Source organism: Electrona antarctica, assembly GCF_951216825.1.
Source record: "Electrona antarctica genome assembly, chromosome: 4".
Lineage (NCBI taxonomy): Eukaryota > Metazoa > Chordata > Actinopteri > Myctophiformes > Myctophidae > Electrona > Electrona antarctica.
The window spans coordinates 54,630,530-54,695,246 of NC_136809.1; the positions used below are offsets into that span (position 1 = coordinate 54,630,530).

At 42.0% G+C, this 64,717-nt stretch overlaps 1 protein-coding gene, 1 long non-coding RNA gene and 1 pseudogene across 13 annotated transcripts; 2 read left to right on the forward strand and 1 right to left on the reverse strand.

Annotated features, from left to right (window-relative positions):
* The first annotated feature begins 7,270 nt into the window (after positions 1-7,270).
* LOC306921803 lies at positions 7,271-11,812 on the forward strand. Of its 11 annotated transcripts, none has more exons than XR_013789832.1 (4): positions 7,271-7,507; positions 8,437-8,522; positions 8,755-9,861; positions 11,567-11,812. It is a non-coding gene; the product is annotated as an uncharacterized lncRNA (long non-coding RNA). The 11 variants fall into 11 exon arrangements; XR_013789833.1 differs by having other exon boundaries at positions 8,773-9,861; XR_013789835.1 differs by having other exon boundaries at positions 8,449-8,522; positions 8,773-9,861.
* Positions 11,813-12,109: 297 nt separating this feature from the next.
* Positions 12,110-37,971, reverse strand: LOC306921370 (annotated as a pseudogene). Its single transcript has 12 exons — positions 37,795-37,971; positions 35,909-36,027; positions 34,905-35,000; positions 24,215-24,340; positions 23,865-24,041; positions 23,029-23,079; positions 22,355-22,476; positions 20,592-20,694; positions 19,913-19,979; positions 18,145-18,384; positions 14,770-15,009; positions 12,110-12,285 (listed from the first exon to the last, which is right to left on the reverse strand). The product of its transcript is annotated as an uncharacterized misc_RNA (transcript).
* Positions 37,972-41,341: 3,370 nt separating this feature from the next.
* On the forward strand, positions 41,342-47,411 carry LOC306921371 (aquaporin-7-like; the record flags this gene model as incomplete). Its single annotated transcript, XM_079498481.1, has 6 exons — positions 41,342-41,452; positions 42,644-42,770; positions 43,253-43,390; positions 45,541-45,659; positions 46,297-46,514; positions 47,072-47,411. The coding sequence occupies 6 exons, from the start codon at positions 41,342-41,344 to the stop codon at positions 47,409-47,411; spliced, it is 1,053 nt and encodes a 350-aa protein (XP_079354607.1).
* Positions 47,412-64,717: the final 17,306 nt, after the last annotated feature.

Here is a 64,717-nt window from a genome sequence, read left to right on the forward strand (position 1 = left end):
TCAGCGAGCTGATCTATTAGCATACAGGAAGACAGTAGGTGTCCTAACATGCAAGCCTACCAAGTGACACCCAACCATTTGTTAGTGGTCATCAAGCCACTGGCTATTCTGAGATTCCTAGCCACTGTGTCCTGACATGTTTGCCCTGCTGAAAGACAATGTAATGTCACACTACACTAAACAGTTGTTTAAGCTATAATAGTGTCAATTGTGGTTCCATATTCTTTTTTATGAGACATGGTTGTCTCAAAGGGAGGTTATGATGTATATGGAAACCACAATTAACACTATTATAGCTTAAACAACTGTTTAGTGTAGTGTGACATTACATTGTCTTTCAGCAGGGCAAACATGTCAGGACACAGTGGCTAGGAATCTCAGAATAGCCAGTGGCTTGATGACCACTAACAAATGGTTGGGTGTCACTTGGTAGGCTTGCATTTTAGGAGACCTACTGTCTTCCTGTATGCTAATAGATCAGCTCGCTGATAGCAGCACTGTGCTTCCTGGTGACCATTATCTTATGGGCACAGACATGTTTGACCATTTGGTACAGGGGGGTGGGGTAACCTGAGACCACCTTTGCATCTGTTGTTGTCTCTGTATAAAGACTCTACTAAAATGCTTATCTGTGTTAGTGAGTGGCTCACACGCCGTGAGGCGGGTGGCCTAGGCCCATGCAGGAGAGATGATCTGTACTTTGTGTCTGAAAATAAATGGAACTCCGGAAGAACTTTCATCTGCCTGTCTCTGCTGTTGACTTCATTCTCCGTCCTGAGTATGTTTTTTAGTCTAAGTATTTAAGGTCTGATTATGCTCTATGGGGAGAGGAAAAGCAGTCTCTCCTTTGTAGTAAATATACTTCAAAGCCTATAAAGGCCAGTTCAGATCAAAGATTGACGCGATGAGACAATCCCTGTAGAACACTATAGACGAATTCAAAAACGGGTCTCATGGTCGCAGCTTACGTATTTCCTGTAGGCGGATTCGACGTAGCTGCGGGGTTTAAACCCTCACCATGCGCATCTCTTCTACTACAGTGAACGGTAGAGTGACTGATGTTAGTCTGCCTCAAACGTTACTCTTTTACCTGCTTTTTACTATCACTAACATTACAAAGATGACCAGAACATCGAGATGAACGAACCTGTGTAGTTTATGGCTGCTCCAACAGTAGTGGCAACATTACAAAATAAATAAAAACGGAATGTCAAAATATCCACCGCGGTAGAGGGCGGGGGTGGGGGGGGGGGGTCAAGGCGAATCAATTGGCTGAGGCACTAGAGAAGCTGTAAATTGCACAGGTGAAGGGACTTCAGTAGGTCCACTGCGGTAGAGCCTGACCAGAGCCTTTTGTGGTGTTTCTGGACAACGGTGTATGCCACCAACTCAAGGCCAGGCACTGCACTCCCTGTGGTGGTGTGGAACGTGTGCCAAATTTGAAGTCGTTGGGGCAAACAGTTCTCGAGTTACGTGGATTACAACCGTACACACACACACACACACACACACACACACACACACACACACACACACACACACACACACACACACACACACACACACACACACACACACACACACACAGAGAGAGAGAGAGAGAGACCTGGTAGTGCCTTTTGTACAGTATACAAGAGGTAGCAGAGACAGAATGTTCTCATTGTACTGAAATGTCCCTCTGTCTCAGCTGTCATACAGTCTCCACCGACCTGGACCCAGATGGACAGCAAGGACTTCGACATAGTTGACGTTGCTCCAACCTCAACCGAGTACAAGGACGTTGTGACAGAATTCATTAAAACATCTCAATGACCGAACATTGAAGTTGTCAAGGTGATACTTTAGTTAGGTTTAGGTTTGTGGTTGGTACAGTATGTGTTTTTCACCCCGGATTGTAGTTATAAAAACTAAAATAATTCACAATAGTCTTCATGACACTATAGTATAATTGAACAATATCACAATGTCCACAGATCCAGAGGATCCAGAATAAGGGCCAGTGGCACGGGTACGCAGTCAGGAAAAAGCTCCTGGATCAGAGGTACCCCACCAACGAGAATGAGATGAACCTCTACCACGGCACAACCTCAGACATCTGCCAAAAGATCAACGTCAGCGGCTTCAACAGGAGCTTCTGTGGTAGAAATGGTAGGTATAGGGATGAACTTTAGTGCAGTGGGTCAGCCTGGAACAAATGCACACACATAAGACCTCTAGATATTACCAGCTGACAAGAAGTCAGTGCACGCACGCACGCACGCACGCACACACACACACACACACACACACAGAGATAGATGTCTATTCAGTATTTAAGTCCGACGTCATTTTGTAGTGCTACGTTACGTCTGGGTCCAAGTGGCACCAGCTCCCGTCCGCATCTCATTGTAAATAGACTATCTAAACGCGTGAATCTTTTTACAACGACGTTATTTTTTAGAAAGGAAGCCATTGAGGGTTAAAATGGGTCTTAATGCTTCCAACTAGAGTAGAATTATTAATATTTTGTACAAGTTTCCATGACAAAAAAAAAAAATGATGTGGAGACAATAAAGACTATTATTATCATTATTATTGAAGGTGGTAACAGTCCATTTGCTCAGTAAAATATTTCGGGGGCATATTTAGAATGTTTGCAGGCTTGAGTATGTTGAATCTAGTTTGCATTAATGAGGATTTAGTTGACACAATGAAACAAAATGGCGATAGTATTCCGTGTGGGGCAGACGGCCTGTCACAGCCAGATTTGGGAGAGCAGCGCAGCTTTGTTTTTGCGAGGAAAGCGGTAAAATGAGACTTTCGTGGTTGTTTTCGTCTCAGATTTAGTCCGACGGAGCATCACAGTATAACTCTATGGGGACACAAAAGCGACACAAAAGTAGGACCCGGAAGTATCTCAGGAGGGGGCGCTCACGTCACAGCTAAAATACTGAATACATGGATGCCTGGGCCAATTTTCATCGTTAAAAGGCCGAATAGATAATGACAGAAGAGACTTGTTTCCATTGTGGTTCATAAACATTCGAACGTCTAGAGATAAACAACAGCAAAATAAACCATAGACAAATCTCCTGTTATTTTATTTTTTGTATTTTATTTTTGTATCAATGTTGTACTCAAAGGGAACAGCAGACTGCAAGTAGATCAGTGACTTAGCACACTGGCTGCATGATCTGGACGTTGTGGGTTCAAACCCCACTCAAATCTTTACTTGCCAAAATCTGCCATTGACCCCCATTCTGAATTTCTCAAATTTAAAAGCACTATATTTCTAAAACTATGAAACATTTCAAATATTCCTTTTCAGGCAAACATGTCCACCGTAAGATGAACCTAAATAGGTTTGAATGGGGTTTCTAGGTGTAAGTATGTAGGACTAGTAGCATGCCAAAGTTTGTGCTATTGCCATTGAGAATGCATTGAGCGTTTAAGTTAAATAACTCAGAAACTACAAAACATTTCAAAGTAAAAAGTTCCAGCATGTGTCTCCACAGTAAGCTGAATTATAAAAAGTATGAATGGAGTTTCTAGGTGAAAGTGAAAGTGACGTGCCACTATCTGCCATTATAAATTTCTCAAATTAAAAGCACTATATTTCTAAAATTATGAAACATTTCAAAGATTCCTTTTCAGGCAAACATGTCCACCATAAGATGAACCTAAATAGGTTTGAATGTGGCTTCTAGGTGTAAGTATGTAGGACTAGTAGCATGCCAAAGTTATAATTTTTTTCGGACGGCATACTATAGCATGTCGTTTTTCGTGATTTTGGACTATTTGAAAAAGAGATGAAAATCATGAAAAACGACATACTATAGTTCATGGTTTCGGACGGCATACTATAGCATGTCGTTTTTCGTGATTTTGGAGGATTTGAAATAAAGATGAAAATCATGAAAAAACTACATACTATAGTCCATGGTTTGGGACGGCATACTATAGTATGTCATATTTTCATGATTTTGGGACACTATGTCAGAGCGGGTATTTGAACCTGCAGCCTCCAGATTCCCAGGCAGGATCTGTATCCAGTGAGCTACTGTGCATGATGTTCCTAAAAGGCCGAATAGATAATGACAGAAGAGCCAGAGACTTGTTTCCATTGTGGTTCATAAACATTCGAACGTCTAGAGATAAACAACAGCAAAAGAAACAATAGACAAATCTCCTGTTATTTTATTTTTTGTATTTTATTTTTGTATCAATGTTGTACTCAAAGGGAACAGCACACTGCATTGTGGCAGGTAGCAAGTAGATCAGTGACTTAGCACACTGGCTGCATGATCTGGAGGTTGTGGTTTCAAACCCCACTCAAATCTTTACTTGCCAAAATCTGCCATTGACCCCCCATTGTGAATTTCTCAAATTTAAAAGCACTATATTTCTAAAACTATGAAACATTTCAAAGATTCCTTTTCAGGCAAACATGTCCACCGTAAGATGAACCTAAATAGGTTTGAATGGGGGTTCTAGGTGTAAGTATGTAGGACTAGTAGCATGCCAAAGTTTGTGCTATTGCCATTGAGAATGCATTGAGCGTTTAAGTTAAATAACTCAGAAACTACAAAACATTTCAAGGTAAAAAGTTCCAGCATGTGTCTCCACAGTAAGCTGAATTATAAAAAGTGTGAATGGAGTTTCTAGGTGAAAGTGAAAGTGACGTGCCACTATCTGCCATTATACATTTCTCAAATTAAAAGCACTATATTTCTAAAATTATGAAACATTTCAAAGATTCCTTTTCAGGCAAACATGTCCACCATAAGATGAACCTAAATAGGTTTGAATGTGGATTCTAGGTGTAAGTATGTAGGACTAGTAGCATGCCAAAGTTATAATTTTTTTCGGACGGCATACTATAGCATGTCGTTTTTCGTGATTTTGGACTATTTGAAAAAGAGATGAAATCATGAAAAACGACATACTATAGTTCATGGTTTCGGACGGCATACTATAGTATGTCATATTTTCATGATTTTGGGACACTATGTCAGAGCGGGGATTTGAACCTGCAGCCTCCAGATTCCCAGGCAGGATCTGTATCCAGTGAGCTACTGTGCATGATGTTCTTAAAAGGCCGAATAGATAATGACAGAAGAGCCAGAGACTTGTTTCCATTGTGGTTCATAAACATTCAAACGTCTAGAGATAAACAACAGCAAAAGAAACAATAGACAAATCTCCTGTTATTTTATTTTTTGTATTTTATTTTTGTATCAATGTTGTACTCAAAGGGAACAGCACACTGCATTGTGGCAGGTAGCAAGTAGATCAGTGACTTAGCACACTGGCTGCATGATCTGGAGGTTGTGGGTTCAAACCCCACTCAAATCTTTACTTGCCAAAATTTGCCATTGACCCACATTCTGAATTTCTCAAATTTAAAAGCACTATATTTCTAAAACTATGAAACATTTCAAAGATTCCTTTTCAGGCAAACATGTCCACCGTAAGATCAACCTAAATAGGTTTGAATGGGGTTTCTAGGTGTAGGTATGTAGGACTAGTAGCATGCCAAAGTTTGTGCTATTGCCATTGAGAATGCATTGAGCGTTTAAGTTAAATAACTAAGAAACTACAAAACATTTCAAAGTAAAAAGTTCCAGCATGTGTCTCCACAGTAAGCTGAATTATAAAAATGTGAATGGAGTTTCTAGGTGAAAGTGAAAGTGACGTGCCACTATCTGCCATTATACATTTCTCAAATGCATGTCGTTTTTCGTGATTTTGGAGGATTTGAAATAAAGATGAAAATCATGAAAAAACGACATACTATAGTCCATGGTTTGGGACGGCATACTATAGTATGTCATATTTTCATGATTTTGGGACACTATGTCAGAGCGGGGACTTGAACCTGCAGCCTCCTGATTCCCAGGCAGGATCTGTATCCAGTGAGCCACTGTGCATGATGTTCTTAATGAGTTTCCTCTTGATTCTGTTTTCTCAGCCACTATGTATGGTAAAGGGACCTATTGGGACCTATTGGGACCTCTAAAGGGACCTCTTTATTCTGTTTTCTCAGCCACTATGTATGGTAAAGGGACCTATTGGGACCTCTAAAGGGACCTCTTGATTCTGTTTTCTCAGCCACTATGTATGGTATTGGGACCTATTGGGACTTCTGTTTTCTCAGCCACTATGTATGGTAAAGGGACCTATTGGGACCTCTTGATTCTGTTTTCTCAGCCACTATGTATGGTAAAGGGACCTATTGGGACCTATTGGGACCTCTAAAGGGACCTCTTGATTCTGTTTTCTCAGCCACTATGTATGGTAAAGGGACCTATTGGGACCTATTGGGACCTATTGGGACCTCTAAAGGGACCTCTTGATTCTGTTTTCTCAGCCACTATGTATGGTAAAGGGACCTATTGGGACCTCTAAAGGGACCTCTTGATTCTGTTTTCTCAGCCACTATGTATGGTAAAGGGACCTATTGGGACCTCTAAAGGGACCTCTTGATTCTGTTTTCTCAGCCACTATGTATGGTAAAGGGACCTATTGGGACCTATTGGGACCTCTAAAGGGACCTCTTGATTCTGTTTTCTCAGCCACTATGTATGGTAAAGGGACCTATTGGGACCTCTAAAGGGACCTCTTGATTCTGTTTTCTCAGCCACTATGTATGGTATTGGGACCTATTGGGACTTCTGTTTTCTCAGCCACTATGTATGGTAAAGGGACCTATTGGGACCTCTTGATTCTGTTTTCTCAGCCACTATGTATGGTAAAGGGACCTATTGGGACCTATTGGGACCTCTAAAGGGACCTCTTGATTCTGTTTTCTCAGCCACTATGTATGGTAAAGGGACCTATTGGGACCTATTGGGACCTATTGGGACCTCTAAAGGGACCTCTTGATTCTGTTTTCTCAGCCACTATGTATGGTAAAGGGACCTATTGGGACCTCTAAAGGGACCTCTTGATTCTGTTTTCTCAGCCACTATGTATGGTAAAGGGACCTATTGGGACCTCTAAAGGGACCTCTTGATTCTGTTTTCTCAGCCACTATGTATGGTAAAGGGACCTATTGGGACCTCTAAAGGGACCTCTTGATTCTGTTTTCTCAGCCACTATATGTAGCTTTTAGCGTAGGTTCAATAAGGAAGATCTTAACCAACTATTTCATTCGGCCTTTCAGCACTATCATGGCTCATCATTATCTGTTCTCAAATCCTAGCACTTTGCAGCAGCCAATCAGGTGATTGGACTCCGCCTTTAAATATCTCTGCCTCTGACACTTTGCCTTCTCTTTCAGTCTGCAACAAGCAAGCTGTGCTCTCTCTGTGCTGTGGTTTACACACGCAGTGCTCGCAAGTGGCAGCTCACTAGCTACCCTCATTCAAATATTTTTAGCTGGGGCTAAGTTCAGAACTGCCGTTCATGAAGAATTTCCTCCATGCGGCCTGCTCTCATCAAACAACCTCCTGCAGCCTACTACAATCCAACAAGCTGGCTTCATTCCTCCCAGATGCAATGGCTGCCTCAATTCCAGCTTTCAACAGTTTGTACTGCCATTATGAATTATTCAAAAATTGCCATTTGCTCTTACTGCCGCTTCAGCCAATGCTATTTATCATGCCTGAAATCCAGCTAATGCTAACTACCATGCTGTATATACAGCTAATACTGTCATGCCTGCAGCTAATTCTATCTATAGCCACTATCATGCCTACAATTCAGCTAATTCTATCTATAGCCACTATCATGCCTACAATTCAGCTAATTATATCCATAGCCACTATCATGCCTACAATTCAGCTAATTATATCTATAGCCACTATATCATGCCTAGAATTCAGGTAATTATATCTATAGCCACTATATCATGCCTACAATTCAGCTCATTCTATCTATAGCCACTATCATGCCTACAATTCAGGTAATTCTTAACTCATGCCTGCAATTTCAATTCTACCTTACTGCAGTTATTGCTGTTTACATGATATCACAGCTACTGCTCAAAGTATAGGTTACAAAGGTAACCCCAGTTCTATATCATCCAGAGATAGCAGAGGAGGCAATCATTTATTTGCATGTCTGTCTTGAGTCAATTAATCTCCTGCGAGCTATCAAAGTGCAGTTGTTTATTAAATCTTTTCATTTCAGGTTTCAGCTGCCATAATATGTTACTTTACCATTCGTGGTCATGCCACAGTCAATGTTCCGATGCTAACTTGATCTTTCATTTCAGGCCATTCTTCAGCTGCTGCTAACTTGTGTTTTTATTTCAAGCCATGCTGCTGCCGCTAACATGTTTTTTTTATCATTTTAGGTCATGCTGCTGCTGCTGCTAACATGTTTTTATCATTTTAGGTCATGCTGCTGCTGCTGCCCACTTGTCGTTTCATCACAGGCAATGCTGCTGCCGCTGCTCATGAAGTTCTATCATTTCAGACAACGCTGCTGCTATGTGTTCTTTAATCATTTCAGGTCATGTTTCAGATGCCACTAAATCTGCTGCCATTTCAGCCAATCATGCCATCTATGCAGCGGCATTTGATGCTACCATGAGGATGGTAAGTACTGCTGCCGTAGGTTGGTAATGCGTCTGCTTTGCTTCTGCAGCTTCAGGTAAGATTTCTAAATAAAAGTTAACCATATAAATAAGGTCATGTGCATGCTTTTACTTGCTCAGTTAGCTAATGCTACTCATCCTATTGCTTCTAACATGTGGTTAGTCATGCTTATGCTACATTGCATCCACAGCTTATGCTACCTCCGTGCTAACAGGTCTGCTATTTATTTCAGAATGCAATTTGTCCTCAGCCTGCTCCAAGCCTGCTAATCATCTCAGCTTATGCTGCTGCCACGATGTCCGTCTTCTCAGCCTGCTGCAAGCCTGCTAATCATCAGCTTATGCTGCTGCCACGATGTCCGTCTTCTCAGCCTGCCGCAAGCCTGCTAATCATCTCAGCTATGCTGTTGCCACGAGTCTCCTCAGCCTGCTGCAAGCCTGCCAAACATCCCAGCTACTAAATCTGCTGCCATGAGGTCGGTCTTCTCTGCCTGCTGCAAGCCTGCTAATCATCTCAGCTTATGCTGCTGCCACGATGTCCGTCTTCTCAGTCTGCCGCAAGCCTGCTAATCATCTCAGCTATGCTGTTGCCACGAGTCTCCTCAGCCTGCTGCAAGCCTGCCAAACATCCCAGCTACTTCATCTGCTGCCACGATGTCTGTCTTCTGATCCTGCTGCAAGCCCGCTTATCATCACATCTATGATGCTGCCACGAGGTCCATCTTCTCAGCCTGCTGCAAGCCTGCTAAACATCTCGGCTACGCTACTTCAACTGCTCCTGCCATGGTTCCGTCTTCTCAGCCTGCTGCCAGTCCGCTAAACATCTCATCAACCTCTAATGCTGCTACCACAAGGTCAGTCATGAGCTCGATAACACTGCCAACGTCATTGCTCCTTCAGCTTAAGCTAATGCTTCAACTGCAAAAGTAGGTTAGTCAAGAGCCTGCTAACATGTGCTGACTACATTGCTCCTTCAGCTTTAGCTACATCTGCTAAAATTTTGGTTGGTCATGAACCTGCTAGCTCATGACGACTGCATTGCTCCTTCAGCTTCTCTTCAACTAATGCTTAAACTGCTAAAAGGTTAGTCATGTGCCCGCCGACGTCATTGCTAATATAGCCCTCAGATAAAGTCACTTTGTCTGCTGCCAACATAATGGCCTGCATGCTAAAGCAGTGCACTAAATTAGCTACCAGACTCAATGATCATAATAATGCTTATTCATCAGCATTCTTTGATATTCTGCCTCCTTTACATGTCTGGCTTCCTGCATGGTGATCAATGCTGATGGGAAATGAGTGCCGTTCATCTCGGAAGACTCGGATGATGGAATGGTCAGGTTTGTCGTTAATCAATGCATATTGTTCATGAGCACCTCAGCACCTCACCTCATGCCTATGCTAATCATCAGCTGCAATCAGTCTCATTGGTATTTCATGCATATCATTCATCGCTCGTTGGTGCCTCATAAAGTTCAAGCGCAGCAACTTCTTGGTTTCAGTGTCTGTTCACCATTCCGCCCTCTATTTCAGTATTGCGTATTCAAGTACGCTGTATCGGCCCACTCGAGCCTTAAAGCTCACATTGGCACCTATCGTATCAAGATTGGTGCGTTTCAAATTGGCTCTCAAATCTGCTCAATAGAGGCAATAGTAGACCGTTTCTGGTCTTCGGCCGCTCATTATGCAGCTCCTTTTTATAGGTTTTTGGGGGATATCTCTCAGGTCAGCCTTATAGCCTTCTATGGTCGGCTTTGCTGCATATTTCACTGAAGCCTCCAGCGTATAGCCTATTCGTTAAGATCAATTTCGTATTCAGCTACATATAGCTGGTCATGGTCGTTCATGCTATAAGTAATTTCTGGCTAAATTAGCTTCAGGCCTTAGATGGCTCATGCGTCTGAATTTGCCAATCTCTGCTTAAACTAGCTTCATGCCTTAAGATCGGTTGCATATACAGCTTCATATAGCTGGTGGTGGTTGCTCATGCCATTAAATTCAAATAATCGCCAGCCTTAATGGCCTCGGGTCTCAGTCGGTTATCTTGCTTTCTAAATATGGCTTCATGAGTCTAAATTTGCCTTGTTTCATATATAGCTGGTTGCTAATGCTGAAGATCAGTTGCATATATAGCGGGTTGCTCATGCTTAGAACAGTTTCATATTCAGCTTCATATCGCTGGTTTCTCATGCTAAGAACAGTTGCATATACAGCTTCAAGTTCATACAGCTGGTTGTTCATGCTTAAGATCAGTCGGTTGCTCATGCTTAGAACAGTTTCATATTCAGCTTCATATAGCTGGTTGCTCATCTTCAAGTTCATATAGCCGGTAGCTCATGCTTAAGATCATTTGCATATACAGCTTCATATAGCTGGTCATGCTTCAAACCGTTTCATACTCTGCTTCATTTAGCTGGTTCCTCATGCATTAAACGGTTGCATATACAGCTTCATATAGCTGGATGCCCATGTAAATGCAAGGTAATTTCCAGCCTTGCTAGCCTTAGGTCTCAGACGACCATCTCGCTTTCATGCTTCCTAAATCTGTCATTCTCTGCCTCAATTCTGTCATTCTGCATATAGCTGGTGGTGGTTGCTCAAAGTAATTGTAGTTTGCAATGTAGCTTCATGCTGTCTAAATGAAAGTGTCATTTGCCATATTCTGCTTCATTTCAGGTCTCACCTGCCTCTAAGACTTTTTGGGGGTTATCCCTATTAAAAGCTAATCTTATGCAATAAATGCAATTGGAGTCTAATCGCCAAAATAATGCTCTGCCATAATTTTGCCTTTGCTAAACTGCTGCCAAAATCTTTCCAATAAACATTTGCTTATTCCATATTGGTGTGGTCTCTCCTTTATTGAAATGTAGCTTTTAGCGTAGGTTCAATAAGGAAGATCTTAACCAACTATTTCATTCGGCCTTTCAGCACTATCATGGCTCATCATTATCTGTTCTCAAATCCTAGCACTTTGCAGCAGCCAATCAGGTGATTGGACTCCGCCTTTAAATATCTCTGCCTCTGACACTTTGCCTTCTCTTTCAGTCTGCAACAAGCAACCCACCTCCATCCCCAACTCCACCTTGTCATCTAGTGTTGAGAAGGAAGGGGGTTCATCTGCTCAGCTGCCACCACCAGCGTCTAGACTTCAATGCTCCAATGGGGGGGTTATCCCTATTAAAAGCTAATCTTATGCAATTGGAGTCTAATCGCCAAAATAATGCTCTGCCATAATTTTGCCTTTGCCATTTTGCTAAACTGCTGCCAAAATCTTTCCAATAAACATTTGCTTATTCCATATTGGTGTGGTCTCTCCTTTATTGAAGTATGGTAAAGGGACCTATTGGGACCTCTAAAGGGACCTCTTGATTCTGTTTTCTCAGCCACTATGTATGGTAAAGGGACCTATTGGGACCTCTAAAGGGACCTCTTGATTCTGTTTTCTCAGCCACTATGTATGGTAAAGGGACCTATTGATTCTGTTTTCTCAGCCACTATGTATGGTAAAGGGACCTATTTCGCCAAAGAATCCTGGTATTCATTACGAAATGACTACTCCAGACCTGATGCCAACGGCATCAAGTACATCTATCGTGCTCGTGTCCTGGTTGGGAAACCATGCAAAGGGACCGGAGACATGTTGGAGCCATCACCTCTCAACCCCCATGACCTGGCCGAAGGCCTGCACGACTGCACGACACACTGAAGCCTTTGATCTACGTGATGTTTTGCGACGCAGGTGCTTATCCTGACTATCTGATCACCTTCAAGACACCGTGAGGAACAGTGGGAAACAATCATAGACAACTTGTGGGTGATAATGATAAAATATTAGCTTTGAATATAAATGTCACCAGAACTGCAGACACGGTGGCACAGTTGGTAGTGCTGTCGCCTCACAGCTAGAAGGTCCGGGGTTCGATTCCCGCTCGGGGCGCTGTGGGTGCTGGCGGCATGTTTCCTCCTCCGCGTCATCAGTGCCCATACCCGAGGCGGGGTTGGCGAAAGGGCCTTTCTGTGTGGAGTTTGCATGTTCTCCCCGTGTCCCCTAGGGTAGGTACCCTCACAAAAAACATGCAGTAATCCTGGTCTCTAAACTGCCTCCCCCTGGCCAGCCGGGGAGCCTGATGGAGGGGAAAGGAACTGGTTGGAATAACGTGTTCCTTCCACGCGCTACGTCCAACCAGGGAAACTCCCCCCTGTCAGGTGTAAAGGAGCAACTTGGACACTCAGGCATGAAGGAAGCATGAGTTCAAGTCCGTTGCTCTCCCCATGTCCCCCATATATGGGGACTAGGTTGGCGGAGGGTGTGTAGAGCCCAGGATCACATTAGATAATTGACACAGGGGTGAAAAATGGGTTACAAAATCGTGGGAAAAAACATAAAAAAAAAAAAAAAAGAACTGCAGACTCAATCCCAATCTTCCGTCGTAGGCTGAAAACCCACCTCTTCAGACTCCATCTTATAGCACGTAGCACTTGCCCTAGCCTCAACGACCTTACTGGCATATGCAAAAAGGCTCAACTTATGTCACTTATACAGTAATTGTATAGACATAGCACTTTATAGTGTATACCCATAGGCTCATTATGTAGATATTCCACTGGTTGACGGATGTTAGGATCTTAGCTGATTCTGGATGACTATTTTTTTTTTGAGAATGGAAAATAAGGCGCTGTGCTGTGCGTACTGTGCACAAGACAGAATGACACGGATGCATGCTTTTTTGAGGATTAATATACTTTTTGAATACACCAGATTCTCTCCTCCAGAACTCCTCAACCCTAGGACGCATACCCAATTTAGTGTTGTGGGTGACCAATCAGAGCCCACTATTCAATGTGAGTGTTTTTTGCATTGATGTTGGAATCTGTTTGTGTCCCAGACTAAGATCTAAGAAGTGATTAGTCTGGTCATGCCAGGCTGTACCCAATTATCTTCTAAAGTAAGGAAAACCGCTATAATTATTTTTATTTGATTGTATTGGATTAATGAAGGAATAAGAATTTGAATACTACATTGTGAGTGGGACATGAATCTTTCATCATCAGTACGCCATGCTTGCGCAATGCGTAATTGTCCGCCTCCCGAGTCACGGCACTTTATTTTCTCTCCATATCATTTTATAGAGGCGTCATAAAAACAGCTTAGAACTTTGAATTATACAGTACAGTATAAAGTTATTTCACATAACACATAATCTGCCCAGGCGGTGGCGTAACCGTCTGGGCACCCGACTGGTAATCCAGTCGCAGTGTGCCGCGGGTTCGACTCCCGAGCCCGACACGGCCTTTACTGCATGTCTTCCCCCATCTCTCTCCCGTTTCCTGTCAGCCTACTGTCTGTCCTTTCAAAAAAACAAACAATAAAAGGCATAAGCCGCAAAAAAAATATCTTAAAAAAAATAAAAAATAACACATAATCTATCAGTATTACTAGTACCTTCAGCTGTTCACACGATCTCAGTGGCTCGCATGTTCGATAGCCTTTCCGCGTGTTCGGACTAACGGGACTTCGGATCTATGGGCTGTCCCCGAAATGGTGCCACCCAAATATAAAACAAATATGGGAAAATTCACCTTCCACAGCACTGCTACTCAGGTGTGGAATGCCCTTCCCCCCCTTCCCTCAAAACAAGCAAATCACTGGCTTCCTTCAAGACAGGCCTAAAAAAATCACCTGTCAGCAGATCAAAGGGAGAGGAGGTGATCGCCCCCACCGCCTTATCCTGATTATACCCTTCTGATTTACTTCGGCCCCAACCTGTACATGCTATATGTCTCATGTTTAGAGAAATGTAATATGTTGTTATTGTTTTGTTATTATTATTATTATATCAATTGTTGTTGCTGTTCTGGATGGAAACAAGACCGCAAGGTCTTTCTTCTGTGAGGACCTTTTGGACAAGATGCTTTACTGTACATTGTGCTGTTTGCATGTGTGTGATGTCTAATAAAATATTCAAAAACCTACGGACGGCTGCAATTCGAAACTGGCCCCGTAAAATCTGAATCCTCCACCCACCCCTTTTCCCCTCTGTAGGCATATTTATTTTGTCTTTTCCCCCCTTTTTACCTCCTCTGTGATGATTTCCTGTTTTTGGCTATATATAAACTATATATAATATATATAATGTATAAATATTACAAAGAAGTCTATAGAGGGTCTGAGTCTTATATTTCAAACAAAGTTGGGAGTATTCTAGCTATATATATGCCAGCATCTTCCATCAAAGGTCGATTCTCACCTGATACTCCAGCATTGTTCACCAGAATGTGGAGAGCCTTCTCCTCCTCATTGACCTTCTCAGCAAAGGCCCTGACAGAATCCAGAGAGGACGTGTCCACCAGACGCAGGTGGACGTTAGAGTTCCCCGTCCGCTGTCGGATCTCTTCCCGTGCTGCGCTCCCGCGCGCCTCACTGCGACACGCCAAGATAACACGGGCCCCGCGGCGTGCAAAGTCCAGGGCAATGAACTTCCCAATCCCTGCAGGGCAGGGTCAGAGGAAGAGAAAATCAATTGGAACGGTTGCATCCCAAGATTTGACTTACTCTCACGTACGTACTCTCTATAGGGAAGTGAAAGAAGGGAGTCACGTACGTACTCTCTATAGGGAAGTGAAAGAAGGGAGTCACGTACGTACTCTCTATAGGGAAGTGAAAGAAGGGAGATCATTTGCATTTTAGTTCAGTTCACACGGCCATGTCATGCACATTGTTAATGTTATCCTGTGCTGTATGTTGTACACAATATTGGTGCATTGTGTACTGTACACAGTCTACAATAGATGGCTAAATCAACTGACAATATTAATCACAATAGATACAAGTGTGTGTGTGCGTGCATGCGTGCGTGCCTGCGTGCGTGCGTGCCTGCGTGTCTGCGTGACTGTGTGACTGCATGTGTGTGCGTTTGTCTCATTCAAGGACATTACTTTCTTCACGTACACAAACCTATTGGGACCTCTAAAGGGACCTCTTGATTCTGTTTTCTCAGCCACTATGTATGGTAAAGGGACCTATTGGGACCTCTTGATTCTGTTTTCTCAGCCACTATGTATGGTAAAGGGACCTATTGGGACCTCTTGATTCTGTTTTCTCAGCCACTATGTATGGTAAAGGGACCTATTGGGACCTCTTGATTCTGTTTTCTCAGCCACTATGTATGGTAAAGGGACCTATTTCGCCAAAGAATCCTGGTATTCATTACGAAATGACTACTCCAGACCTGATGCCAACGGCATCAAGTACATCTATCGTGCTCGTGTCCTGGTTGGGAAACCATGCAAAGGGACCGGAGACATGTTGGAGCCATCACCTCTCAACCCCCATGACCTGGCCGAAGGCCTGCACGACTGCACGACACACTGAAGCCTTTGATCTACGTGATGTTTTGCGACGCAGGTGCTTATCCTGACTATCTGATCACCTTCAAGACACCGTGAGGAACAGTGGGAAACAATCATAGACAACTTGTGGGTGATAATGATCAAATATTAGCTTTGAATATAAATGTCACCAGAACTGCAGACACGGTGGCACAGTTGGTATAGTGCTGTCGCCTCACAGCTAGAAGGTCCTGGGTTCGATTCCCGCTCGGGACGCTGTGGGTGCTGGCGGCGTGTTTCCTCCTCCGTGTCATCAGTGCCCATACCCGAGGCGGGGTTGGCGAAAGGGCCTTTCTGTGTGGAGTTTGCATGTTCTCCCCGTGTCCCCTAGGGTAGGTACCCTCACAAAAAACATGCAGTAATCCTGGTCTCTAAACTGCCTCCCCCTGGCCAGCCGGGGAGCCTGATGGAGGGGAAAGGAACTGGTTGGAATAACGTGTTCCTTCCACGCGCTACATCCAACCAGGGAAACTCCCCCCTGTCAGGTGTAAAGGACACCATATATGGGGACTAGGTTGGCGGAGGGTGTGTAGAGCCCAGGATCACATTAGATAATTGACACAGGGGTGAAAAATGGGTTACAAAATCGTGGGATAAAACATTAGAAAAAAAAAAAAGAACTGCAGACTCAATCCCAATCTTCCGTCGTAGGCTGAAAACCCACCTCTTCAGACTCCATCTTATAGCACGTAGCACTTGCTATAGCACTTGCCCTAGCCTCAACGACCTTACTGGCGTATGCAAAAAGGCTCAACTTATGTCACTTATACAGTAATTGTATAGACATAGCACTTTATAGTGTATACCCATAGGCTCATTATGTAGATATTCCACTGGTTGACGGATGTTAGGATCTTAGCTGATTCTGGATGACTATTTTTTTTTTGAGAATGGAAAATAAGGCGCTGTGCTGTGCGTACTGTGCACAAGACAGAATGACACGGATGCATGCTTTTTTGAGGATTAATATACTTTTTGAATACACCAGATTCTCTCCTCCAGAACTCCTCAACCCTAGGACGCATACCCAATTTAGTGTTGTGGGTGACCAATCAGAGCCCACTATTCAATGTGAGTGTTTTTTGCTTTGATGTTGGAATCTGTTTGTGTCCCAGACTAAGATCTAAGAAGTGATTAGTCTGGTCATGCCAGGCTGTACCCAATTATCTTCTAAAGTAAGGAAAACCGCTATAATTATTTTTATTTGATTGTATTGGATTAAAGAAGGAATAAGAATTTGAATACTACATTGTGAGTGGGACATGAATCTTTCATCATCAGTACGCCATGCTTGCGCAATGCGTAATTGTCCGCCTCCCGAGTCACGGCACTTCATTTTCTCTCCATATCATTTTATAGAGGCGTCATAAAAACAGCTTAGAACTTTGAATTATACAGTACAGTATAAAGTTATTTCACATAACACATAATCTATCAGTATTACTAGTACCTTCAGCTGTTCACACGATCTCAGTGGCTCGCATGTTCGATAGCCTTTCCGCGTGTTCGGACTAACGGGACTTCGGATCTATGGGCAGTCCCCGAAATGGTGCCACCCAAATATAAAACAAATATGGGAAAATTCACCTTCCACAGCACTGCTACTCAGGTGTGGAATGCCCTTCCCCCCCTTCCCTCAAAACAAGCAAATCACTGGCTTCCAAATCACCTGTCAGCAGATCAAAGGGAGAGGAGGTGATCGCCCCCACCGCCTTATCCTGATTATACCCTTCCGATTTACTTCGGCCCCAACCTGTACATGCTATATGTCTCATGTTTAGAGAAATGTAATATGTTGTTATTGTTTTGTTATTATTATTATTATATCAATTGTTGTTGCTGTTCTGGATGGAAACAAGACCGCAAGGTCTTTCTTCTGTGAGGACCTTTTGGACAAGATGCTTTACTGTACATTGTGCTGTTTGCATGTGTGTGATGTCTAATAAAATATTCAAAAACCTACGGACGGCTGCAATTCGAAACTGGCCCCGTAAAATCTGAATCCTCCACCCACCCCTTTTCCCTGTAGGCATATTTATTTTGTCTTTTCCCCCCTTTTTACCTCCTCTGTGATGATTTCCTGTTTTTGGCTATATATAAACTATATATAATATATATAATGTATAAATATTACAAAGAAGTCTATAGAGGGTCTGAGTCTTATATTTCAAACAAAGTTGGGAGTATTCTAGCTATATATATGCCAGCATCTTCCATCAATGGTCGATTCTCACCTGATACTCCAGCATTGTTCACCAGAATGTGGAGAGCCTTCTCCTCCTCATTGACCTTCTCAGCAAAGGCCCTGACAGAATCCAGAGAGGACGTGTCCACCAGACGCAGGTGGACGTTAGAGTTCCCCGTCCGCTGTCGGATCTCTTCCCGTGCTGCGCTCCCGCGCGCCTCACTGCGACACGCCAAGATAACACGGGCCCCGCGGCGTGCAAAGTCCAGGGCAATGAACTTCCCAATCCCTGCAGGGCAGGGTCAGAGGAAGAGAAATCAATTGGAACGGTTGCATCCCAAGATTTGACTTACTCTCACGTACGTACTCTCTATAGGGAAGTGAAAGAAGGGAGTCACGTACGTACTCTCTATAGGGAAGTGAAAGAAGGGAGATCATTTGCATTTTAGTTCAGTTCACACGGCCATGTCATGCACATTGTTAATGTTATCCTGTGCTGTATGTTGTACACAATATTGGTGCATTGTGTACTGTACACAGTCTACAATAGATGGCTAAATCAACTGACAATATTAATCACAATAGATACAAGTGTGTGTGTGTAAATACATAAATAAAACAAAATAGAAAAATGTCGACTATAATGTTTTTCTTTACAGCTTCTATTGTAATGCGTAACTAGGTTGGAAGGACGTATCTGAGGAGGCTGCATGCAGCACATGCAGCACAGCATAACAAATGCAGCACATGCATGTTTATGGCTAAAGCAAACAACTTTTGTGCAACACATTTAATGGTTATACCAGATGAAATTAGGCTATTATTTTCTAAGTTTCAAGGCTCAATATTGCAGCAAATTGCCTATATGGTTAAAACAAGGTTTCTATATCTGTCTGTATCGACATTAAAATCATGTAACTAACTATATATCTGAGAGTGAACAAGTTATGGATTCAGCAGTTCCACATTTGTGCACTCGGATTTACAGAACAATAAGGATTTGGGTTCAATTTGAACCTTTGTAGGCTAAACTCTAGCATGCAGGATCTCCATATAGCTAAATATAATAGATTAGAATACCTGTATAGAGCACCGAAGTCCTGACGTCACTGCCCTCTACTACCAGCAGAGGGCAGTGAGCTCAAAGGTTCATGTGTGTTTTTATAAGCATTGTACTCTCCATAGGGGGATTTTAGATCGCCTCATATAAGAACTGTGTTTGAAAAATAAACCGATCACCCCGGCCTTTTCACTCATATGGATATGAAGCATCGACTGAAGGTGGAAATGTACAAATATACCCAAAGAGTAACAAAATAAGCGTTAGAAACGAGCCAAACAACCCAGAGACTACATTTCCGGGTAGGCTGCTTCTGCCCGCAGCCCGTCGCACAACAGAAACTGAACGTTAATTATGTTTATTTTTATTTTTATTTTATTGATATATAATGTATCGTGGTTAGTACGAGTCGAGTCACCACCAGCTGAGCTTACGTCAACGAGGAATCTCAGGAACGCAATATGTTGACAGCTGGGCGTGACGTATATGCTCAGCGACATTGCATTCATATGTAGTTTCAAGGCTTTTGCGGTCACATTAATTCCATTTTCTCTAGAAACTGGCTGTATCAAATATGAATGGACATCATTAACGACGCACAGCCACTCCCCTGACAGAAACGCTGAGGTGGTCGGTTTATTTTTCAAACACAGTTCTTATATGAAGCGACCTAAAATCGCCGTTTGGGGATCTCAATGCAAATAAACAAATACATGAACCTGGCGATTGACGACCTCTACTGAAAGTGACGTCAGACTTCGGAGCTCTTCCCATTCAACCTGGTCGCGCAGCAGCGAGGGTTCCACGGTCTTCTCCGTTGAGACCTTATAATGAATCCCAATAACAGCGTGGAAACTGCCCATAATGGGTGGCAGAATATGTCCGTCCAAGTCCAAGACATTGAAACTGTATATCCTACTCCTTCAGAGATTTTAGAAGAAGCAGCAGCAATGAACCAACGGCGTGCGCGTAACTGCGTGGGCATGCGTCTCCTCGATAGTATTATGGCCAAACCGCCCACAGTTCAAAGGCTACCGGTAGGTATAGTTAAACCTGCATTGTTCTTTGAATTCTGCCTCCGGTTTGTTGGTGAGGAATAGGCTACATATTATGCAATTAAACATCCCCCACCAATTAATTTATCAAGCTCCTCTGAGCCACTGCAAACAGACCAAAAGTGCAAAATGTCCAGTCAAGCTTGCTGTAATTTCGTATATTTACGTCTTGTATCAGACAAGGGGACACAGAGGGAGATTGGGGCAGTGTCTTTACTATGTAAGGAAGCAGCTTCAAACTTTATTCTTGCTCTTCTATTTTGTTATCTTCATGTGAATGTGTTAATGTTATGTTTGGGCTCCTTAAATGACCTGTATTGTCAGTCATTTGTAAATACCATTGGACCATTCAGTCAAGGCTGTCAGTCAGGTGGACCTTACCATTCCATCCAATCCATTGGCAGCTTTGCAGTGTGTAAGCCCCATATACTGGTCAGTCTCTTCATAGTGACACTTCAGCACCGGCCTCTCCCCCTTTTCCCTGCTAGTCAGGTAACAAAAGGAGCCAGTTAGAGAATAGAACAGGAAGGGACAAATGACATCTAAACACTTCTACTGGTCTCTCACGCGCACAGAACCACAGACAACATGATGCATTAACTGTAGAGAAAAGCCTGTGTTGAATAAAAAGTTTTTTTTTTTAAATGCGTTACATCAGAAGCCAAAGATACTGAAGCATTCTCGGGTACTTCCACGACCTACAACTCCACACGCCATGCACATCACAATGCCTTAGTTTAAAGACAAGGCCAAGAAAGACCTTGCTGCTTTTTTCTTAAGACGATAATAGAGCAGTGATTAAACATGGGGTAAGGGTGGGGGAGTGAGATGTTAAAGCAGCCATTTCTGCTACCAAAGCAACAACAAAAAAAGTGTTTACACAAGCACAACAAGCAAAGACATGCACTTCAATTACTTTCCCACCATTACACAGGAATTAAAACTTAGGATAAAACATGCAAAGATTAGTATCCAGGCCTTCAACAGTTAGATAGATCCTTCTGGGTCAAAACAAACTCATTTAAATCTGGACCAAATTGTGCTTTTCAGTAGGTAATGTCAATAAAAAAAAAGACATGTATGGAGGCTCTCCTAATTTCTCTTTCCTAACATAACAATTTAATTTGGAATACCAATTTGTGAAAACTAATCTCACCAAGTATGGGGATTTGTTTTGGATGAGCGAAACTCAAAGGATGGAATATGTAACTACACATACATAAAAGCACTCTTGAAATGCCAACTATATTAGGTGAACTGGAAATTTGATGGCATGCAAGGTGACATTTGTAACATGTGGCCAACATTATGCCGGCAAACCTTTGGTCCATTTTCCTTCCACAAGGAGCCTTTAGAAAATTTGAAGACGAAATTTGAAGAGAAGAATTTGCCGAAACATGAATTTGCAACACAATTTGAGGTTTTTTGTACACGTGTGCGTGTAATGTTTATTAGAGCAGACAAACAGCAAAAGGATACAAGCCAAAAGGTCAAGCCAAAAAATAGGACTGCTGAGGTCCTTTTTTTTTTTCTTCAATAACAAGACACGCATTTACTTTGACAATACAAATTGTAGATTCATTTGTTTTAAATACATGTTTAGGAGACATTAAGCTTTGCTGCTGTAGGCTACTTAAAACATGATAACCATAATTACTATAAAACATACATAAAGCTATAAGCCAAATAGACAGCTCCAGCACATGACTGCAATCTAATTCTTTTGTTTCTTCAAACTTTGTTATGGAAAACTTATCGACCAGCTTAAAAAACAAACAAAAAAATAAAATAAAATAAAACCAGTTCGCCAGAAGCAGGGAGGGAGTGTGAGCTACTTGTTTCGAGTCTTCCATTTTCACATTGCTAGGACTAGAAAGCCTGCAGTTTCTATTAGCTTGTATTCCCCATCGATGTCATTGGAGGACGGTTTCTGAACTGCCCACAGCCATCCTATGAGACAGACCGAGTAGAAAAAAATTGCGCCATTTTTGCATGACTATTAGTGAGGACCTATTATTATATTATATAGGAAGATAGGTTGTGAAGTGGTCCTTTAAGACTGACAAGCAAATTCATAAATAGAATTTAACAGAAAATAAACAAAAGGGGAAAAAAATATGAAAACGTGCATGGATCTTTCTTACATTTGGGTTTTGGCTGCTTGTCTCTGGGCCTTGCGTTCTTTCCTTTTTTGATCAGGCGGCTTGGCAAATACAATCTCAACGCACTCTCCCTCCAATTCCTTCCCATTCATCCCGTCCAACCCCTATGAAGAAGAAATATTGAACATTAAGTAAATATTTTTATAAGCATCCCAGAGGTGCAAAGTTAAGCTGCATGGCTGTTTTTCAAGCAAAGTGAAGACATGAATAGCAGGTCTGGGCCCTTAAAGTCAAAGATTTTTAATTTGTCAGAACCAGTCAATTATTTGAGTCAAGCAGTCTTTCCCGAAATTATGCCAGACAACTAGCATATGAGTTAACAGATTTATTGATTTTAAACCTTTTCAAGACACTTGACTGCTGTGTGTCAGTGCTGATGTAGATCAAGTTATTAACTATACTTTAAATATAAATCAATTTGTAATATTTAACTGCTGAATCCAATTAAGATCAAATAAAGTTCTTAGTGGGGCACAGCTCTAACGTACACAGATTAAGAGCCTCATTAATAGTTCTACTCCTGCTTTGTGCAGGACAACAAATAGATACCTAACCACACAAGTTTTAATTTGCCATTTTATTATTCAATGACCGCTTTCATTCCCCAAAAGTGTGTTAATTTTTCAATAAGTTGCTGAACTGCTACATAACCGTACCTTGACTGCACCATCTCTATCTGCATAGTGGATGAAGGCGTAATCTTTCAGCTTTTCACCCGCTCCAGTTTGCCGAACTCGCCAAAGGACTTTTCCAGGATTTCTTCTGTGACTCCATTTGCAAGATTTCGCACAAATAAAACCCTGACCTGTGGATTGTACAGTAAAATGAATAATTAAACACAGTACTTCCTGCTGCATATTATAAGGCATCCTTGGATTTAATCAAGTCAGCGATTTAATCAGCCACACAAAGTTTTACCTGGTGGCATTTTCACACCCAGTCAACAAAATGGTCAGCTCATTAACTCAACTTAAACATTAACCCATTCAAGATGGGAACCCCTTTTGGTGTTTATGGATTATGTTATTCTTTGGCTATTGAAAAATAACAGATCTACAAGCTCATAGTGCGGCACTCGGTGCCGCACTACGAGCTTGTAGATCTGTGGCCCAAAGATCTGTGGCCCAAATCTTTGAATAAAATATTCTTTCAGAGCGAATGTTTTTAACTGTTCCCTGGAACTACATATTTTCAGATGGGGGCCAAATACAGATAATTCTGGGTGTCCTTGACATGAAATAGTTTGAGAACCACTGACATAGAAAAAAAGGATTTAGAAGACACTTTAAACCAGTGGTTCTAAAACCAATGACTTTCCGCCTGACCTACCTTTGACGTCAGGGTCAGGGTCTTCGATGGGGTCAGCCCATTCCACAGTCACCACGTTACCCCAAACTCAAAAATAGAAGATCTACAAGCTCACGTTTCATAACACAGCAAGCTTGTAGATAGTGTGCCGCTTTCACTATTTTGGGGTAAAACAAACACTCACCAATTTGACAGCCTCCTGGGCAGATTCTTTTGCGCAAAAAGTGACAAAGGCGTAGCCCCTGTTCAAACCACTGAGAGGGTCCATCATTAGCCTCAGGTCCCAGATGGGACCGGCCTTCTCAAACAGGGGCACCAGCTCATCTTCAAACAGATCACGAGGAATCTTGCCAACAAAAATCTGAGGAGAAATGTGTAATCAGTCAAAAATAGAGGAACTAATGACATTTACCCTTCTTAATTGCAGATCACCTATTTCCGGCAAAGAGATTTGGTGTAGAGGGAAACATTACAACGTCTAGTATAGAGCACTTGGGGTCAACCAAGTCTAAAGGTTTTAAGTGAAGATGGTACCTCTGTTCCGATGGTGGGCTGAGCACCCGAGTGCACAGACTCTGGTGGAGGGCCGCCATACTTCCTCTGTCCCGTGGTGACATCTAGTGTGTAGTTGGTTCTGTCTAGGAGCTCTTTGATCTTACTCTTGAAGTATATTTAATAACGGTTCTGTGTAGTTTGCAGTGGTGTGGTGTGTCAAGGAAGTCCAAACGGAGAGTTTCTCTTTGTCTTAAAAGTCGTATCCAAGTTTTATTGAAAGAGGTACGAATGCAGTTTTACAAGGCAGTTTTCGGGAACAAAGGCCCTTGGAGTCACACGCACACGCCTATTCAAATCAGCTTAGTACGAGTGAGCACACCATAAGAACGAAAACATGTAGTCTATATACTAATGCAAGTTTAAAACTCCCCCCCTCTCATGAGGGTGGGACTCAGAAGTATTCTTACTTACTGGCCAATCAGTGAGCCAGGACTGTCAGGCAAGGTTTTCCTATGAGAACTTAGCAACAGATGAAACTATACTAATAAGAATGAATGTACCATATAAAATATACAGAACCTTATTTAACACCTGCAATGAAATAGTTAGACTGTATTCTTGACTCTAGATGCATATTTGACAAAGATACGTTGCATTCATGACAGACAGGACAGACAGATAGAGCAGAGCAGAGCTTGACCTAAAATATGCCATGCAGCTGTTATCCCATGGATGCATCTAGGGTAAGGAGTTCACGCAGACCCCTGTGGGGTTTAATTACCCCCTCTGTTTCTTCAAGCCTAGTTGTAAATAACTAAGCGTAATCTCAAAGGATCTTACCGTGAGCCAGTTGCCACAGATTGCATTGTATAGAAAAACAGCTGTCCCAACTTACGCTCTCCTCTTGTGTGCAGTCTATGCACCTGGCTGTTTTATAATATATCAACTGATTGATATATATGTGTCCATGTCTATAATATATCCATCATATTCCTCCCTCAACAGGCTTTTACGCCTGTTGCAATACAATTACAGGATCAGAATTCATAACCTGCCAAATTAATTTTTCCAAAAATAAATCTTTTTTTTTTTTTATTTCTTTCTTTTTTCCAAAATGCAAAATTAATCATTAAACCATAGTTTGACGTGACACGTCCCAATGTAGGCCCCCCTAGATACAGGAGCATTTTGTTAACTACCTGAATTGTATCAAATTAGAACAGAACAAGCATAGGGCTTGTTCTGTTGTAGGACAGACCTGAAACTGAAAACAGAAATTAAACTCCTTCTTTAACTGAAATCCTATTTAGACTAAATCAAATTCCTATACTGATTAAATTCAGATCCCTGTAAATGAAAAGTTAACACTTAAAACATGAAAAAAGACAACGAAAATAAACATCTCTAACAACAGTACTAGACCAGTACCTTGTTAAATCTACTTGAGCTGTATCAGCACAGAAAACAACAAACACAAACATGAAAACATAACATCTTTCAACATTAATCAAAAACAACGATTCTTTTTTTTTTCCCATGTCACAAACTGTTCAATCGGACGTCCAACGCGCGGTAGGAAATATCCCACAATTATTTTTTCGCCTATAGAATAACAACGCTTGGAAAATCCTCCTTGATTCTCAGAACTCGGCATAGTTTGCATTGACTGATGAGGGACGTAGATCTCTTAGGTTTGGGGCGGGGGCAAAAGTGGACTGTAGTAGGCAGAAGACAACAGAATCTCCTTTGAGCATCACAAGGCTCTGATTCTGAATGACAGCTTATTGCTTTAGCCATGTCAATCATGACAGCAGAAGCATCAAAACGCTCCCTTCTCCATAGCAGCAGGAGGACAACACTCCTTTCTCCAGTGTGAACATAGGAGATCCTTGTAGTCTCGGCTGCAGAATAGTGGTCGGGTTGACACCTCTCCGGCTATCTCAGTGGCCGTGAAGGTCACCTGCTGTGTTGATCTGATGATAGAGGCTAGGCGAGAAGCATTCTGTTGTGATGGCAGCTGCCGGTTGACACACCCCCCTGGATGCTGTCGGGTTGCCACTCCCCCTTTTTGGTGCTGTCAGATGTCAGTTGTTGACACGCCCCTGGAGCGGGAAATCACTCCGGTGTAGATGACCAGAATGGAACCCTCTCCCATGTCCACCTATTACCACCTATTAAAGGGTGACATGCAGCCTTCCTCCAAAGAAAGTTAGAAGTCCCTCTCAAATCATGCGGTTAGAATATTAGTCCTCCATGCAAAAATCAAGAAAGTGTGTTATAACATATTAGTCCTCGTTTTGACTTTCATTTATATACCTCCAATGTAATTTAATTCCCCTCAAAGCACCAACAACTCAATTGCAAATCATGGCATGTTCCCTTTGTTATTTTGACAACCCTAAAACAATTTAGTGTGACTTTCTCTGACATTAATCCCACTGTTTTGTATTAATCTCTCTTGTTCTGGCATGGCAAAGTGTGTATTAACCATGGTTTTTGAGAGAGAGATTACATTTAGACTATGTTAAATGCAAGAGACTTGACCTCTATAATATAAAGTGTATACAGTATAAAATAATACAACTCCCCCCTTTTTCCTGGGAATTCAACATCCCCAGGAAAATACAGAGAAAATAACCAACACGCACATGCTACCCCTCATGACCGAACAAACCACCTATATTGAATCACAGACCGTCATCATCGCCCACTAAAAATCACAACTACTTAGTACCTATAACAAAGTAAAATTTAAGAACACAAAAGGATGTAATCTCCAACCACAAAGATAATAGAAAGTGAGCTCTTTTTTTTTTTTCTTTTTTTTTTAGTCACCAGTTTATCACCTCACCATGAAAGGGAAGGGGACGGGTTTCCCTTTCTTGTACAAGCGGTAAAAATAACACTTGCCCTAATGTTAATGTCCAAAAGAAAAAATCAGCAGCTTTCCCAGAAATGTCAAACAAAAATAGACGATCAATGACTGACACACGTTACCTCAGCCGTCATAGTTGTAGTCCACAGATCTCCGCCCGGTAAACTTGAGCCGCAGGAACTCTTACTGAGGGTCAGGTGGTGGCACAGGCCAACCACGACAGGTGCGCAACGGCTGGACGGGCGCCATCACCCCACGCCATCCAAATGACGCTCCCCACGACGGCTGTCCCTGCCAGGAGCCGGGCGGCAACTGTACACAATACCGCTCCATATGTGACAAACTACCACATCTGAAGCAGCCTTGGTATCGCGGCTTGGGACCACGGCGAAAACGCTGACGAGGCTGGACGTCTCTAGGAAGAACAGAATGGTTGTCGAGCAATGGAACGTCATGTGGCCCCGCCACCCTGAGAGGTGCCTGAACGACTGGTGGACCGTTCTGAGGCAGCGGGGCTGAGTCCACTGCACGGGCCGCTAATTCCTGTTGAAAACATTGTAACTGTCTCTTATGCAACTGCCTTATCGTCTCCTCATCCTCACGCTGCTGGGAGACTATCTTATCACGAAACAAGCGGACATAATGAACGATGTAATCCTCATACATGGCAGATGACATAACAGCCAGTCCTACCACAGTCTTCAAGTCGGTCTGCACACCCTCAGGCAGGCCTTGTTCAATTTTCTCTCTCAGAAGAAACTCGGCCCAGACGCTGGGTGGGTGACACCCAGCGACATCCGCCATTGCCTGGTACGCACGTCTAACAAATGTCAGCGGAGGTTCTGTAGCATCCAAAGGAGAGAAAACAACATCAGAAGGAGAGAAATCATCAGAAGGGCGAACATCCTTACGATTCCGTTGCTTTACCATCCACACGTCCGTGGCCTCAGGACCCCCTCCCAGAATCAGTCCACCACTTCCGCCGTCCGGTCGTTGTGGCACCACGATCGTTGATGCGTCATCCGGACCGGGGCTAGAAAAATCTAAGTCACGTGCATCAAAAACGCAGGCTCCTCCATCAGGGGATGTGGACAGAGTGTCCTGTACTGGGGACCCATCAACGGATGTGGACAGGGTGTCCTGTACCGGTGACCCATCAACATGACATTGGGCATAAGCCTCACACATTTCCTGTCCTCTTTGGAGAAAGAGATCCATCAACCTTCGTTCTGCCCTAACCCTATGCTCCAGGACCAGTCTATAGTCCTGTATTCGTACGTTCAAGGCATTGATGACAACTGGAGAAAATACGCTATCCTGTGGCCATGGGCCAGAAGGGCCCCATAAGTCCCATTTAGAGTCCCATTCAACCAAAATTGAAGTTAATTCGGCCATCAGTCCATTTGGTTGGGAGGAGCATGCGTGTGTATGTGACCCACTCATACTGGAGCGGTATACGGGCACACCTTAAGGTCAGAGAATATTGAATTACAATTATAGTCACTTCTATCGCTACTATAAGCACCCACAATTGTCCAAAAATAACCCCCCTGTGATGCAAAATTACCCCATATATTAGTTGTCAAAACCCTAAAGGAAACACACTGATTCACAATGGTCAACCTGAAAACCAGTTATTAACGCGGTTATCACAGGAAGCATGTACACCGTGAACTGTATAGCTATATACAGTTCACACGAATAGATACAAAAATATGTATCTACAGGCGGAAACAAAAGCAACGAAATGTAGGTGTTCAGAGACAGAAACCAAATTAACCTATTATAAAACTCAAATATCCTCCTATAACATAGTGTAGTGAAAAGGGTGTCATTAACCGGAAAATCACAAATGCAGTGACTTCCCAAAAATCCTACTGTGTATTAGTACCCACAATAGCCCCCCTTTAAACTTAAACTAAGTCAACAATAAACAACACAAACCAAACAAATTGTTAGAACATGTCACACACTGAATGTTTCAAGACAAGGTTACCCTGTGAGTTGAAACTGGCAGAACAACGTCTAGTCATGTAACAGTCATGCACCATCACCCATGCAGGTTAATAGAACTCGAAAACAAAAGATGGGGCAAACTCCCTACACTAAACTCACGTATATCCAAATGGACTACCAAATGGTTTTACTCTTAAAAAGAAAATCGTGAGTAGGGGTTTAAAAGACTAACTATAATTACGGGCCAAAAATGTGTTACAAAAAATGTGGTAGGCTATATCATGAATAGAGTATTGACCGGCCTCCTAAAAAATGTACACTATAAATTCAAGTATACACACCAAACACCTGGGAATATTCCTACCAGTTGTTCAAAATTAAGACAAAAACTTTGTCAAAGAGAAGGCCGTTCCAATACTCACCCATGTATTGTCCACCACGCATGCAACTGAAAGAAATAAAAACTGAAAATGTTACTACTTAATCACCTGAAGAAGGAAACAATTAACCTACGATCAATCCATCCTAGCAACAGATTAACTTTATAAAAATGTAAACTGTCGAGTACAGCCACAGAAATGGTATTTATAATTAATAACAGATTTAATAGACATGTGTATCTGTATCCTGCAAACATTTGAGCTAAAGGGAGTTGTAGTCATATCCCCTGATTCCGAAATCATCAGTAACAGAAGAGAACAACTACAAGGCCCAAAGATAATATAACCTGGTCGCCAAATGACGACTCACTCTGTTGTTACTATTGTATATTTGCACAAGACGTGCCCACGAACGGATTACAGATTGACGTTTGTCAACATAAGGACAAAGAACCCACTATGTTGTGGAAATGACTGGTACATCCTACACATGAAATACATTGCCCCTCAACCCCCCTCACAGTAACCCTCAAATGAAATTTCAACCACATGTCACAGTAAGGTGACATGAAAGATCTCTCAGAAAGAGATGAAGGAAACATTGTAACAATATGCCATTTAGTGGTCAAAATATATAAAAAATATTTGTCAGCTGGTATGCTGAATGTCATCTTACTACAGAAAGGATGTAATAAACCTAACTATAGTAAAGATCTTTGAACAGGGGTAGCCATCTGTTTACTGTAAATAGCCCCCCAATAAATTTGCTCACAGCTCACAGTGGGTCTTTTTAAAACAAAGGAGAGGAGATAGCCCTAAAGCTCTCTTCACCTGAAACATAGTGTTGATTCAGGGCGATAGCGATCCCCCCTCCTTCTGAAACTAAACAAGTTATTTATTGAGGGTGTAAGGAAGGGATTTTAGCTCTCTCCCCCTCTTTCCCTAAAAGCACATTCCGTCAGAGCATGCTAAAATTGTCATTGCAATTCCTCACACGTAGCTCTGTATGTATTCGCTCATTTAACTATCACTCTTAGAATGGCTTCTACTAGCAATATTTCACCGGACATAGCTAGAACCTTTTTGAAGTAAGTCTAGTATGAAGTACATTCAATCATTCATTCACTCACACATACATTATTCTCAATCAATTATCGTGATATCATTCACACCACAAACACTCTCAGGCTTGTGTGACCTTCTCATTGAAACCCCTGGCTGGTGCCTACCCCAAACTCAAGCTTCATATGGCCTGGCAAACAAAGTGTACCAAACCATATCCACCACCAAAATAAAAAGATCAACCGTAGACAAGTCTACCATTGCTATGCCTTATTTCAATGAGAAGTTCCCTTGCCTGTATACACTCTCATACAGAGTTGATTCAAAATACTACCACTGTTTAGTAGTACTATTTTCCAACTCTTCAAACATAACCACTTCACACACACACGTATAACTTCACCCATGGGACAAGGTAGAAGGACACGGAATCAGTCCACTGTACTCTGTCCCATCTTGTGTGTGTATGTGTGTTGACCCTCCGTTGCCTCAGTCAACACGTCACCACAGGTGGTCTATTCCGAGAGCATTCCTAAGTAATAAAAGGTCCCTGTCTGTTATATGACAGGATGAACTCACAGCTATTGTAAGCTTTAACAGATTGTTATCTTAGGCCATCTTCAGTGACTCCACAGCTAGCCTCTTGTCAATTAATGCAACCAGCCGTTCGAGTCTTAAAGATAATTGATTGATTGAAATATTTATCAACAGTTCGCAGAATTCCAGTACCCTTCAAGCACAAACTCAACCCAAAGGCCGCTAACTGTGAGTGGACAGCTTACAAGAGGGTCCACCATTGTTCAATTCATCAAAAAATAGACTATACTGCCTGGCCTAACTGAACCAAACTTTTGTTTGTCGGTGAAGCCATCCTTACTGTGCAGAGCTATGCATGTCTCCTGGCTGGCGAAAATTGTTGCACAGCCCAACACCCATTCAGTACACATTCAAGACCGCACCACTCAACTCAAAAATGGTCTGATCATAATATTCATTCTAGCAATTATTTTCAGCCGGGTTGAATAAAAATAATATGTAGAAAAGAATGACACAAAAATGTAGCCTACTCATCTTTTCGTATTCAAAATACAACTTTCAAACAAACAGATCCAGACCACGTCTAAATATGTGCCCATACACATGCCGTCCAAGTGAATAAATAACATTATCAAAACCCAACAGAATTCGTTCTCTGGTCCAGCCAGAAAATGAACATCCTAGAGGCCTCTAGACTGTTTTGTTCCATCAATGAATACCCAACACAGACCGACAACATCCACAAACGCACACATAAAGAGTAATCTAAAACCATTTTTAACCCTCGTATTTCGTATACAGACATATTGCAATGCCTCAAATCAATACAAATTCTAACGACACCTCCCCCCATTTGAGACATGAAACTTCTCCATGTATCAATAACATGCAGCCTCAGCCATAGGAAAGATAGACAGGATTCTGGAAAGATAGACAGGATTCTGTCCATCATAAGAACAGTGCCAAAGCACCGGGCATCACCACAGGTATAAGCCACCCATAAAACATTCAATCACCCATACGGACAGACATACACAGACACCCACAGCCCCAGGCACACACATACACGCATCAAAAGGCTAGTTTGTCAAGCCAAAGACAGAGGAAACGAGTCAAACGACCCATGGCAGCACCAGAACACATGCGGTCACGTAACCCCAATAACGTCGATTAAATCAGAAATAAAACTGATCCACCCCAAAGGAAACGTCATAATTTCCCAAGGAAAACGGGAGCGAAAGAGAGGAGTGCACGCACACGCACGCGCACGGAACGGCACAAGGGAGCAGTAGTTGCTGACAGAAAGAACAAAAACCACGCCCCTAGCCAACCCGGAACAAACCCGCTCACACACCGGAAGTATGAGGAGACTGTAAAAAATAAAGAAACGCTCCCGAACGGGAACAAAGACAGTACGGCCGCCGGATAGCCAGTACTCAAAGAGCCGCAATGCCACTGGGAAAACCAAAATGGCCACGAAGAGATATTAACAACAAGATGAGCACATCCAAATGAGCGTCACCAAAATGATACAAACAGCAAAAATAAATCAGCACGCTGCACGTCCCACTCAGGCCTCACAGGAAGAGCAACCATAAACACAATGAAAAGCAAAGCGTAACCTAATCGAATGTAAGACGCACGTTTAGTAATGCAGAAACATTTAAAAAGCGAAAAAAGATCCGATTCCTGGAAACACTTGCTCCTCATATAGGTTACCCACTCCCCCAAAACAATACGCCCAAACGTGGAAAGCAGTACGCTGACGACAAATCATTGGCAAAAGTGTAGCAACAACATAACATCGCCATACTTTACCTGTCCAGACCCTTGTCCACAGGACAAAGGAATACGACTCTGCCATCACATCCCACGCATCTGTGTGTAGCGCTGCTCAAAACAGACTAGCCCTTATACAAGAGAAATACTCATCTAATCCCAGAATAAAGCCGCACTTCCACACAGACCCACGCGATGTTTCAGCAAAAGCCCCTGTACTTTTCTTAAACAAAGGACCCCATACCCCGTCGAGCAGAGACCCCCCACCCCCACTTATACGAAGGTGTAAAACATTTAAACGTACACCCGTGTTTTTCCACAAATCACCGCCAGGAGGAAATAGTGCCAGCACAAAGTGATCATAACCAAACAATCACCAGAAATGCAGGCACATTCCCCCAGCAGCAATGCAAGCAAGAAAACACAAGTACACAGCAGTGCGCGCACCTTATGCATCGTATATATATATACGTCACAAAATCCCTGTTTTGCAATACGCCCGCCGGCTCGTCTTACTGGGCCGTGCGTAATCCAGACAATCTCAGAAGAATAATATTAATAAATATTAATATTAATATCCAAAATTTCAGATTCCTATTCCATACGCCCAATAACGTAGGGCCTCAGTTTCCCTACTAAACACTTTCGGCTAGCCCTCAGGAATGCACAAAACCGTCCAAATATTGTGCACCCCATGTAATACGAGGACGGCCACGCAAATAGAACTTGGTCATGAAAAACGCTCGCAAACCGCGCGCGCCTTCCGGGACTCCCAGCGGGGCAGAACAGCACTGCGGCAACTGTGTCTGCTCGCATGCTACTATCCACAACCCCACCGGTTCCCCGAAAAACGTGTGCCGTTTGAAATCGCTTTAGCCTATAAGGTATATCAGAATCCACGCTCCCCCACAGGAAGCAAAGGTATTGTTCTATATGGCTACGCCATATCTTCTGCACGTTTGGCCAGGTATGTGTTTTTATAATGAACCGCCACTTTGACGGAGGAACATTACAAAAACTAGTTTCAACTTAATTGTCGTAAAAAATGAAATTTAAACCAGGGTTTAGGACGAGGTTTTTGCTCGCCCGGCGTTTACAGTTAAAATAAAACAATGGTAAATGGAATGCGTTGCCACTGCCTAGCAAGAAAAAGATAAATTCTCGCGCTCTGAGACACCTCACCACTGGCCTATTTGCACAGATCCGACCCTGGATCGAATTTACCAGGCTCCCCTCGTGAAAACAGCTGTAATAATAATTTTACACTCACCCAGCTCAAGACGAGGGATCCTTCAGCAACCGGGCATCGGCACCATCTGAAGTATATTTAATAACGGTTCTGTGTAGTTTGCAGTGGTGTGGTGTGTCAAGGAAGTCCAAACGGAGAGTTTCTCTTTGTCTTAAAAGTCGTATCCAAGTTTTATTGAAAGAGGTACGAATGCAGTTTTACAAGGCAGTTTTCGGGAACAAAGGCCCTTGGAGTCACACGCACACGCCTATTCAAATCAGCTTAGTACGAGTGAGCACACCATAAGAACGAAAACATGTAGTCTATATACTAATGCAAGTTTAAAACTCCCCCCCTCTCATGAGGGTGGGACTCAGAAGTATTCTTACTTACTGGCCAATCAGTGAGCCAGGACTGTCAGGCAAGGTTTTCCTATGAGAACTTAGCAACAGATGAAACTATACTAATAAGAATGAATGTACCATATAAAATATACAGAACCTTATTTAACACCTGCAATGAAATAGTTAGACTGTATTCTTGACTCTAGATGCATATTTGACAAAGATACGTTGCATTCATGACAGACAGGACAGACAGATAGAGCAGAGCAGAGCTTGACCTAAAATATGCCATGCAGCTGTTATCCCATGGATGCATCTAGGGTAAGGAGTTCACGCAGACCCCTGTGGGGTTTAATTACCCCCTCTGTTTCTTCAAGCCTAGTTGTAAATAACTAAGCGTAATCTCAAAGGATCTTACCGTGAGCCAGTTGCCACAGATTGCATTGTATAGAAAAACAGCTGTCCCAACTTACGCTCTCCTCTTGTGTGCAGTCTATGCACCTGGCTGTTTTATAATATATCAACTGATTGATATATATGTGTCCATGTCTATAATATATCCATCACTCTCATCTGGTCCCTTGGTGGAATCTGAAACTTTGGTCCCTTGTTTCTCCCTCTGTCTGTAAGTCTTCATTACTCCACAGAGAAAAGCACTTTTGTTCTGTTAAGAGAAAGCATGGATATCAAACATGAGATAGGTATTAAAAAATCAACACCCCGTTAATAAATACAAAACAAATTGTATATATAATAATTTTACAAATACCATACAATTAATTTTGACCACAACAAAATAATGGTAATGCTCATCACATCCGGCTCACATGTGAACTCCCTTTTTTATTGTTAAAAGCCTGCGTATAGTATATAGACCATTTCTCCTACTTACAAGATCCATCTTGCCAAACCAAATACAGCTGATATCTGGAAGTCATTGTTTGTACAAAAATGGTTCAAACAAGTCCCAGGGCAAAACTGGTGTGCTTTGATCAGTATAATTCATCATTGCATTCAATTTGGGGAAATAAGTTGATAATGTTGGAATAATGTTGACGTTAATCACAATGACAAATTATGCTGACCAAAGCAATAGTACAGCTCAGACACTCCTAACATTTCGTACAACAATGGAGTTGCATTGAATACTGTGGGATATTGTTTTGGCAAGATTGAGATCGATCTCCATATATGGACACAGACAGGCGGTAAAAACGGGTGCTATGACAGATCTCCATATATGGAGACGGGTGCTATGACAAAAGGTATTGCATACTAGGTTCCCAACTTGCATCGTTCCCAAGTAGGCCGGAGGCTGACGGGCACAGGTTTAGTGTTGATAAGCAAAATTTTTAATTACACTGTGGCCATATCCTTTCAGATGTTTACACAGGAGAGACAAGTTTCATGTTATGCGCAACAAACATTCCAAACGGATTCATTTTAAACAACCTTAAACGGTGCTGTACATTACCCATTACTAAAATGTTATTTGATACATTCAGTAGACCATTTATATTGTTACCAATTTCACACCCCTAAACACAAGCTCCAACTCCATGACCAACTTACTTGCACGTGAGACAGGTCACTCTCTTTGAATTGGACCAAGACTTGTAGAGCTCCCTCCTCGTTGAATTCTTTCAAAGCTTCAATCGCCCTCTCATCTAGGTCACTATGTGCTACCAGTCCTAGGGATAGAATGTGAAACAGTAAGTATAAATACACAACTCTACAGACCAATGGGGGACAAATACATGCTTTCATTACAAGACCATGGCAGAGAGATCGATAACCTAATGATGATGCTTTGAATATTGGCTTTAATTTAATTATAAGACATTTGTCAAAATCTATCTCTTTGGTCACAAGATTATTGAATGTATTGTTCTGAAATCCTAATTGATCTCCAAGCTGCTTTAAAAAGTACCCAAGATAAAGCCGAAGAAAAGGGGGGGGGGGGGGTCAATGTTTCACCGTTTGTAATATCCATACTATTCAGACTCACAATTTGCCATTGAATACATCTCTGCTGCATTACATTATTACAGTTCTGCTGTCTGACAGTTATGTATTATAATAAAGCCGTTCTTGATCAACTTGAATATTGATGAAAATCAATCAGCAGTGGGGTACATGCAGTATTAACACAAAAAGCCAATAATGTTGACTACCAATAAAATCAGTTTGTACAGCAGAAGCTGATGTGTGACCCCAAACTAGAGGTGAGGTGCTCCAATTTTCACTCAAAATGACTCAATCAGTTTGATGTGGGTTTGATTTTGAGAGCACCTCTAGCCCAAACCTAGAATGCATTAAACCTAAACACCTGAACATACTTTGAGCTAGCCGTACACATTGTAGTCTAGTCCCGTTTAACAAGTTCCTACCATCTGCACCAGTCACACAATCACTTCTATTGTTCTCGACATTCTACTGATCCGGTCTTGATGCCAGCTGGTCTTGCACCAACCCCCTTGAACCCTACTAAAGACAACACCCACCCTTTCACTAAAGTGAAACTAATTCATATGAATGACAATGGCATGCTGCTCCAACAGTGACCAGATAGTGATAATTAACGTTAGAAAAGACGGACCACCTTAAAACTGTGGCAGGTTTTAATCACTGCCAGGGAGAGATAATGATCAACATGTAGCTTCAAAGAACAGATGCCATCTGTGAATACAGTAAAACCCCCAGTGCTTTTAAGAAGCTTTAAACAAACAGACTTTAATGTATTGCACCAATCTATTTGCAATCTGTAACTTTCATGCCCTGCCTAGGATTGGAAACCATGTATTCTAATAGTTAACTTTTTACCACCAGATGCCAACTCTGCTTTAGTCATGGAGATATTGCACACTAACAAGCTAGGCAGGAGAACTCTAGGCAGGGCAACAGGTAAACCAGAAGGTGGCCTACCAGACACAAGGGTGTAAATGTATCAATGGAAGTCAGAAATCCCCCCTCCTCCATGCAGATATGCTAGTTAACCTATTGCATTCACATACTCTGCACAACAGTGGTTCCAACCCCCCCCCCCAAATTATTTTCTTACTCAACAGTCAACACACACAGCAAACAAATCGACAGACAGCATAAGTGTGTATACACACACTATACAGGGTATCTGCACATGTCTTAAGTTATAATAATGAAATTAGTACGTTTAAGACGTTGTTTTTTAAATACCAAATGGTCAAATATTACACATTACCACCAGATCAAATATGATCATTCTGGGGGGCGTTGGTTGCTACCTGTGAAGTTTGGGAACCCTTTGTCTGCGCTACAATTACAGAGTGGTAGAGTTAAAATAAGTTCTGGATTGCAGCTTTAACTCAGTGATCATTACCTCTGAGAGCACAAATGGAACCATGTTTCACATTAGGGTTTTACTGTACGTGTTGTGTTACACTGGGCTGATGGCGTTAGAAACAGAGATGGCCCTTTACCTGCAACATAGATCTCGTCTAGCTTCTCAGCGACCTTCTGGGGCAGCCCGGCCTCCAACAAGGTCTCGAAGTGCTCCGAGTGGGCTACCACGGCGCTGACGGCGGCCTCGGACGTCTCCATCGGTTCCTGTTCCTCCTGTTCCCGTTAACATGATCCGTAGCCATGTCGTCAGACATCTGTGTGTGTTGAGATTAGAGAGACGTGGAGTGGGAACTTTAGATTAGAGGCAAATCAAATAAAAACACAGATCCACAAAGCCGAGAGGGGGGTCCCACAACAGATAAGCAGCATGCACACCAAAAGTGTGCAGATTGGCGCCACTGATCTGATCGCTGCAAGAGTCTTTGAGGTAGCCCACACTGAAATACTCTGGTCATCCAAGGTCTAAGTCTGATTGTGTGAAACATGCAAAACCGACGATTTGACGATACATGAGTTTGTTTTGAGTTTACCAACTTAAACCTCTTATCATATCGATTAATCGAGGTATAATTTATGATCCGTGGACACCACGCCTCTGCATGCTAACCACCCTTTGCCTTAGCTAGTGTGTCGTGGATGAGCACTGAACAGGCCCCAGGAGATAGTATGCATTTATCAGCTTCAATTATTGTATAGTGTTCCGACTTTCAAATGTGTCTCTTCATAACCGCATTTATTTGTGTCATCGCTTCCAATTTGACCCAGTGGGTTCACCACTGAACACTGACCCATATGGTCATTATTTAAGGATTGGTTGACACACCAGAAAATAGGAGAGCTGCAGAGTTTCCTGCAATTTGTGTGGGACTTTGCAGTGATCAACCTGGCCCTTAGTGGTTCTAAAAAGTGGGGACCAGGGAACCCACATATAGGAGTCGACTCGTTGTGGGAGTCCCATGGGGCAGGGCTCCCCCCCACCTCAGGCCCCTGGGGTACTGGGGGATCCTGCCATAAAATATTTTATAGGGGCTCGGGTCCTTGACATGAAACAGTTTGAGAACCACTGCATTACATCATGCTTGGCAACACAAGGGAAGGGACACATGTTCACAGTTTTCCAGATGTTCTTCCATTCTGGCAGACCCAGACAGACAGAGCATCATAAGCCACTAACTGACAAGTTGCACTGTGTACTGTGTAGCCTTAGGGTGAAATCAATGCGATAGGGGGCGGCGGAGAGCGTTGTGTTTTGAATAAAAGATATTAAATAACGTTATAACTTAATTCTGAAGCCACAATACAATGTAATTATTGGATAGGTCGACGATTTCCTCATAATGCATGCATGTTCACGTTTTCAAATCATTGTTAGGCCTAGCCTATATGTTTATAAATAACGTGCGGATATGCTTTCGAATCGATATTCTCTGTGCGTCATGACGCATGCGTTTGGTTGGATACAATCATTAACCATTGCCCCGGACACCTGTTAATTTTTATGTAGGCCTATAGGTCATTTAATAAAAAATAAATACATAAATAAAACAAAATAGAAAAATGTCGACTATAATGTTTTTCTTTACAGCTTCTATTGTAATGCGTAACTAGGTTGGAAGGACGTATCTGAGGAGGCTGCATGCAGCACAGCATAACAAATGCAGCACATGCATGTTTATGGCTAAAGCAAACAACTTTTGTGCAACACATTTAATGGTTATACCAGATGAAATTAGGCTATTATTTTCTAAGTTTCAAGGCTCAATATTGCAGCAAATTGCCTATATGGTTAAAACAAGGTTTCTATATCTGTCTGTATCGACATTAAAATCATGTAACTAACTATATATCTGAGAGTGAACAAGTTATGGATTCAGCAGTTCCACATTTGTGCACTCGGATTTACAGAACAATAAGGATTTGGGTTCAATTTGAACCTTTGTAGGCTAAACTCTAGCATGCAGGATCTCCATATAGCTAAATATAATAGATTAGAATACCTGTATTGAAAGAAATAAAGAAAGAAAGAAAGAAAGAAAGAAAGAAAGAAAGAAAGAAAGAAAGAAAGAAAGAAAGAAAGAAAGACTGAAGAGGCTTAAAAAGGGAAAAGAAAAAATAAGGCTCCCCAAATGTAGCCTATATTTGAGCTGAGGAAGTTTTCAGAATGTGTGAGAGGCCAGCCATGCAGGCAAAGGGACATCTAACCGAATTATAACAGAATAAATAAATAAATAACCAAAAACAATTCAACCTGCCAAAAGTATGGGAAGTGATGGAGGTGCCATCATGACCAAATGATTTCAGGTTTGGCTGTCATTTAAATGTAAAAAAGTTTGGCCATTATTATGGAAATAATATATGTCCATCCGGGTGAATGTATATCTTAGAAGTTTATTCAGAAGAACAGCAACAAGCAAACAACATCTACTAGTCTAGCAGGCTTAGCCTGTATCACTCCAACTTTCTCTCTCAGTACATCTCTCTCTCGTCGTCTCCATCCCACTCCCCTCCCCTCAGCTTCTCCGTAGGTCCTCTCTTATACCTCAGAAGCAGGTCCACAGATAAACATATAAACAACAATACAATACAGACGCCCTGACTGTCTTGGCCGTCGCCCCCCTCCTGAGACAGGAACTACCCAGTGATACCTATTCAGGCCCAACAGGGTCTCATAACAAACAATAGGTGTGACATGGTCTTTTACATACAACTTGATCAAAGGGTTGATTGGATTAAGGCAGGCCAGACAGACTAGCATGGAACAATATACTATATAGATTTGAGTTCATATTTCCCACAACATTCCAGAAGAAGTTTAAGAAGTAGTGGAAAATTGCAGCTTGTATAGATCAGCTATATTCACTAGTTTGTGTCCTGGACTCACGGGGGAGATCAAATTTCTCTTTTGGGTCTTGACTGAGCTGTTTCGAAGTGAACCACTGGTCTACCGTCTAGCCAACAGGAACAAAACCTCTGAGGCAATGACTCAGACGCATCCTTGACCTGGTTGTCACTTGTCACCATGCCATAAACTGTAGAGTAGTGCCAAGCAAGCCATAATACCTTTCCTACAGGAAGCAGTCATGACCTTGTGGCTGTTAAACTAAGCATTAGTAGCCTATTAAAAATAGAATTCTAACACGCCACTGCATTCACAATTTCACAAACCAACATGTCCTAAAACATTTTGTGACCAAAGGCTTTCTTACAAAACCTGTTCACCCTGTTCACCCTGTTAGCTGAGTCCGAGACATTGAACTATTGGACGCCCTGTGTGTGTGACTTTGTCACAGGGAGGAGGGGGCTGAGGCCTTAACCTTTGAACACACTTCATGGGGTACTCACTACAGATATAAAGAGAGAGAGAGAGGGTCAGAGAGGGAGACAGAGAGAGGAGAGAGATATAAAGAGAGAGAGAGAGGGTCAGAGAGGGAGACAGAGAGAGGAGAGAGAGGAAGGAAGGAAGGAAGCTTGCAAGCAGAGGGGATCAGCAAAAAGTGATGCGTTTTTGTGGAATAGACTCGTCAGTTAACTGAAGGGACTATAGTAACTTTTAACTTGTACATGAAAACAAAGCAAAAACTGAAAATCAACCCAAGTAAATTAGGGTGGAAAGAAGAGGAAAGAATGAACGAGCGGCCAGCAGCACTTCCGGGCCCTCAGAAGAAGAAGGCTTGGATCAAGAATGAGGTTTTTCGAGTGGGACTCGCCGAGACCCTGTGCACATATGTCATGATGGTAAGAGAGTTTATTTCACCTGCAGAGAGAGTGAACTAATGGAACCACATGTACCATTTATGGGTTGTGGTTTGATTTGTTCACTCTCTCTGGCTCAGGACTTTACTGTGAAGAATTTACTACGCAGGCTGGCTGTGTACAGTGTACAAGCTTGTATGATGGGCTATTTTTGTTCTATTTATACTTAGCCAACCATGGTCCAGTTTACTATCTAAGTCTAGAGGGCTTTTACAAGTGGTTAATGTTGTAAGTTTGGTGACATACAGAGTTATCTACGGCTTTTCCTGAATCACACACACATGGTATAGTCTTTGAACACCATGTGCTTGCTGTTGATTAGGAATGTCAAAATCCATGACCAGCCTGGTGATAACCATGCATGGCCCTCCCCTGTCCGGGAAAACACTGGCTTAATTGTCTCAACAGCATGGCATTGCCACATGTTGAGGTCACGTGTTAGCCACCTGTCATATCAAAGCCTAAACTTAGACCGCTGCATGACACACACACGCGCACATGCGCGCACTGTTCCCATTTTACGGACTGTGTAAATGTGTAACACAACCTTTTCCACCACTGCCCACTGTGCATAGTTACACTTGGAGTCACATGCAGGCACTGGACTTCACCTCCTGCAGTTTTAAGGAGATTTAACTCTCACTCACTTCACATGGGTGTGATCTTTTAAATTCTGTCTTACTTCCCCCCCCCGTAAACTTTTGATGTGACAGTGACACTAAGGGTCCTTTCAAGCGGGCAGCGATTTAACACGCCTAGTAATTCATTAGATTTTTTTTGAGTGGTGCAAACCACTCCAACAACTGGCTTTGTTAGTGTGTGTTTGTGTCCGTGCACAGGTGAGCGTGGTTGCTATCGTTAGTGTGTGACGTCACTGACATAGCTGATCAGACTATATAAGACCATGCACCACTCAGTTCACACGGGTGTGATTTTTTCTGTACGTGCGGAGTCGAGGGTTGACAAAGCAAGTGTATTTATGTGGGTGCGGCCCCGTGAAATTGCCGCGCGCATGTTCGTTTCCTGCACACGTCCGCGGCTGACCAGACCTGGAATCTGTTTAGCTTTTTTTTTTTTGTTACGCCCCTGTTACGCCCCTCTTGAGCAGACCTGTCGTTGATCCAGACAACTGGCCTTCTGACACTAATGAATGATTGTGATGTCCTCTTCCAGGTGTTTGGCTTGGGTTCTGTGGCCCAGGTAGTCACAGGCCAGGGAGAGTTTGGCCAGTACATCAGCATCAACCTGGGCTTCGGTCTGGGCGTGGCCATGGGAGTTCACGTCGGAGGGAAGGTCTCAGGTAGGTTAATAGGGATGAAGTGAGCTGACCACAAAGTTAAAAACGCAATTTAGATAGCATGTTATTTAAACAGATAGGCTACCTGGTATCAGACCAGAGGCCGATTCTATACAAAATGCCATCTGAATCAGTTGTCACAATTAATTTTTTTTTCAAAATTGTCCAAAACTAAATAGCAGATGTACATACTTGCAGCACGGGACGAAGTTACGCGGTGTGAGCCTGTAGATCTTGATCTTTGAATAGCCAAGGCTAAAATCTAAAATGACACAGATGCTTCCCCGGTTTTAATGGGTTAAATGTACAGATTGTTATTTTGATTGCCTATTGTTCAGAGTAGACCGACGGTAGGTTCTTTAACTGTGATCTTTACCTAAGGAATCTTACAATGACACGGCCAAATGGCGACGGCAGGTTGTAAGTATTTAAAGTTACTGAAGTGTGCGATTCCGACATAAATAACCTTCACTCCGTTGTACCAGGGGCACATATGAATGCGGCAGTGTCGTTTACCATGTGCGTGTTTGGCCGCCTGGCGTGGAGGATGCTGCCGCTGTACGTTGTCACACAGTTTCTGGGCTCATTCCTGGCTGCCGGGACGGTTTACTTGGTTTACTACGGTAAGGACACACACGTCACACACAACGATGGAAACTATATTTGCGTGATTACATCAGAATAAATGATCAGAATCAATCACATTTTCGTGTCAATTGAATATTTCCATTTATTGCCAAATGATACAAAAGAAAGACTATAAAAGAGGTAGATACCAGAACAGAGATGGATAATTATGAAACATGTGACAAGCCTTGTGCCCAAACCACACTAAAGGGTCACAGCAATGCAACTCCTTGCAACTCAATGAGTGTGGTTTACCTTAAAAACGGTTTTGTCCCGACACGACGGTGTGGTTTGGGCTTAATTAGTCAAAGCACACTAGCACAGGGTAGTTCTTACTTCAGTTAATGAAAACTGCAGTGTGCCCACAAAACATTGTATGCATATCAGCAGATTAAACACTATACTTAAACTAATTGGCTCCATAATTTTTTCCCTCTTCTCAAACTTTGTCATGTCAAGAACCCCCAAAATTGATCTATTTGGCCGTGGACCTAGAGCTGAAATTATTTTCTGCCAGGGACTGGGCCCATACCAGATCTTTGGTGTCAAAATGTAAAAAAAATAAATAAAACATACTCAAATGCATTCAATTTAAGGTTTTCAAGGTGTATGGAAAATAGCACATGACACAGAACCTAAACCACACCTCCAGCCGCCATTTCGTCAGTCTTAGTTTTACCGGCGAGATATCCAAGATATCCTCTTCTCCGAAAATCAAATTTATTTCGAATGGCACAGGTATGAGATGTTGTTATTCCTAGCTTGGACAATCTTTTAAACGCCGACTCCCTGGCACCACCAAACTGCAGCACATTGTTCACGTAGTAGGAAAACGCAGACAAGCGGTTCGCTCTCCCTCCTGGTGGAGAAGATGGAGGAGATGAACGGAGCCAGGCGCTTCAGGTCACTGTCCAGGGCGGCGAATGAAAAAGTCTTGAATTGATCCGCGGGAGACCGGCGCAGCACGAAACTCTGCTTGTGGTCACAGAGAACGCGGCACTCTCCATCGACAATCTGTAGGAATCCAGGTTTCAATTCCTCAACGAGATACGAGTGCAGGTGCTGGCGAGGTGCTCAATGATTCCAGACACGTCTGTATCACACTGTAGCCTCACTCTTTTGCTGGGGTACTGGATATACACCTATGAGAAGGAAGGTGAAGCAATATGACTGGCACGATTAAAAACATTTAACTTGGCAATAAATTAAGTAATTGCGATTAACAATGTAATAGTTGGAAAAAAAACCCGCCTTATTTAGGCTTCATAATCAAAAGTTGCACGGGTCAGATATGACAAATAACTTAAATATACAGACATTACTGACATATTTAATCATTTTATACTTTCAAAGAAATGTGAAAATGGCGGAAATAACTGATGCTTACAGCTTATATCTGCTATTTTTAGAACATTACTTTGTAAGTAACATTTTTTTAAAAGGTGCTATATAAATAAATTCCAAACGAATGCTACTAGTAATTGTTAGAGTTGTGTGTAATGTTTATTAGATTCACTGGTTGAACATTTATTCTTGGAGGGGAGGGCATCGAGGCCCCAAAATGCATGGAGGATCGAGGCCCCAAAACCAGTGTACAAGACCAGCGGTACTCAAAGTGGGGTCCAGGGACCCCCAGGGGACCAGGGGTCCTTGAGGGAATTCCAGCATCACAATCATTTTAACCATTTCATTAATTTATATGCTGGCTATTAAAAAATAGCAGACCTTCACTATTTAGTTTCACGGGCAGCGTGGCACGAAGTGACGCAAGCTGACGTGGCACTCTTATCATCATGACGTAAAATAGACACTGACGTAAAATTGTCCATTCATTGTCAATGGGAATGTAATGTTTGTGTAGGACAAAGTTTGTGAACTTACACTGACTAAAAGCTGGATATAGGAGGGGCTAGCACCCCTCAAAAATCTCAAAACATATTTGGAAAAATGTGAATAATTTAGCTTAAAAAACAAACAACCCCACAAATCTTCTCTTCTGGGCGTTGCTGGCCAAAAACCTTCTCAGATGGGGGTCTGCGGCCAAATCAATTTGGGCGTCCTTGACACGAAAATGTTTGAGAACCACTGCTGTAACAAAATAATAAATGCTGAGAATGACCTTCTCTCACTTACTATGTGATTACAGATGCCATACATGAGTTCAGCGGAGGGAACCTGACAGTGACCGGTTCCAAAGCCACGGCTGGGATCTTTGCCACCTACCCTGCACCATACCTCACTGTACAGGGTGGTTTAATCGAACAGGTGAGCATGCCTATGCTTACAACTAGCCCAAGCTGGACCCCCTAGCTGAGAGAGAGAGAGAGATGAAGCAGGGACACATTGCTAAAGTTCTATTCTTTGGCCTCCTGTAGTAACTCTGACTCTGAGGATCCCCTAGGGATCCCGGACCCCCTGTTGAAAACCCCTGCATGGCTTACTTTCAAAATTGCGGAAATAGCCGATCTACAAGCTCACAACTCATCGCATCGCAAGGCATTGTGAGCTTGTAGATCATGCTATTTCTGCTATTAATCTGAAAATGTATGAATACTTTTCAACATCCAAGCAATTATGACGATTATGCAAAAAGAAAAGAAAAAAAGAAGCAATTACCTCATATAATTAGGTGATCATAATAACAGTGGCAGACAGCACAAAATGCGTGTGTGTGTGTGTGATGTATGATGGTGTGATTATCTCTGTGTTTGACGCATGTGTCTGTGTGTGTGTGTGTGTGTGTCTGTGTGTGTGTGTGTATGTGTGTGTGTGTGTGTGATAGATGATAGTGTGATTATGTCTGTGTTGATGCGTGTGTGTGTGTGTGTGATGGATGACGGTGTGATTATCTCTGTGTTGACGTGTGTGTGTGTGTGTGTGTGTGTGTGTGTGCCACTGCCAGGTGTTTGGCACGTTCTTTCTGCTGCTGTGTCTGATGGCTCTGACGGACCGGAGGAACCAGCCCGCGGCGGCGGGCAGCGAGCCCCTGGCCAAGGGCCTCCTGGTGCTGCTCATTGGCATCTCGCATGGCAGCAACAGCGGCTACGCCATCAACCCCACCAGAGACCTGGCGCCCAGAGTCTTCACCGCCATGACGGGCTGGGGAACGGACGTCTTCAGGTAATATATATCTCTCTAGCGGGACAGTGCACTTATATACTTGCGTGTCATGGACCCCAGGGTCCCCAAACTGATGTGTTTGGCTGCGGACCCCCATCTGAAAAGGAATGTGCTTGCTTTTTATAAAAGCAATGTTTTACCACTTTTTGCCGTTTTTAACCCTAACCCTCAAGTCTGACTTAAATTGAGTGCCTGTTTCATGCACTCAAAATAGCTGATCTACAAGCTCAGAAAGCACTGTGATGCAGATCTGCCATTTCAGGTGTGCATTGCACAAATCAAGCCTAAATACAGTATATCATGATGTTTACTGTATAACCATTAAAAAAAGAATTCTTGGCCTAAAAATGGTCCTCACAATCTATTTCTGAAATTCTACTATACTTTGTGTGTGTAGTGACCCGGGTAGTGTAGTAATACTGTACAAGCACACGCACGCACGTCACACGCACACTTAAATACAATACAAAAATAAAATAAAAAGTTTCGAAAGAGCAACGTTTGCTTTTGTGAGATACTCAATCTATTTTCTCTTTTCTCTCCACACTCACACACAGGGCTGGAAACGCATGGTGGTGGGTGCCTGTACTAGTAGCCCCCCTTGTGGGAGGGGTCATGGGGGCAGGGGCCTACAAGGCCTTCGTGGAGTTGCACCATCCCTCGCTTTGTGACCAAGGGCAGGATGAGGAGGAGGAGCTTACGGACAAGTCGCAGCCTCTGGAAAAGCAGAAGAGCATCTGTATTAACCCTAAACCTAACCTCACAAAAAAAATATTCTGTGCATTCTTTTTCAACACTCACCTTGAAAAAGAAGAATCCGATCAAACTGAAGAGGCATCGCACTGCAACTCTAAAGTGTCTCATGACTTCTGTCATAACAACACCGGGATGAACTGAGTTGGCGGTCACACCTATATCTCACCCACAAAGACAGACAGATAGAGATTGGGGTTTAGGTTTGGCATCTGGAACCTCGAGGAACATGAGGAACCCGGATCCAACGTTGAGGAACTGGAATCTGTTCCATCACATTTGGAAACGTTTCTGGAGCCGTTTCTGGAGCTGATGATATAGTTTGAGAACCATACCAACTCTGACAGTGATAGAAACATATCACTGTCAGAGTTGGTATGGTTCTCAAACTATATCATTTCAAGGACCATATCATAACTCTGAGAGTGTACACATTTGTACACACTCACGTCAGGCCTAGTTCACACGTACCAAACACCAATCAAGCATGTTTGGTCGTTTTTTTGGGCCACCACAATGCTTTTCCAATGGGAGTCACATGGTTTGATCAAACATTTGTGTTTGATTGCTGATTGCTGATTGCTCCCCCCTCATCAAACAAAAATGTTTGGTCAAACCATGTGACTCCCATTGAAAATGAATTGGAGCAGCAATCAAACAGCAATCAGGAAAAGCATTGTGGTGGCCCAAAAAAACAAAAAAACAACCAAACATTGCTTGATTGGTGTTTGGTACGTGTGAACTAGGCCTCAGAGTTACAGACAGTTGGAATGGTTAAAGGGAACCATAATCTGACAGTTAAGAGGGAATCGTTAAGGAACCGGAATCGTTCAAATCCTAAAGGATCAGAACTCTAATTAGGGGTATAAGCCACAAGAACATCTCAAAGTTCCTTCGTGCTGTGGTGTGTAGCTACATTTATTTATAATTACTCGCATCTGTGTTTGAACGTTATATGTCATTTAATAATTTATGCAGTGACTCTTTTAACACTGTGATTTCATTCTGAAATGTACAGTATTCGTTTTTGTGTCTTGCATACAAACTTGTGTAATGAAAGCAGACATGAGCTCGATATTGTATACTGCCTTGCCGACACCATTTTTGACAAGGCTTTTGGCAAGCTCTAGCTCCCTCACAGTTTTCTTAATAACACTTAAAGACTGGACCTGAGTTGGCTCTGTACGTGGACCGTTTACACTAAATAACTTTTCCAAAAATAGCCAATCTACAAGCTCACGACACGTCAGCTAATTTTGGCTAATGTTCCCCCTAGGTTAAATGTTTATGAACATCATCATATAGTATTATTATTATCTCGGTGTATTCCTTTTGGATTGTATATATCTATTATGTTTTGGTGTATTTATTGTGTTTTAAACCTATATTGTTCGTGAGTGTATGGCCCCTTAAAGGAGCATTCAGTGATTTGGGTGATTTGGAAAAAACCCCGGTCCTTCCCGGTAACAAGATGTGCACATGCACGCTCTACAGTGGGGGGACACGCGACAGGCCAACAGCACGCGCACCAAGGCCCGCCCCGCTCGATCCTGATTGGAGGAAGGCCCCTCTCATCCTGATTGGATGAAGGCTTTGCCACCCAAAGCCCAAACTGAAACTAGGGGTTTTTGACCACAGGGGCTCACTGGGGACAGGGAGGAACTTCTTATATGGCCAGTACACTTTATAGTAGGGAGGATTATCCAAAAAATAAGAAAAAATAAGTGATATTTGAATTAAGTGAAATCACTGAATATACCTTTAATTGATGTATTTGTATTGTTCTGGAGTGGATATTCACATACAGCCTATTGGCTTATCAATTGATTGAATGACGACACCCAGTTATGTTCCACCTATTTAAGGATTTCAAGGCCATACCCATGTAACTTGAGAAAGCCCGGAGGGGCGAAACGTTGTTGTATTTATAGGTAATAAAAAAGAGGGGAGCAGATATATCGTGTGCGGACATTCCACTTTTTTTCTTCATGAACATCATCAGTCCCATGCAGTAGGGTTGTGTCAGTGAGGTGCAGTGGGTTGTGTGTTTAGAGAGTCCTTACAAACACACTCCAGGGAGGCTTTCATTCATTCATTTTTGGAACAAAAGTACTCTAAACTAAAGCCCTAAATGTTGCTTGAGGAGCACAGACCGAGCACCAGATGGGCTTGTCTGTGTGCCATTGCATTGCGTGCACTTAACTGTGGCGTTTCTGCAAGGCTTCTTTTACGGACTCAACAGAGGCCTCGCACGGAATGTTTTTATAGTTCTATTTGTTCCTGCATGGCTGCCTGTAACCATTGGTACCGTCTTTCAAAAGAAAATGCTTATTTTCTGTGCAGTGTAGGTAAATAACTTTATAGGTCAAAATAAACAATTTAATGCAATTACCATTGCACTTGTGACTTGATTACAAGACCCAGCAATAAAACAATGAACATTTATACCAACACAAAAGCAATTGTTGTTTTTCAAATAGTGGTTCTTCCAACATGGAGGATTAATGGCCATTCTTAGCATTCCATGAAAGGCCTTTAGAATTTCTTAGGGAACCTAATGATTGGGAAAGATTTTAAATTAAAAGTTAACATTTGTAGAGTAAACTCTGGGATACAATAGTCCTTGCCACAAAGGTATCATTCCAATTTCAACCGTACCTGTCCCCTGTAGCCTGCGTGCGAACTCATTGGTGCAGATGACATTGTGTAGCTTGGTGTCGTTATAGATGGAGTCCATTCTTGTGCCGGTGATGTTTTCACCGTGGAAATGAGAAAAGTCCACTTGGCCCTTCTGGTGGTTGACAGAGGAGACGGTGACGATGCGAGCGGGGGCCGAGCGCTTCATCAGCTCTGGGGGGATGACCAGTGTGGAAAAAGCACTTATTGGTATATATATATTGTATATATTTGTACATCTCAAAATGTTATGATGAATTGAAAATGGTGGACCCTATATTGTAAACAAGTGTAATGCTTTATGGCAGTGGTTCCCAAAGTATGTAACTAAGTACATTTTATTTATAAAGCACTTTTCAAAACAAAGTTACAGTTAAGTGCTGTACAGTAAAAACAACAATATAAACAATCAAGTTAAAACAAGGCACAAAGGAGCAAACACAACAAAGAATAAAAGCAGAAACATAAATTAACAATGATGGTCAAGTGGCGTCCGGGGACCCCCCAGGGGTACTTGAGGGAGTTCCAGGGGGTCCCCAGCTAAATGATAGTTTGGAACCAAATGGACCCTAATGGGTCTGTAACTCTGAGAGTGTACAAATGGAACCAAATGGACCCTAATGGGTCTGTAACTCTGAGAGTGTACAAATTGAACCAAATGGACCCGTGAACCAAATGGATCCTCACTGGTCCATTTGGTTCCATTTGTACACTCTCAGAGTTAAATTAACATTGATTTTATAATCTAAATTGGGGGCCCCAGAGATAGAAATGCCATTGAATGGGGGTCCGTAGACTAATGCACGTCAAACTGGGGGTCCTTGAAATAAATCTTCTCTCATGGGGGTCCTTGGCATATGTTTTTCAAATAGGGGTCAGCGGGCTAATTAGTGTCAATATGGGGGTCCTTGACATGAAAAAGTTTGGGAACCACTGCTTTATTTATGGTGTCGTCCACAGTTAACAGTTTTGTATTAAGTTGTGCTTGAAATGTACTGTAATTCTCCAAACTGTTAATAAATACTTCAATCAATCACACAAACACACGCACGCACGCACGCACGCACACACGCGCGCGCGCGCATGGCTGACTGCAAGTACGGCTGACTTACAGGAAAGGTGAGGGCAAAGTTCAACACAGGTGTGTGAGGTATAGATTAGGAGAAGTAGGCGTGGTGTTAGGTGCAGAAGGAAATAGTAGTACTGTGACAATGGCCCCCAGAAATCGGCATACCCCTACCGGGCTTAGGACCAAACACAACATAGTTTTTCCTCATCTCTAAGGCCTCCCATACATGAAATGGATTCTTGTATAAAAATATTTTACTGTAAAAGTGGTGAAATTGATATTTAAAGTCATACACCTCAAACTAAAAATACCTGTCCGTCTGGGGATTAAGGCATATAAACTCATGTAGATTCACAATGGAAGCTCTGAGAGGTTTACAACTTGGCATACCTGAAGCCAGGACATCCCTCTACATTCTAGAAAAATAATAATGTCAATATGTGAATGTAAATATGAGATATAGTCATTTGAACACATACCTACATTAGGCGAAAATGTAAATCTGTATAGTGTCTTCTTTACTTTGCAGTGACTCTGACATGGATTGTCATAGCAACACACAATTGTGTAATTGTAGCTTGCATACTCGTGGAGTTATGGCTCTAAACGTAAAGTGTCCCAAATGGGGGGAATAAAACAGTCCTAATGAAATCGACAGTATTAGTTAGTGTGGTTGCTCTAGGCAACACCAACACACTATTGTTCTCTGTCCGATATTTTTTTGCCAGCAAGGTGCTTTTTGAGGGAGGTTTAATGTTTATTTTTGTTCAATGTTTTTTTTTAAACGCCATTGCCAATAAAGGGAACATTTGCGTCATATTGTCTCTTTATTGTTAATGGCATTTAATGTGTTTACACCGTTTGTTTCACATCACCATTACATCACCTAATCAACATGAGTTAGACTTTAATATATTAGCCCCCCTCACTTCACACAGGTGTGATTTGTGTTAACTTTTGCACAACAGAAAAGTGAAGCTTTTATGCTTTTATGCTTCACACACTGTTGTCACTGTTGTCATGCTTCACATGACATCACAATATAGAATACAAACGGTAAGACGGAATTCAGTTCCCAGGTCCCTATATGCTTTGTGACTCACGTCAGTGCAACCACACTTGCAATTTCCCAGAATTGCACCTTTCTAGTTTTATTTTGACTTCACTTATCAATGGTGGAATAATTATAACAAATTGACTTGAATAGAAGTTCCAAAATGTATGAAATGCCAAACTTGAGAAATTGTGAAAAGAATATTGCAGCTGCAACAATACTGCAGAGAAATGCAGGCCTACAATATAACTACTATTATATAGCACAGACCTGGATGAGGGTGCTCAATGATCAATGTTATCCTCATAACAGCAAGTCATTAGTTACTGCGAGAATCTAGCAAACACCAACTCAGGATTCCTGGATCTCTGCCCTCCACAATTTAGAAAAGCAATGTACAGTAACTTTTCACATCCCTTATACAAAACAAACACAATCAATTCTCATATTTTCCTGTATCCCATGTCCTGTGTCCCTCCTAAGTTCTACCAGTATCCCCATGTCCTGTGTCCCTCTTAAGTTATACCAGTATTAATAAGACAAGCCTTATGGAACAATGCAATTAAAGTCATTCATTTCTGTAGGAGTTGATATCATTTTACATAATATTTGTTTACAGTATTTGTCTCCATCTGCTCTATCTGCATCGTGTTGCCTATATGGGTTTCTTCATGAACTGACACAGCACATATTTTGGAATGTGAAAAGAGCAGAAGAACCTTGTCAAGTCTAGTAGCTATTTAGCTAGCTGGAGTGACCTAACTTTAAGCTCCATTTAGTGTAACAGATCCTGTCCAGTAGCATAATAGAAAAGCCCAGACTCTGTTTCACCAGAATGGTTCATTAGTATCACTTGTAACAGCATGGTTACTGTGCATAGTACCTATAGTAGTGTACGGTCGGACACAACATAGTTGATTGATGAATTCTGAACCTGAAGTATTTGTCTTTCTTTTCTTTTCTTTTTTGCCAGAATGGAGTGTGATGTACAAACATTGGATCCAAATATTTGTATCATCTGTGGTAAACATTTAGAAAAAGTAAAGAAACAAGATCCATAATGTCACAAACCCCAAAGCAGAAGACCTTCAACACATACTAAATGGTGCTCAACAGAGAGATGATGATGATGATGATGAAAACCCTGGCTCCAAATACAGAAAATATACTTTCCTTCAAATTAAAGATATCTTATCATGTATCATGTTGCTGAGCAAACTACACCAGTCAGAACAGCAAATGTTGAGAGTGAGAATATGCCTGCACCATGCAGTCTCATCAAGAAGACTGAATAAGGTTGATAATAGTAACAGAGACAAGGTCCTTCATGTAGTATGAGGAAGGTTGATGAAGTTGTATCGTCGGCTGCTCTTGTATTATATAAACATCATAAAAGCTACCTTAAACCTCTAAAGGAAATAAAGCAGCTGCCAGACAAAACAAAGAATCAGAACAGCAGACCAAATGTTCACCTATTTTAATTTAATGAAATGAAAGTGATGACACTAAACTAAGCGTTATGATGACATACTGAAGACACTGGTCCATGATTTTCTTCATCAATATATCTGAAGCTCTACAGCTCTACAGTTTTTTCTTGGACGTGCAGCTTCTATCAGTGCATATCCCATGGGCACACTTTCAGAGCATACCACATCAGACCTTTCAGCTCAATCTACAATTCAAATTGTAATGTATGAGATTTTCCTTCAGTTTCCAGGATTTTCCTGTATTTAGACCATCATCACATCTTCCTCAGAGGTCAGTCTTCAGTATGTCATTATAACTCCCAGTCAGAGGTTATATATTGTATGATATTTATCTTCATACGATCAGGTTACGAGAGCTTAGTGTTGGTATATGGAGCCAGGGTTTTATGAACATCAGCATCATTTCTCTGTTGAGCAACATTCAGTGTTGAAGGTCTTCTACTGCGGAGGTTTTGACATTATTGACCGTGTCACTTTCCTTTTTGAGTGGTGTAAACCACTCCTACAACTGGCTTTTGTGTGCAGAAAAAAATGAGCATGGTTGCTATGTTCAAAATAATTTCTGACGTAATTTAATCACACCCGGGTGAACTGGATGACCGTAGCAACCATGCTCATTTTTTCTGCACAAAAAAAGCCAGTTGTGAAATCACATCCGGGTGTGATTTCATTACGTCAGATCAGAGCTGATCAGGCTATATAATACCTTACCTTATATAATACCTCACATCGGACAAAAACTCCAGCTGAATCAACTTCATGGTCACAAATCATCACATCAGAAGACGACCCTACCTAGCCAAAGATCTTTAAAGATCTTTGGCTGGGTGTGATTTCATTACGTCAGACATTACGTCAGACCACAGCTGGTCATGCTATATAAAACCTTACACCACTCAGTTCACACGGGTGTGATTTTTTATATTTGTATTTGGATGTTTTTTTAACCATGTTGTAATAGCGACCACACATCACATTTACTATGAAAACATAAATGTCCTGTCACTGTCAGTCAGTTAGTCAGTTAGTTATAGTCACCTTGTGACATCATCAGGAATGGAGATCCCTCATCAATATTAAGGCCATATATAAGAATGCCCATATATGGAGATCCCTGATGTCATCAATATTGGCCAGCAACTCTACATCTGACCTCAAACCTCAAACCCTTAGATCTCCATAAATGGAGCTGACCTGTTCTGACATTCCATATTGTATGTTGATCTGACCTCATTAATCCCTGTATACTCAAGACACGCTCCATATATGGCCAGTACATAATTAATTCCATATGTTGATCTGACTCCCCATGCCAAAGCGCCAGCGCTCGCCCAGCAGTCTGCTGTCACCCAGGCCGATGCGTGCATGTGACCTCGCCCTTTTCTCGCCCTAAGGTCTACAGTGTCAGGGTTCTACTATTGTCAATGGCTACTGGACATGCTCTGTTAGTATGTTACACTAAATGGAACTTAAAGCTAGGTCAGATAGCTACTTGATTTGCCATTATTCCAAATATATATCCTTTTCATATTCCAAAATATTTGCAATGATTTACCTTTTATGAAGAAAGCCATAGGCAATACAATGCAGATGCGGTGAAGCTAAATACAACTTTACCTTAAGCAAACATGTTAAATGATTATATCAACTCTACATGAATGAATGACTTGCTGGTATGAGGATAACATTGAGCATTGAGCTTGGTTTCCCCTCATCCAGGTGTGCTAAATAATAGTTAGGTAGTTCTATTGTAGGGCTGCATTTCTCTCTGTAGCCTACTATTGTTGAAGCTGCATATATACTTATATATACACAATTTCTCATTTGTGACATTTCATATATTTTAGGGACTTCTATTCAAGTGAATTTGTTATAATTTCACCACCCTTGCATAAGTGAAGTCAAAATAAAACTAATCTGTTTGATACTGTAGATTTCATTAGGACTGCTTTATTTCCTCCCATTTGGGAAACCATATACGTTTAGTGCCATAACTCCACGAGTATTCAAGTTACACAATTGGTATTGTTCGATTCAGCAGAACCACACCTTCCATACAAGCCCTCATATGTGTTGCTATGACAATCCATGTCAGAGTCACTACAAAGTAAAGAAGACACTCTACATAGATTTACATTTCCGCCTATTGTAGGTATGTGTTCAAATGTCTATATCTCATATTTACATTCACATATTGACATTATTCGTTTTCTAGAATGTAGAGGGATGTCCTGGCTTCAGGTATGCCAAGTTGTAAACCTCTCAGAGCTTCCATTGTGAATCTACATGAGTTTATATGCCTTAATCCCCAGACGGACAGGCTGTATTTTTACTTTGGGGTGTATAACTTTAAATATCAATTCCACCACTTTTGCAGTAAAATATTTTTATACAAGAATCCATTTCATGTATGGGAGGCCTTAGAGATGAGGAAAAACTATGTTGTGTTGGTCTGTTCGTCACAGGACTATAGAGAGAGTAAATACGCTATTATTCACGTTCCCTTTGGAGGAGGAACACAGAGCCGAGGAGAAGAGGAGAAGCACCCACACGTCCACTATAGGGTGAGTGTGTTTGTACCATATTATTATTAAGAAGAGAGAAGGACCCACATGTCCACTATAGGGTGAGTGTGTTTGTACCATATTATTATTAAGAAGAGAGAAGGACCCACACGTCCACTATAGGGTGAGTGTGTTTGTACCATATTATTATTAAGAAGAGGAGCAGCACCCACACGTCCACTATAGGGTGAGTGTGTTTGTACCATATTATTATTAACCCATTTTGACCTGAGATCAGATTCTAAAAATGTCTTCTACATCCTGACAGTTTTCTGAAAAAGCTATGTTTCTATGTCAGTGGTTCTTCGATTTTTCAAAAATAGCAGATCTACAAGCTCGTAGCGTGCCACCGAGTGGCGCGCTACAAGCTTGTAGATCTGCTATTTTTCAATAGCTAAAGCATAACATAATGCTAACACCAAAAGGGGTTCCCGCCCCAAAATGGGCTAAGTCAAAGTCATACGATTTGTCACACACGTTACCGCAGTGAAATTTGTTCTCCGCATTTGACCCATCTCTAGGAGCGGTGAGCCACAGCCAAGGAGCAGTGAGCTGCAGCGTGCGCCGCGCTCGGGAATCATTTGATTAGTAGATTTGACCCCCAATCCAACCCTTTGATGCTGAGTGCCAAGCAGGGAGGCATTGGGTCCCATTTTTACAGTCTTTGGTATGACCCGGCCGGGGATCGTACCCGACCTCCCAGTTTCAGGGCGGACACTCTAACCACAAGGCCACTGTCTGGTAGGCTAAGAGGAGAGAAGGACCCACACGTCCACTATAGGGTGAGTGTGTTTGTACCATATCATTATTAAGAGGAGAGAAGGACCCACACGTCCACTATAGGGTGAGTGTGTTTGTACCATATCATTATTAAGAGGAGAGAAGGACCCACACGTCCACTATAGAGTGAGTGTGTTTGTACCATATTATTATTAACCCATTTTGACCTGAGATCAGATTCTAAAAATGTCTTCTACATCCTGACAGTTTTCTGAAAAAGCTATGTTTCTATGTCAGTGGTTCTTCGATTTTTCAAAAATAGCAGATCTACAAGCTCGTAGCGTGCCACCGAGTGGCGCGCTACAAGCTTGTAGATCTGCTATTTTTCAATAGCTAAAGCATAACATAATGCTAACACCAAAAGGGGTTCCCGCCCCAAAATGGGCTAAGTCAAAGTCATACGATTTGTCACACACGTTACCGCAGTGAAATTTGTTCTCCGCATTTGACCCATCTCTAGGAGCGGTGAGCCACAGCCAAGGAGCAGTGAGCTGCAGCGTGCGCCGCGCTCGGGAATCATTTGATTAGTAGATTTGACCCCCAATCCAACCCTTTGATGCTGAGTGCCAAGCAGGGAGGCATTGGGTCCCATTTTTACAGTCTTTGGTATGACCCGGCCGGGGATCGTACCCCGACCTCCCAGTTTCAGGGCGGACACTCTAACCACAAGGCCACTGTCTGGTAGGCTAAGAGGAGAGAAGGACCCACACGTCCACTATAGGGTGAGTGTGTTTGTACCATATCATTATTAAGAGGAGAGAAGGACCCACACGTCCACTATAGGGTGAGTGTGTTTGTACCATATCATTATTAAGAGGAGAGAAGGACCCACACGTCCACTATAGGGTGAGTGTGTTTGTACCATATCATTATTAAGAGGAGAGAAGGACCCACACGTCCACTATAGAGTGAGTGTGTTTGTACCATATTATTATTAACCCATTTTGACCTGAGATCAGATTCTAAAAATGTCTTCTACATCCTGACAGTTTTCTGAAAAAGCTATGTTTCTATGTCAGTGGTTCTTCGATTTTTCAAAAATAGCAGATCTACAAGCTCGTAGCGTGCCACCGAGTGGCGCGCTACAAGCTTGTAGATCTGCTATTTTTCAATAGCTAAAGCATAACATAATGCTAACACCAAAAGGGGTTCCCGCCCCAAAATGGGCTAAGTCAAAGTCATACGATTTGTCACACACGTTACCGCAGTGAAATTTGTTCTCCGCATTTGACCCATCTCTAGGAGCGGTGAGCCACAGCCAAGGAGCAGTGAGCTGCAGCGTGCGCCGCGCTCGGGAATCATTTGATTAGTAGATTTGACCCCCAATCCAACCCTTTGATGCTGAGTGCCAAGCAGGGAGGCATTGGGTCCCATTTTTACAGTCTTTGGTATGACCCGGCCGGGGATCGTACCCCGACCTCCCAGTTTCAGGGCGGACACTCTAACCACAAGGCCACTGTCTGGTAGGCTAAGAGGAGAGAAGGACCCACACGTCCACTATAGGGTGAGTGTGTTTGTACCATATCATTATTAAGAGGAGAGAAGGACCCACACGTCCACTATAGGGTGAGTGTGTTTGTACCATATCATTATTAAGAGGAGAGAAGGACCCACACGTCCACTATAGGGTGAGTGTGTTTGTACCATATCATTATTAAGAGGAGAGAAGGACCCACACGTCAACTATAGGGTGGGCGTGTTTGTACCATATTATTATTACTGTCTGGTGGAAACCTGGTATGTCCAAAACGGGAGTGGTGGAAAAAAAAGTACTCACAATTTTCACTTATGTAAAAGTCCGGAATTCAAAATCTACTTGAGTAAAATTACAAAAGTATTGGCATAATGCACTTGAAGTACCAAAAGTATAGAACACAGAATGTCCAGTTTCACGTTTTTAAATGTATAATAAGCAATTGAATTGAAAATAGCAGATCTACAAGCTCACAATGCGTTGATCAAAATAGCTCTAATTGTGTATAGACATTGTGTAAATTAAGTCACTCTTGAGAGCGTAAAATTAAAACAATGGAAGTGTCCATTTGGTTTAATTGTACGCGCTCAAGAGTTAAATATCTAATAATTTGGTTACCAACTCTCCATCATTTAGAATGGGGACCACCTGGAACCCCCTCAAGGACCACTGGTGGTCCCCGGACCACTGGTTGAGAACCAGTGTTTTAATACAATGATTCTCAAAGGGGGTTCCAGTGGGGCCCCCAGCTAAATTAGTTAGCATATTGCATAAAATCACTTTAATCCCTACTGTATACATGTATACTGTACAGCATTGCCAATTTGAAAATAGTTGATTTGCAATTAAGCTTGTAGATTGGCCACTAACACAATGTTTTGGCAGTCCTTGATGTGAAAAGGTTTGAGAACCACTGTTTATAGAATTACTATTATTTGAATATATTTGTATTGTCTGTGTTAAATAGGCACACAAGTAATAGGAAATTATAAAGATGTATAATAAAGATCATGGCAAACTATAAAGTGAGTCAGAAAATGTCTTAAAGTACAATTTCCCCTATTTTCAACCTCTCTTCATATCTATGAAAATGAACTTGTTTGCCAAGTGAAAAATGTGAATTACGGTCAGGTCGTAGAGTATTCAAATTATGCCTTTTATCACCAGGCGCCTATTGTTTCGCTAGGAAATATGTCACAATGCTGAATATAAATACTCTCAAAATGCTATTTCATGTTTTTTCTCAAACATTTTGGTCTCAGGGCCCCTATGAAAGCAATAAGGTACACCCGCACACTGTGTATTTGCCCCTATGAAAGCAATAAGGTACACCCGCACACTGTGTATTTGCTCGGTACATGAGTATTGTCTTATTTAATGAAGCAACGTTTCAGTCCCTCCGGACCTTCCTCAGGCATAACAAATCATTTTAACAGAGTTACTTATATACTACTAACTATATACTATATACTAAGTATCTACATACAGTATTTACACATAGCTTATCCATCCAAACATACACTACTGTATCTCAATGTATTAACTAATTAGGCACGCACACACGCACACAAGCACGCACACAGCCTCGCGTTGCGATACTAATATACCACTGCGCATATGCATATGCAATAGGGGCGGATGAAGTCTGGCTGCGCCAGGCTACACACATAATTCAATTCAATTCAATTCAAAGGGCTTTATTGGCATGAGAAAACATACGTTTACATTGCCAAAGCAGAAAGCACAATACAACAATACATCAATACAATCAAAACAAAAAATATGTACATTTGAACGTCAGAATCTTCAATAGATCAATTTCTATATTGTACCAAGATCACTGGATGCAGGTATAGTGCAGGAATATACACAATGATTAGTCTTTAGGGTGGTTGTGTTCCGTTTGATATCCTTCTCCTATCACAGCAACTCACAAATCTTGCTGCTGTGTTTGCACATTGTTGTACTTCGCCCAGCAGATATACACACACACACACACACACACACACACACACACACACACACACACACACACACACACACACACACACTTACAGGAACCGATAGGATCAAAGGTTCCCACGGGTTGATTAGAAGTAGGTGTGCTGTAGAAATAAATATGGGCATGTGAGTCAGAAGCTACCATGCATGTAATGTGGCTTGTATTAAAATAAACCAAGGTTTTGTTTATGCTTTGATAATATTTGGAATGCATCAATATAGTGTAAAGTAGTTCAATCTGTCGTCATGGAAACTGATATTCTCTCAATGTTTCCTTGTTGACATACTGGGCCCGATTAAGCAAGTCGAAAAACCCATGCGGTAATACAGATTTTGGCCTCGCTCTGCGCCTTTTCGTATTATGGAAGCCGTGGTGAACGCTCACTCATATGGAATACCACGTTCCTGAATATTTTAGCATTGGGGGAGTGTCCATATGTTAATTATTTTCGCTTTGCGCTATTTGCTATTAAGCCCCTTGACCTAAAAACACTAGCAGACCCCTGTTATATGCGATTCTTTAGGGAGTATGTTTATAGACCTATTTTCTGGCTCAAACGTTCAAACGTTGAGATTGTAAAGGGTCATTTATCGCTCATTCCTCAACCTTTTTTAAAAATTAAAACATCTCCATAATCATTGGGAGGTTGCTTTCATACGCTGTATCACACCCGACTCAATTCTTCTTCAATAAAATGCTACGAGCGAAGACCATAACATTGGGGCCGCAGCAATACGCATGGCGCACGTATGGCATTTCAACTCATTCCTTCGTCGTGACTCGAATGAAATAAAATAAAATAAACGTTATTTTACTGGTGTTTTTCAATAGAAACAAAATTAATAAAGAGCGTGTGTGCAACAGTCAGTGCATATACGTGCATGCACTATAGGCTATATTTCCTCCTTGTCGGGATGGTGAGCTGAGCTCTCTTCTGTCTTTCATATTATTCTTATAATATTTGATATTATAAACACTCATGGTTCTCTCATTTCTCAACCGTTTTTTAAAATGTAAAAATCCCCATATTCCTTAGGAATCTTGCTTTCATTCGCTGTATGGTACATGGTTCTATTTTTATCGAATTAAACAATATCAAACGAACTTGTATGTTCGGGGGTTAGACGATTCTGGGAACATTACGCATGGATTGCCAATTTGCCAGGCAATGCTGCGTATCTACTCGCAGTTCCATTCCGATCTGAAAGGTATAGGTAGGTGCCATTTCAAAAGGCTTAGTTATTCATTTATGAATCAAATCAACTAGAATAAAGATTTGTACAGCTGTTTTTCATGCTTAGAACAGAAACAAATGAAGTGATGATATGCGTATATCTCCCTCCCTTAGCATATGGCTGCGCCGCTGTAATTACTTTCCAATTAACACGGCAGGTTACTTAACAAAATAGAGACATAGGCCTACAAGCTATGCACATCATGGCTGTGACAGCTTGTGGATCTGTTCTTTTGAGGCATAAAGGTGACAGCATGCAGTGCAATAGGAATAATGAACCCAAATGTGACAAAGTCATGTCATGTCTATGGTGCCAGTCTGCAGAAATGTAATACCACTTGCCGAAAAGGGCCCATTCCGTATGAGGACATCAGCTGACTCGTAAAGAGAATAGTACGGACATGTTCATTGGGTAAGCCTCAAAACTCCCTGAAACACTCCCATGACTAATTCAAGGCCGTTTTGCTCACACCACGGGGTGTCGAAAGCGCTTCTTACCAGGCCCATAATTGTAATATGACATTGCCCACGCCCCCACGTCTTAAAAACTGTAATATGATATGTAATTAGATTTCACCTGCTTAATCGGGCACTGTATCTTAGGGTCTGATTTACATATTTAGGAACAGTATAGTATACGTAAGAAAGCCTTTCCAAGCCATATCTCCTGTTTCTGTAGTGTGAGGCAGCTTAATGTACAAGTACACCCCCTGGACATGACGATACATGATGCTAGTATGTTGCAGGGGGTTAATCCCCATTCCAACCTTAAATGCTGAGTGCCAACCAGGGAGGCACTGGGTGCCATTTTTCAGAGTCTTTGGTATGACTCAGCCGGTGATCGAACCCTGACCACCCAGTTTCAGGGCGGACATTCTAACCACAAGGCCACTGAGCTGGTACTTCACCCTTTGTCAAGTCCCGCCCGTGGTTGTGCCCCTCTTCACACCCATTGGTTGCCATTTCATGGTTGGACAAAAATCCTTTCTCTCCATCCACTACCATTGAAATAACATGTTATTCAGTTGCTTCGTATTGAGATTCTGTGCTTCTGTTCTTATTTTAAACTTGGTGTCAGGAACATCACAGGTGCAGCATGGTGACTGGGCATATCATGTTTGTTTTTATTTTTTTCCAAAAATGATGTTTTAGCTAATTCAACATAAACAAGGCAGAACCAGGGCGGAACAAGGCAGAAAGAGCCTGCTGGTTAGTCACCAATCAGAAGGCTGACAAATGGTGAATTCAGGGGCCCTGAGTCCAAAATGTTTGAGAACCACAGATTTAAACAACATGAAATAGCATTTTGAGAGTATTTATATTCAGCATTGTGACATATTTCCTATAACGAAAAAATAGGGGCTTGGTGATGAAAGGCATAATTAGAATACTAGAAATATGACCTGGCCGTAATTCACATTTTTCACTTGGTAAACAAGTTCATTTTCATACATATGAAGAGAGGTTGAAAATAGGTGAAATTGTACATTTTCTGACTCACTTTATAGTTTGCCATGATCTTTATCTAATGTTACTTCTGTGTATGTTTCAGATGGCCCACACAGGAGATGCAGGAGGAGATGCTACTAGAAAGCGGTCTTGGTGGTCATGGTTCCAGCGGTGTTGTTGTTGTTGTTGTTGCAAATCAGATGCTGAAAACAACAAGTCTTCAGATATCAGCTGCATTGAGCTGTCTACACGTCAGGACAATGTCTACAAGCGTCAGACAGGTACAAACCTTAACTCTTTGTGTGCCAAGGACGAGATTGCTCGCCTTTCTCTTCTATGGTTCAGAGTCATGGGGCAGTATTATGCGTGTCTTAAGTACCAGGTCTTATTACTTAACTTAAGACCTGGAGGCGTGATCAATGCCATTTGGCTATTCTGAGTGGCCAAACAGGGGAAAAAATCTCAGCCAAAACAAATAGAAATTTGTAATAATCGAATAGCTCAATTACACTGACTTTAATAAGGAAACCATCACAAAATACTGAATTCCTAAGTCAATAATTTGATGATGAAGTATAAAAACTCCAAAGAGAGACTGCTTTTCTCTCTATAAAGCCCATGAACAAACCTCTAATACTTAGGCAAAAGTACTCAGGATAAACGCGGAGGCAGACAGATGAATGAAGGTTTCGGAGTCCAGGTTTATTTGCAGAGTTCAATACAGCATCAGATGCATGGCCGGAGCCATGCATGCACCCAGCCTGACGGCAGGACACACTACTACAGATTTAACATTTGAGTGGAGTTTTATACAAGCTCAAATCCCAATACACATTTGAAACAGACAGTCGTTAACACCCAAACCAAATTGTCTGGACAGGTCACAGGAAGCACAACAGGAGACCTCGGCCTAGCTATTTAGCATAGGTGCCAGCTGTGAAGAATGGGGCCTAAACGTCTACCCTGTTGGTCCTGTAGCCTCTCACTATGGCTTAGTATTATTGAGTCGTTAACAATTTTAGATGTGAATTTAGTCTGTCTAGTTTAACATGATTTAGGCTATATTGATGAAATGTGGTTCCACCAGATACCACATTCCTCCCTTGCTAAACGTACTACACGTTTATCACAAAATAAAAGGAACCACATTTGGACCTCCTCCCTTGACACTAAGAAAAGATAAAATTAAAAACAACAGATAGGCCTAAGACAAACAAACAATTACATTAGAATTCAAATGGTTACAGAGACAAACGGAATCAAGGTTACATAACTTCTTCAGGCAATTCTCATTACATACTTTACACATAACTAAATTTCGGTTCAGCATCAGTAGAATCTTTTAGTGTTCTATTAAAATCTAATCTGAAATGTTGATTGATTAAGGCAACACATTAAATACTAGACACCACTATAAAGCGAAAAAACATCCTATACTACACTGCAATATATTTTTCTCGGCTGTCCAATTTGCCTAGTATGCAATTAAAAATCACTTTCACAACAATACATAACCTCTTTGTCCATCAATCATCACGCACGGGCAGCAAGGCTGTACAGTTCCTTGACGCGCCGCCACGGAGATGTGTCCTTTTTCGGCCCGTGTCGTGTACAATGTGTGATCAGTACATTGCACCGTACGGCCGCTGTTTGACACT